Here is a 72089-nt window from a genome sequence, read left to right on the forward strand (position 1 = left end):
GATTCACAAAGATAAGATTTTTCCTCATTGTTTGCGGAACCTTCTTAATCTTTTGGACATATTTTCACAGCACTCTGGCCTTAAGCTTAATTATGATAAATGTAAAATGTTAAGGATCGGAAATCTAAAGGGAACGTCCTTTCGAATGGAATGCAAAGTGCCTGTTTTGTGGACAGATGGACCAGTTAACATACTTGGTGTTGTTGTCCCAGAAAATCTGGAAGATCTAGGCTCAGTAAATTATGATAATCGACTAAGAAAGCTGGACAAAATTATGCAATTATGGAAAGGGAAATCCCTAACCTTGTATGGTAAAATGTCTATTGCCAACTCGTTAATTATTTCTCAATTTATTTATTTGTTTTTGTCATTACCAGCTCCATCACAAAACTTTTTTAAGATTTATGAGCGGAGGGTCTTCGATTTTGTCTGGAACGGCAAACCAGAAAAGATTAAAAGAAAAGTTTTGTATAAAGAGTATGAATATGGGGGCCTGAAACTTCTCAACCTTGAAGCTATGTGTCTGTCTTTAAAAGCATCAATTGTTCCAAAGATGTATTTAAACATTGAGTGGTACACAAATGTCCTGTTGGACAAAAAACATGTACTGTATCAAAATAAATTGTATCCTTTTTTACAAGTGATCCCCTCCCAGAGAGTCTGCTGGGAAACATGACGGGGTTCATAAAGGAAACAATCCACTCATAGTGGTGTTTTCAATGTTATGTGCCAGAAAAAAGTAGACGATATTTTGCAGCAGTTAATATGGATGAACTCTAATATTGTAATAGATGGAAAGCCTTTCTTTTGGAAAAATATGTTTGAAAGAGGAATCATTTTTGTCAATGATATTATCAATGAGAATGGTAAAATTATGAAGTATGATGAATTTAGAGCTATGTATGGTGATGCTTGCTCAAGCTTTTCATTTTATCAACTAACTGGAGTAATTGGGAAAATATGGAAACAAATAATTAATTATGGAACTACTAAATTATTAGTTTGTAAACCTCTAATAAGAAATTGTAGTTGGCAAAAAGGAACTAAAATAAATAGAAAAATATATAATTTGTATTTAATAAAGAAATCTCTGAAGGCTGCCTCATACAACACAAATGGAAAATGGGAGGACTTTTTTGACTGTCCGTTGCCATGGGATGCCATATTCAAACTAATCTATAAAACCACTATCGATGTGCAAAATCGTTATTTTCAAATTAAAATTATTTATAACTTCTTACCCACAGGGAAAATGTTAAAATTATGGAATATGACAGAGTCAGATGATTGCCGATTTTGTTGTCAGGAGCCTGAATCCACCCTGCATTTGTTTTGGTATTGTCATATTGTGTCTTTGTTTTGGGTGGAAGTTGAAAAAATGTGTTTAAGGATTGGTTTGTTTATGAAGCTTAATGTGGTTTCTGTTATTTTAGGAGAGTTCATTGACAATCATGATTTAGTCAATTTAATTATAGTACTCGGTAAAATTTTTATTTTTAAGGCCAAAAACAGATATTCACTTAGTATTACTTTCTTTAAAACATTTATTCAGTATTTTCTAACTTTAGAAAGTTACATGGTTGAAAACGATAATGATGCCAAAAAACATTTAAAAAAAGATGAGAAGTCCTCAAAGGCTTATTTTGAAAGTATAATTATGTTTATAGATTATATGATATTTGTTGTTGTGTTCCCTAATTTGAGTGACCTGGACATAATCTGGACTGTACATAAATGCTTATTTTGAAAATGTAATTTTGTTTATAAATTATATGCAATCTGTTGTGTTCCCTAATTTTTTTCTGTGTACATGAATGAAGGTGTGTGTTGCTGAGTCCGACTTGGACATTATCTGGACTGGGCCTAGTTTAAAAAAAACCTTTAAACAAAGCTAATTTCATTGACAACCTGGTCTGTTGAAGATAAGGCCCTTTTTTAAAAAATAAAATAAAATAAGATAAATAAATAAAACACATTTTCTTGGATAAAAAAGAAAGTAAAACAATATAAAAATAATTACATAAAAAATAGTAATTAATGAAAATGTTAGTGGACCAGCAGCTTTTACAATTGTAGTGGATTGTCCGAAGCTTAAGCAGGCAACAAAAGTAGTTTAGTACAACAAATGTATTTACCCATTATCAGAAGTGCAGGTTGAATTGAGTTGGTCGTGCAGACAAACCACAAGTTACTCCGGAGCCAACAAGACACACACAAGCCAAAATCACCCCCGAGTTTCGGTCTTCTCCCATTTTTTATATGTCTGTTGTGCGTCATCGTTCCTTATCAAATGCGTCAATGTCTTGTTTTGCTTTTCCTATCTGTTCCATAACAACTCGAATTCTGTAGACAGTCAACACATTCTATAGACAGGTTGGCACGACTTAATATTCACTTTTGTCCCACAACTGGTCCATTCAATGGCACAAAAATACAAGAGTATTGAAAATGAGCGGACATTCTTAAAAGACAAGAAATATAGGTCAAAAGGTCAGAAATTCTACTACATACCCGCCTTCCAGGGTCTTAAGACCCTGGACCAAAACAATTTCTGATATAGACCACTAACTTAAATCTCTACCGCAGATAGAGGCAAAAACCTCAATGTTTTTATACGAGGCAAAAATTCCGTCTATGACCCTCCTTCAGAGCGATCGCTGTTACCAGCCTGCAGTAAAACCATCTCACAGAACACAATTAGTGGCCTACCCTTTGATTTAGTAAGGGGATAACAAATACTTTGATCATGGACATCATTGAACATAAATAGATGAATGTATATAGACTTATGACTGTAAGACATTTGCAAAAATATGTTTCCCGGCATTTGCAATGAATGTAGTTACCAGTATTGTTAATTATCAATTGATTTTGAACACACAACTGAATTTCGTATGAGTCCATGTTCGATTAGTGCTCGTATAGATGGCTCGGTGGTGCCTCAGGCTGGTGGCCTGCCGACACCTCGTTGGGCTTTTGGCTGCCTTGGTGAAGAAAGAGATCCACTCAAACAGTCTGTCTCTCTTTGGGGTGTGGTTCAGTCCATTGGGCAGACTGTTCAGTGGCATGTGCGTGCTGGCCGAAATTGGGGAAAACTCAGGTAGAGTTGGAGCTGTGGGGGCTTTGGGGAAGGCTGGGGCAGAGTATGGGGCGTGGGGCTTTGGTCCAGGCCCTCGGCTTGCTTCAGGCCTCCTCGCTGCTTCGGCACTCCCGACACTTCTTTCCACAGCTGCTGGAGTCCCGGTGGACACATTGGCTGGCAACCTTAGTTGTTTTCGTCATCGCTGGCAAGGTGTTGTCTCTCCTCTCGGTTCCTTCCAGTCAGGTATCGGGTGTTGGTCCTGGATCGGCTTTGACCGTGCCCCTCTTAGCGAGTGCAAGGGAATCTGGAGTGGCTGCTTTCATCCTCAAATCTGCACAGAGGAACTGGCACACAAATTCTACATTTTGCAAACTTACCATTTTGGTCTCATGGTCTTTCCACCTTCCTAGGAAGCTGCTGGTCCTGAGAAGTGCTGATCTTGTGACTGAAGAAGATTAACCTGTTTTCTTAAAATAGGTGCCGTTGTTTGACCTAATCTTTTTGGGGAAACCATGTCGGGATATTAGATCATTCACAAAATATTTAATTACTGAATTGGCACCCTCCTTTGAGGTTGGGGTTGCTTTCGCCAACCACTGCAATTGTCAATCTAAATCACTACGTTCCTTTATCCTTGCACCGGATTGATCATATCGATTAAATAAAACCTCAACACGCTCAAACTTGACCCAATCCAAACTCACCTCCCCCCTCTGTCCCTCTCACAGGGACAGTGTTAGTCGTAGTAATAGTAATAGTAGTAGTAGTATTAGTAGTTTCAGAAACATCCAAGAAAAAGAAAAGACAGCTGATAGTCAAGTGCAGCAAGAACAGAGGCGGAGGACAGGTCATGTTTGAGGTCACTGTTCGCTTTTGCAATAGTAACTTGATATTTTACAACACCTAGTGAATTATTGTGGCCTCAATAATTCACTAAATAGTTGTATTTAATTTAGTCTATCTATGATGGGACAATGCACAGAAACATTAAGTTCAGAAACAGATATGTTCTGTACTAGATTATATCTAAATAGCTACTTTCCATCTGTAGTCCCTGGCTACTTAAATTAAAGGGGATCCACAAATCAAGCAATAAAATTATGACACTAATTAATCATAATAAATATATACATTCATAATAATCAATAATTAATCAAAAATAATCATACTGTAGCATGTAATCAGATTAAGAGAAATCCTAAAATGCCCCTTCATGGACACATACTTAATATAAAATACAACCACACCTTATTGACATCATCACACAAAGACAATACATGCTCTTGTTCACATCTGTCATCATTCATAACAACAACCAAGATTTTAACAGCCATACCTCAAAATTTACAACAAAAATGCTCTCATGGATAAATATAATACTCATTAAATTGATGTGTCAACATAATGCCCATCTTAGTGACCGTCTGAGCAGCCTTGATTGCTCCAAAGCCACTTTTTTTTAATTTTATTTCAAATTTTCTATTCCTTTTGTTATAACGTGGAGAAGGCTAATTGGTCTGTACATGTTCTGGTCTTCTTTATTTCCTGCTTTATGGATTTAATCATAGTAGCAGTTTCTCGACGTGGTAGGGAAAGTGTTTTCCGTTATTGATTTATTTATCAATCGTTGTTATACGAGCAATAATACAATCCTTATATGTTTTTAGTAAGATAGTGTCCAACCCGTATATATATATCTCTAGATCGTGAGTCTGATAATGCAGTGAAGATTTTGTTTAACTTTGTTTCATTTGTTACTTCTAAAATGAGTCCATCCTGAATAAATGACAATTATTTGCACTGATTTTGAGGGATTTTTATTCAGGGTTTGTACAGACTGATGAAATGTTCATTAAAATTATTACTTATGTCCAGACTGTCTGCGATAGTAGCGCCATTGATATTTAATGTTATAGTGTTGTTTCTTGTTTGCTCTCTTCCCGTAAGTTTGTATCTGGTTTTCCATAACTCTCTATTGTTCCCTTTTGCAGCTTTGATTAATTCTAAATTTAACGTCAGCCTTAGACTTCCGCATAAACATTGTTACCTTGTTCTTCCAAACTTTTAAAACATACGATCTGTATTTAGACCTGTTATAATTGCTCTTTTGAGAGCTGAGTCCCGATGTCTTTATTAGAATCCAAATTGTTTTATTAATCCAATGGTATTTTTATTTTAGCACTCTTCTTTCTGATTTTGTATTCGTGTATTTACAGATGTTCTCTTTAATTTTTGTCATCCAATTGTAATTCTAGTAGGGCTGCTTATCATTTGTATCATATAGAAGCCGTTTATAATATCCTTAAGTTTCTTTCTACGTGTTTTATTTAACCAGTCCAGATTAACGTCCCCCATGACGTTACTTCTTTCATACTATGCTGTTTGAGGATGTCTGAAAATGAATCAAGAAAAATGTCTTTAGCTGTGGTCGGTCGGTATACTACAATTACCTTGAAATACATTTCTGAGGAAAATGTGATTTTAATTTCAACATTCTCAAATTGATCTACTTTTAATGTTTTCCCTTTCATAAATCATAATTCCTCCCCCCTTTGTCACTCGATCTGTCTTTTCTGTAATCTTGTCCCCCGGGACATTAATTAGAACGAAAGGTGTTGTGGGTTTTAACCATGTCTCTGATAGACAAGGTAATCCGGATTAGAGTCTGACAGTAACTGCTGTATTTGTTCAGTATGTTTCCTGTGGTAGAAAGTTTAATAATGCGGACACGTTTGTTACTGAATACTTTCTACAGACTTCTGTCTCTCTGCGACTTTGTGTATGTAATAAGCAACTATAATTTTTTGATATGCTTAAATTTTATTTTATCTCAGCTGTTGTGTAGCTGCTAGCTCTTTGTAGCCTACAGCAGAAATGTCCAAATTGCAACCAATAGCTATGTTTTTAACAGACAACCGAAATAATTGAAAATGTGGTATTTGCGTATCGGTTCAATACGCAAATACAGAGAGCAAAGGAACAATGTGGGTCATTAGTTGTCCATCTTATACCATTCTAATTGTTGTAAGGATAGTTCACATGAGCGGCCATACCTTGAGTCCCACCATATATAAGAGTCAAAAGGCTCCTATTATGAGTCGTCCAATTGGTGATCATACACTTTGGCGGTTTGGGTGGCAGGACACACGGACGCACCTCAGTCAGCAAGTGCTAGGACAGTTGGAGCAGTCCCCGTCTTCCATTCGTTCCTGGGAGGCGTCCCTATTAGTTGTCCGCTGATGTCGTGCTGTCAGGCAACATCAGGAAGTTCCTTCTGTGCAGTATTGAATTGTCAGGGCACAGTTCGTAAGCAGGTCATTACAAGGTGTGTGCAGGTTGACCACAAAGGAATGCTTCAAAGATTGTGTTTGAACATTGTCCGTTGACATTTATGTCCAGCAGGGGTCTGTTTGTATTCTGCTGTTCGTCCTGCTGTCCCACCTGTATTTTTTGTGAGCATGTTCTGGCTACAACTTTGGAGCTTGTCTTGTTCAGATTGGCAGTCCCCCGGCTGCACATCCTTTCCACCCTCGCTTGACGTAGCACAACCGTGGCTACCACCCAAGTCCGTCTGAATGGTTTTACGTTTTGTTGAGGTTTTTTCCTCCAGAATTTGGAACTCAAAACATGTACACCCATCGTTTTCATATCCTCTCGGTTAGTTCAATTTGCATATCACGTTTTAAAATTACAGTCTTAACTATCCCATTAATTGCTAATCAATAACCTTAATTCAAAGATTATACGTACTACTTCATGTGTATTTAAGTACCCTTTTAATTCACTTAAAGATTATGTATAAGTTAATTTAAACTATCATTTGTCTATCAGTAGGCGCGAGCAAGCTGTCATGCTTGCACTCTGACCTCCCACTGTGCGTGATACTCTCCAAAACAAAGGAATGTTTTTATTCACGTTTCTCCTTATCTTTCAGCTAAATCTTTTAATCTTTTAATCTTTTAACTTTTAACGTCCGCACTGTGTTTATTTTTATTGTCTGCATTTTAATTTTGCTTTTATTTTCTTTCATTTCACTTTGTTGCATGAAAAACGCCGCACAAACATATCCTTGCCTTGCCCGTCTCCGACTGGTTATTCAACTTGGTCATAACAAACACACAAGGCCATGCTCTAAGCGCCATGCCTAATCACACTTCTCCTCTTTTTTATTTTTTATTTTTTATTTTTAACTTTACATATCGGCTCTTATTCTAATTATTAATGTAGGCTGTTTTTTGTAATTATTATTCAACACTATTCACAGCAAAACAGTTGTAAAGTTGTAGTTATTCGCATTATACTCTCAAAATCTGTAGCTAACTGAAAGCTGTTGAGATTTGGTTTGCCTCCTTTATCTCAGTGGCCTAGTGGTTAGAGTGTCCGCCCTGAGATCGGCAGGTCGCAAGCTCAAAACCCCGGTCGAGTCATACCAAAGACCACAAAAAACTTGGGAGCCAAATCACCAAACATGATTCCCGGGCGCATGGTATGGTGTACTGCAATGTCTAAATAAAACTATAAATTACTCCAAACTAAAATGTCAGACTGCACTTTAAAGTTACTTTTATTAAATTAATTTCCAAACTAACCACCACCACAGCAGACATCTTCCTCAATCCTATCCCAATACTCCCATAAATTAGAAAGGTGTTTCACAACAGTGGTTAAGTAGTTATTTTAAGTAATAGATCTCAATATGTAGAAATTAATAAGACTAAATTTGCCCTAGTGTGTGAATGTAGTCTGTCTATCTATCTGTGTTGGCCCTGGATGAGGTGGCGACCTGTCCAGGGTGCAAAGTCAAATTGTGAAACAAAAATTAAAGTTGAATCAAGTGGAAATTGACAGAGTATATGAACTACATTCTTGAGAATAATAATTGATCATTAATATGTTGGAAGCCACATATTGAACATATTAAAGAAAAATATCCAAATCCATTGCTATTCGGTATAAAGTAAAACACATGCTGAATAAGCAATGTCTGCACATGTTATTTTATTCATTTATTTTTCCATATGTAATATTGTTTTGAAGTTTGGGGAAATGTTTATAGAATAAATATAGACCCAATACTTAAACTTAAAAGGCTCATTTCAATATTACACAAAGCATTATTGTTATGATCATATCAATCCATTTTTTAAGTCATAATGTGTTAAATGTTCAGATAATTTAATTTTAAAACAATTGCAATTATGTTTCCGAGTAAAGAACAACAGCCTTCCAGTTTGTATTCTTAGCTTGTTTACATTATGAGGAGACACTATCATTTACGGGGGGTATCGATTTTTGAAATAGGTCAAGTAAAATAAAATAAAAACACAAATGTATTTCAGTTTTAGGAGTTAAATGATGTACCATCCTCACTGATGAGCTGAACACATGTAGTTTTTTGTTATGGTTTAAGAGACCCTTGAAAAGTAAAGTTTTTTAACATTATAAAATATAGTAACAATTACTTTCATCTTTTAACGTTGATGTTCCAGGTAATTTAATGTTCAGTAATTGTATATCATAGGCCAATATAAGCTTTGGCTTCCGCCTATTCTTTTTTCGGTCATTCTTTTTTCTTTTCTTTTCTGTGTGTAAATGTGTATGATTGTTAATATGTCTAATTTACTGTTAAACTGCTCACACAAATTGGTTGATGGTTGATTACATGACCAAAATAAACTTATTTCATCTATTCATTCATTATCTATCGCACTCATAGTTTTATTCCATTTTGCATGTAATTATTCCTATTGATTTCTTCCCATTTCACTCAAGCAACTAAACAAACAAATAAACAAACTTGCAGCTAACCACAATCAACAGCATACTATTTACGAATCCAAAATAATCAGTCTTATAAAATAATTTTAGCTTTAGATATGATTTAGGGCAGTGGTTTTCAACCTTTTTTTTCCAGTAAATTAAAGAAATAAAATACAGCATAATGTCATTATTTTCTGATTTATTAAATTGTATAACAGTGCACCATATTGCTCATTTGTTGTGGTCTTACTTGACTTATTTGGACAAACAAAAAAATAAGAATAACTAAAACGTTTTAAAAATTAAAATAGTGATTAAATTATAATAAAGATTTCTATACATATAATCAATCATCAACCTTCTTTGGATATTGCAATAGAGATCCATCTGGGCTCGTGAACTTAATTCTAAATATTTATTTTGTTGAAGAATTATTCTTCTATAATTATATTTATAAAGGATTTTGAATTGTCGCTATTTTAAAATATTTAAAATCTCAGGTACCCCTTGGCATACCTTCAAGTACCTCCCTTTTTTGTCCGAGCGGAAACACCATATCCTCCTTTGAGAACAACTGGTTTAGCCTATAAAAAATCCTTTGTCTCATACATCATTACACTGTACAATTCCTCTTTGGGGGGCTAGGATGACAGGGAATGCAAAACAATAACAGTGCAATACTTTTTTATATCATGGTCGTTAATGCCTAGTTTCTGTTTTAATAGAATCTATTTTGTTTCCATTTATACCCTTATTAGTTACTGTTTACTTTTTAGTTCTTCTTCCTGAGGGAACTCTCCTGAAGGAATCAATAACGTTTTATCTGTCTATCTATCTATCTATTACTAACCCGAGCACAATTCATGACGTCATGCTCATCTTGCAGACAGTTATTTCCATTTAGTTTTATTCTCTATTTGTAATTCTACATGCACCAATGTCACATAACAATTTGCTTTCTTTGTTATTTATTTACATTATTATTTCTGGTTTACTTGCTGTCTGTTTACTTAAGTTCTCATATTTTGGTCTGTCTTCCTTCTGATTAGAATTTGTTTAACGCTTCTCTACGTTTTGTTTTGACAATGGCGCTGAGTGGCTCTTATCTGTACTTCTTTAGACTCTATGTTTCACAGATGCCCTTAGGTGTATTAGAATATAAATTTTACTTTTATTTTATTGTGTGTTTATTCTTAAAAAAAAATTAAAATGTCAATGTATAATCAATTTATCTTTCTCAAATTTAAATTCAATATTATTAATTTATTTGTTGTATAACTATTAATTCAAAGTTACAATGTGTCCTAATCTATGATGTTTGTGCGTGTGTGTTTGTCTCAACTTCCACACAGAAACTGGATGGATCAGATAAGCAACAAGGCTGTACCAAAAAAAAAGTATACTAGACATATAAATGAATGATGAATTAAACAATGTTTCAATGTCCCACAATCCGTATTTATTGATTGATATTTAAACGTGTAATTTTCCATATATCTATTATTTTACTGGACTTAGCAAGCACCTACTACTAGCACACTCTACAGACCGAGAATAACTGTTCAACCACACTTAGTAATGCCAAGCTAGATGCTAACTTAGCCTTACTATGCCTCAGTAAGCAAACTTTTGCTAACACAATGCTAACCTAGCTCAATGCTATCCTAGCTCAATGCTAACCTAGCTCAATGCTATCAGTGTCACTCCTCTTCGAACCAATGCCTCACGCAGCTGTCACTCACACAGCCTCGTCACACGCACACACTCTTATCTCAAAATGTCTCCCAGCTGAGACTATATGCGTCACACAGTCACTCACACACAGAGAATTTACCAGCACAGTTAAAAGTAAATGCAATAGACAACTACTTTTCTCATCCAGAAGCACAGCTGTATCATATCAGAACCTTAATAATAAGAACAACATTTATCATTCACTCTTAGATGGACAAATAGTCAAGTTTAAGGAGGGTATTCTGGGCTTCCCTGCTTAGGCTGCTGCCCCCGCGATCCAACCTCCGAGAGCGGAATAAGATAATTAAATGGATAGATCATACACTCATATGTTTTCTGTACATAAACTTTGTCTACTTTCTCACACGCACACACATTTTAGACAATTTCCAAACTTTTACAGATAGCGGGGCTGTGAGAAAAAGCGTGAAGGGGGGAGGTTGCGAGAGGGGGGGAGGAAAAGGAAGGGGGGGAATTAAACCAGATAAGAAACCAGGTGCTACACAGAAGTTATTAAAATACGCAGATATATATATATAAATTTAAAAAACACACACATTTTTATCCCACAAACCACGCCCCCCTGGTCCGGACCAATATAAACAACTAATGCACGCGTGCTTTTGTGGAATCGGCCGTCTCATTAACAAACACAGGTCCCATCATTACTCATACAACGGCGATTAACCCGTTCCAGCGGAGCAGCTCCTGGTTTTACTCCCTGACCAATACACGGCAACAGCATAAAAGCACCATAGAGTCACTGATAATCACCCAATGCTCTACAGTCATCATGTTTTGGTCAGTTCCATACAGTTTCACCAAAGCTTCACCAAAGCTCCACCAAAGCTCTACCATATGCAGCCCGATCAATATCCATCTATACTGCAGCCAATTAAACAGAACGTCGTGACAAATACAGCTCAGTTGATCTCCTTTACCGGAGTCACCAAACGGTCACCCAAAATGAGGCTTTTCCAATGCTGCAGTTTCCACATAGAGAGATATGTCGCACATTCATAGACTTCATAAATTTGTATGGGCCAAATGTGCCACCAGTTAGCAAAACCCTGCCTTAAATTTAGCTGTATCCAACTCTGGCTAAATCTGATGCACTTGCAGAAAGAAGCATCCTCTGCCAGCAACGACAGAGGATGAAGAGGTTAAGAGAAATTTTTCGTCTCACATAGTCTATGCTTCTACACTCCAAACCACCAAAATTCTATCAACAATCCCCTGATGTTAAAAACAAGAAATCACAAGTTTTCAACAAACACACAGACAAATGATCACATATAAAACAACTCAATCCAACCATAATTTACCCCAGTCCAGGTTGTTTTTGGAGAACCTGACTAAACCTATCTTTTATCAAAAATAGATTCAGCAATTAGTCTTATCGATCTGGCTCTCTCCAGGCAGAAAATGTTTACACTTTAAGCAAAACGCTTACCTTGTATTAGATGCGCGCGTGCAGCACACTGTCTGCCTGACAGAGAGAGCGAGAGCGGCTGTCGACCTGTAGCTTCTAAACCATCCTGTTCGTGACGCCAATTTGTGTAGTGGATTGTCCGAAGCTTAAGCAGGCAACAAAAGTAGTTTAGTACAACAAATTTATTTACCCATTATCAGAAGTGCAGGTTGAATTGAGTTGGTCGTGCAGACAAACCACAAGTTACTCCGGAGCCAACAAGACACACACAAGCCAAAATCACCCCCGAGTTTCGGTCTTCTCCCATTTTTTATATGTCTGTTGTGCGTCATCGTTCCTTATCAAATGCGTCAATGTCTTGTTTTGCTTTTCCTATCTGTTCCATAACAACTCGAATTCTGTAGACAGTCAACACATTCTATAGACAGGTTGGCACGACTTAATATTCACTTTTGTCCCACAACTGGTCCATTCAATGGCACAAAAATACAAGAGTATTGAAAATGAGCGGACATTCTTAAAAGACAAGAAATATAGGTCAAAAGGTCAGAAATTCTACTACACAATCATGTGTACTTCAGGGACTGTGTCCCTTGCAGATGTGTTGTCTATGATGTGGGAACCAGAATATTGGTAGCAGAAAGAAATAACCCCTTTTGTGTGAGTGGGTGTGGATGAGTGTGCATGGGGGAGGTTGTTTGGGTTGATGGACTGATTGAAAGTGTATCTTGTGTTTTTTTCTAATTAGATTTAATTTAAAAAAAAAAAAAAAAAAAAAAAATTTTTAAAAAAATTTTTTTTTTTTTAATTTATTTTTAGAACAGGCCCGCGGGCGACTCATCTGGTCCTTACGGGCGACCTGGTGCCCACGGGCGACCTGGTGCCCACGGGCGACCTGGTGCCCACGGGCACCGCGTTGGTGACCCCTGCTCTACAGTCATCATGTCTGGTCAGTCCATACAGTTTCACCAAGTTTCACCAAAGCTCTACCATATGGACGCCACCTGTCTATTCTGCAGCCATTAAACAGATTCGTGACAACTTGGCTCAGTTGATCTCCTTTACCGGAGTCACTGAATGGTCACCTAATATGAGGCTTTTTTACACGCTGAGTCACAAGGACTAGGGACCGCTGCAGTTTCCACATAGACAGGTGTCTCGCACTTTCACAGATGTATCAATTTTATATGGGCCAAATGTTACACCAGTTAGCAAACCTTGCCTTAAATTTATCTTTGTCCAACTCTGGCTAATTCTGATGTACTTGCAGAAAGAAGCATCCTCTGCCAGCAACGACAGAGGATGAAGAGGTTAAAAGAAATGTTTCGTCTCACATCGTCTGTGCTTCTACACTCCAAACCACCAAAATTCTAATAACAATCCCCTTATGTTTAAAACAAGAAATCACAAGTTTTCAACAAACACACCGACAAATGATCACATATAAAACAACTCAATCCAACCATAATTTACCCCATTCCAGGTTGTTTTTGGAGAACCTGACTAAACCTATCTTTTATCAAAAATAGATTCAGCAATTAGTCTTATCGATCCGGCTCTCTCCAGGCAGAAAATGTTTACACTTTAAGCAAAACGCTTACCTTGTTATGCGCGCGTGCAGCACACTGTCTGCCTGACTGAGAGAGCGGGAGCGGCTGTCGACCTGTAGCTTCTAAACCATCCTGTTCGTGACGCCAATTTGTGTAGTGGATTGTCCGAAGCTTAAACAGGCAACAAAAGTAGTTTAGTACAACAAATGTATTTACCCATTATCAGAAGTGCAGGTTGAATTAAGTTGGCCGTGCAGACAGACCACATGTTACTCCGGAGTAAACAAGACACACACAAGCCAAAATCACTGTCGAGTTCCGGTCTTCTGCCATTTTTTATATGTCTGTTGTGCGTCATTGTTTGTTATCTAATGCGCCACGATTGTTTTGTTTTGGTTTTGTCTGTTCCAAAACAACCTTGTATCTCCTAGTCATATTTGGAAAATCTAAACATTCTGTAGACAGGTTGGCATAACTCCATATTCACCTTTGTCCCACTGGCACAGAATAGAAGAGAAATTAAATGAGCGTACATTCTTATTAGACATGCAATATAGGTCAAAGGTCAGAAATTCTACTACATCTCTCATAATGATTGTATACAATAAAATATCACCAAGATTACTGCGCGCTACAACCCCACTTTATTTGACACTGTCTGTATTTAGAGAGGAAAAAATTGGAGACATATCATGTCTTTACATCTGGAGGGGTCCACAAATTAAACATTAATCCGTGAAAGACTAAGTTTGACTTTTTTGTGCATCGCTAAGTACTGTATCTGATTGACATAACGAGTGCTGCTGTGATCATGACGCTAATGAGAAAAAGGATAAGTGTGTTTGCAGTTGATTTCCTGCTACAAATATTAGTCTCATCTACAATTCATGTTTGCAGTTGTTTTTATGTTGTGAAGTTCATATTTTTGTCTCAGTATTTAGCTATGAATGTCCCTGGCTACTGCCAGACACAGGCTACAGATGAAAACACCATTTTGTCCACCACCGACGCTGAGATCATTATCCATGCGTTTTTTACGTCTCGTCGATTACTGTAATGTATTATTTTTGGGTCTCCCTATGTCTACTATTAAAAGATTACACTTGGAACAAAATGCGGCTGCAAGAATTTTGACAAGAACAAGAAAGTTTGATCATGTTACGCCTACACTGGCTCACCTGCACTGGCTTCCTGTGCACTTAAGATATGACTTTAAGGTTTTACTACTTTCGTATGAAATTATAAACGGTCTAGCTCTATCCTATCTTGCTGATTGTATTGTACCGTATGTCCCGGCCAGAAATCTGCGTTCAAAGATCTACGGTTTATTAGTGATACCCAGACCCCCAAAAAGTATGCAGGCTTCAGAGCATTCTCTATTCGGGCTTCAGTACTCTTGAATGCGTTACTGCTATCAGTTAGAGATGCTACCTCAGTAGAAGCATTTAAGTCCCATCTTAAAACTCATTTGTATACTCTAGCCCAGGGGTGCCCACACTTTTTCAGCAGGCGAGCTACTTTTTAAATGACCAAGTCGAGGTGATCTACCTCATATATTCATATACACACACACACACACACACACACACACACACACACACACACACACACACACACACACACACACACACACACACACACACACACATACACATGTATATGTATATATGCATGTGATGGGACACAAGTAGGGGATTTTATTTTTTATGTTTTATTGCCATGCATGTCTTAGTATTTTATTGCTGTGGATTTTAATTGCATGTTTTTACATTTTAGAATTTGATCGTATTTTTAATTGCATGTTTTTATACTTTAGAATTTGATTGTATTTTTAATTGCATGTTTTTATACTTCGGAATTTGATTGTATTTTTAATTGCATGTTTTTACACCTTGTGGACTTGGCTGGCATTTTAAGACTCGCCCCTTTTAGCTTGTTGCCCCTAGTAACCAAGTGCCCAATCACACGGCACCTGAAATTAGACGCACCTGTGGAGCATTAAGACTGCACATTTAAAAGGAGAGAACAGGCAAGGATCGAAGGGAAGCGACGGAGGAGGGAAGCGACAGCAGGAGGAAGCGACCGGAGAGGATCGACAGGCTTTGCCCAGAGCGTCCGGGTGGACGCCCGCAGGCTGGGAAGGAACCCCCGGACTACACAGCAGACCCCGCAGGCTACCGGAGTGAACCCCAAGAAGCCCACAACACGCAGGGGCAGAGGAAACTCTGCCTCCGAAGTAAGTAACGTGTGTTGTGGATCTGTGGGGGCAACCAACTGCCTTGGGCTATGGGCTTGCGGGCTCGTGCGTTGTACGCTGGCTGTGTGGTTCTGTGGACAGGGGGCGATTAGGACCCAGAGACCTGCGGCGACCCCCGGGAGCGATCAAGAGGTGGAGCGAGACGGGACGGGTACGGCCACGTAGGTCCCGCGAGTGACCGGCGACTGGCGAGGAGAGTGGGCGTACCCAATACTTCAACGCGGAACTACAGCAGAGGCAGGGGAAACCCTGCCTTGCGTGTAAGTGTGGCGTCTGCCCGGAGAGCGTCTCTGTGGTTTTAGAAGATTTTATCCCTGTGGCCTGCCTCCGTTATAATTCTGTGTGCAGGAGGACGCCGTGGAAGTGTGCGGAGCCAGGACGCTGACCCCCTGCGTGTCACGGCTGTACCCTCACTATAATTTTGGTATTTTTAGCGTTGTCAACTGGACTGGTTTTTAATTTGTATTGTAATAAAGTACGAACAAGCATAATCATCTTCCCTTATTTTGGACAGCTGCTCTCACTACATTGGGTTCTTAATATTATTTGTTTTAAGCAACATTTTTATTAGATTTTAAATTTCCACCACTCGGGTCCATCACATTTCTGGCGTTACCAGCAGGATCCGTATTGTGAGAGCACTGTTCCCAATAAGGACAAGATGATGATGCCGGTGTATCCGGGCGCACCTTGGCTGCCCAGATTTAAAGGGCATGGTGACAATCTCAAGTATTCTGAGTGGAAGGAGCAGATTAAAGGGCTCCTGGATAGCCAGGATATACCAGAGGCACGAAAAGTAGCCATTTTGTTGGAAGCGCTTACAGGTGAAGCGAAGCTTCAAATTTCGGTTTTAGATGCGAACGAGAAGGATAATACTCGGAAAATGTTTACTTATTTAAATTCTTTATATGGGGATCAAACTCCAACACCGGTCTTGAGGGCACAGTTTTTTAGCTGCGCACAAAAACCTGACGAAAATGTACAGTTAATTTTGAGGGTTCATGCCTTGCCTTTGTCCCCTGGTGAGCGAGTGTGGGTCAGAAACAGGCGACTGCAGGGAAAAGGCAAACGGGACACTTGGCTGGACCTTGAACCCCACGTTATCTCGGACATTGTGGGAGAGATGGGGGTGGTTTATCGGGTGCGCCCTGAGAAGGGTGGTAGGGAACAGACTATCCACCGCAACACTTTGAAAGTATGTACTGGGCCCCCTGTTATAAAACATCACTACCTCTGGGGGAACCACCCCCACAGACTCAAAACCGTGAACTACCTGTGTTTTATGGGCTTCTGCCCCCCAGAGGCTCGACTGGAGGCACTGGGTTCTGTGGAACAACCCAGGCGCTCCACTCGGACAAACTGGGGACAGTTGCCTGCCCACTATGCAGACTAGAGTTCCCCCGTTGCAGGGACTGACAACGATAAGGTATGGGGGGATGTGATGGGACAGAAGTAGGGGATTTTATTTTTTATGTTTTATTGCCATGCATGTCTTAGTATTTTATTGCTGTGGATTTTAATTGAATGTTTTTACATTTTAGAATTTGATTGTGTTTTTAATTGCATGTTTTTATACTTTAGAATTTGATTGTATTTTTAATTGCATGTTTTTATACTTCGGAATTTGATTGTATTTTTAATTGCATGTTTTTACACCTTGTGGACTTGGCTGGCATTTTAAGACTGGCCCCTTTTAGCTTGTTGCCCCTAGTAACCAAGTGCCCAATAACAAGGTACCTGAAATTAGACGCACCTGTGGAGCATTAAGACTGCACATTTAAAAGAAGAGAACAGGTAAGGATCGAAGGGAAGCGACGGAGGAGGGAAGCGACAGCAGGAGGAAGCGACCGGAGAGGATCGACAGGCTTTGCCCAGAGCGTCCGGGTGGACGCCCGCAGGCTGGGAAGGAACCCCCGGACTACACAGCAGACCCCGCAGGCTACTGGAGTGAACCCCAAGAAGCCCACAACACGCAGGGGCAGAGAAACTCTGCCTCCGAAGTAAGTAACGTGTGTTGTGGATCTGTGGGGGCAACCAACTGCCTTGGGGTGTGGGATTGCGGGCTCGTGCTTTGTACGCTGGCTGTGTGGTTCTGTGGACAGGGGGCGATTGGGACCCGGAGACCTGCGGCGACCCCCGGGAGCGATCAAGAGGCGCAGCGAGACGGGACGGGTACGGCCACGTAGGTCCTGCGAGTGACCGGCGACTGGCGAGGAGAGTGGGCTTACCCAATACTTCAACGCGGAACTACAGCAGGTGGCAGGGGAAACCCTGCCTTGCGTGTAAGTGTGGCGTCAGCCCAGAGAGCGTCTCTGTGGTTTTAGAAGATTTTATCCCTGTGGCCTGCTTCCGTTATAATTCTGTGTGCAGGAGGACGCCGTGGAAGTGTGCAGAACCAGCACGCTGACCCCCTGCATGTCGTGGCTGTACCCTCACTATAATATTGGTATTTTTAGCGTTGTCAACTGGACTGTTTTTTAATTTGTATTGTAATAAAGTACGAACAAGCATAATCATCTTCCCTTATTTTGGACAGCTGCTCTCACTACATTGGGTTCTTAATATTATTTGTTTTAAGCAACATTTTTATTAGATTTTAATATACCACCACTCGGGTCCATCACATGTGTGTATATATATATATATATATATATATATATATATATATATATATATATATATATATATATATATATATATTTATTTATTTATTTATTTTGCCGTTTTTGTTCACATGTTAAAGGTGTTTTAATGAATATACATGCATGTTTAACATATAGATTCCTTTCTTTCATGAAGACAAGAATATAAGTTGGTGTATTACCTGATTCTGATGACTTGCATTGATTGGAATCAGACAGCAGTGCTGATAACGTCCACATTTTCAAATGTAGGACAAAAAAAGTTCCTCCTACTGTCTAATACCACATGAAAGTAGTTAGTTTTTGGCATCTTATTTGTCCAGCTCCCATATTCGTTTTTATACACTTTACAAGAAATACATTGGCGGCAAACTCCGTAGCTTGCTAGCTTGTTTGCGCTGGCTTTCGGAGACTCTTATTTTGTTAGCGCAGGCGCGATGGAGCGTCACTTTTATTGTGAAGACAGGAACTGTGCGGTCAGTCTTTAGGCTTTTGAGGTACGGTTGAAATAAAAAGTGTTTCTCGCCTTCCTGGCGGTCTTTTATCCTTCACACTGAGCTGGCAGCAGCCAGCATCATTTCACAAGATCCTCAGGTGCCTTGAATTTCAATCAAGTGACGAAAGTGACGTCATAGTGAAGATTAATGATCGCTCATTTTTAGGTTTTTCTGTTGCGCCATATTTCTAACAGAAACGTAGTTGAAACCAACCGTTCCGGACAAGGCAGTTAGCATCGAGGGGCTAACTATGTTTCGGTCGGACAGGAGCAAATCACTCACCGGTAAATCCCGAGGCGGTGGTGTTTGCATATACGTCAACAATAACTGGTGCAATAATGGGAAGATAGTATCACGTCACTGCTCTCCTGATGTTGAACTATTAACTATAAAATGCAGGCCATTTTATTTACCCAGGGAATTCAGTGCTGTGATTTTCACAGCAGTGTACATTCCCCCCAGTGCTAACACCATAGAAGCTTTGAATACTTTGTACTGCTCCATCAATGAACTGCAAACTACACATCCAGAGGGAGTTTTCATCGTGGCAGGGGATTTTAATCAAGCTAACATGAAAACAGTTTTCCCTCATTTCCATCAATATGTGAATTTTGCAACAAGGGGTGGAAGCAGATTGGACTTGGTGTATAGTAATATTAAACAGGCGTATAAAGCTGCACCCCGCCCCCACCTCGGCTCCTCAGACCATCTATCTGTGATGCTAATTCCTGCATACAAGCCCCTGCTGATCAGGAAGCAAGCTACAGTGAAGCAGGTGAGGACCTGGCCAGAGGGAGCAATGTCAGCCTTACAAGACTCTTTCGAAACCACAGACTGGGACATGTTCCAAGCAGCAACCACCAAAAATCACCACACATGTGTGGAGGAGTATGCAGAGTCTGTGTCCGCATACATTCAGAAGTGCATGGAGGATGTCAGTGTGATCAAGAACATCCCCACACGGGCCAACGAGAAACCCTGGATGAACAGTGAGGTACGTGCAATGCTGAAGGCTCGGAACAAGGCTTTCAAGTCTGGCGACATGGTGGCACTAAAATCAGCCAGAGCTAACCTGAACCGTGCCATTAAGGTTGCAAAGCGTGCTCACAGTCAGAAAGTGCAGGACTTTTTCGAGAACCCTACAAACACTAGACGAATGTGGCAGGGCATACAGGTCATCACGGACTATAAAGCTGCCCCCTGTCCCTGTGACAACAGCATCAGCTTCCTAGATGACCTTAACAACTACTTTGCAAGGTTTGAGGCACTTAACACCACTCCGGCGTGAAAATCCATCCCTCGCCCTGATGAGCAGCCGCTCAACCTGGATATAGCGGATGTCCGGAAAACCCTTAGGAGAGTGAACCCCCGGAAAGCACCGGGACCTGATGACATTCCGGGCAAGGTGCTTAAGGGATGTGCAGACCAGCTGGCTGGGGTTCTCACAGACATCTTCAACATCTCGCTGACCCAGGCTGATGTACCATCATGTTTTAAGACGGCCACAATCATTCCAGTGCCAAAAAATTAAAAATAAACACAATCTACTCCCTCAATAATTACCGCCCCGTTGCACTCACCCCCATCCTAATGAAGTGCTTCGAGAAGCTGGTAAAGGAATATATTGTCTCCAGACTTCCCCCCACATTCGACCCATACCAGTTTGCTTATCGCCCTAACCGCTCCACAGAGGACGCCATCTCCTCTGCACTCCACCTGAGCTTAGAACATCTGGTAGGAAAGGACACACCCGTGTGGATGTTGTTCCTGGACTTCAGCTCAGCATTCAACACCATCATCCCGCAGCACTTGGTGAGCAAACTGGCCTCCCTTGGATTCAGTACCCCCCTTTGCAACTGGCTGCTTGACTTCCTCACAGACAGACCCCAATCTGTGAGAGTGGGCAACAACACCTCCAGTGCCATCTCCCTGAGCACCGGCTCCCCCCAGGGCTGCGTCCTGAGTCCGCTGCTGTTCACGTTGATGACTCATGACTGCTGAACCAGGTCCACTACCAACCACATTGTGAAGTATGCGGACGACACAACAGTAGTGGGCCTCATCCGTGACAACAACGACATGGACTACAGGGAGGAGGTGAAACATCTGGTTGACTGGTGCAGAACCAACAACCTGGTCCTGAATGTCAACAAGACCAGGGAGATCATCGTTGACTTCAGGCAGCACCAGTCCAGCCACGCTCCACTCTACATCAACGGCACAGCGGTGGATATAGTAAGCAGCACCAAGTTCCTGGGGGTGCAGATAACTGACAATATAACCTGGTCCCTACACACCGGAGCTCTTGTAAAAAGAGCTCAGCAGCGCATGCACTTTTTGCGTCGGATGAAAAGAGCACAGCTCCCTCCCCCCATTTTCACCACATTCTACAGAGGCACTATAGAGAGCCTGCTGACCAACAGCATCTCTGTCTGGACTGGAGCCTGCAATGCCTCAGACTGGAAGTCTCTCCAGAGAGTGGTGAGGATGGCGGAAAAGATCATCAGGACTCCTCTTCCTCCTATCCAGGAGATCGCAAAAAGCCGCTGTCCGACCAGGGCTCAGACAATCTGCAAAGACTCCTCCCACCCCCACCAAGGACTGTTTTCACTGCTGGACTCTAGAAAGAGGTTCCGCAGCCTCCGAAGCAAAACCTCCAGGTTCTGTAACAGCTTCTTCCCTCAAGCTGTAAGACTCTTGAACGCATCATAATTAAATGATCCCCTCAACTCCCCCCAAAATGGATTAACTCGCTGGAATAAAAAAGACAATATAACATTCATCCATAAACGTGGACGCATGTGGAAAAGTGCAATACATTTATCTGTACAGTAATCTATTTATTTATTTATATATATTTATTTAGTTTATATACACTACCGTTCAAAAGTTTGGGGTCACCCAAACTATTTTGTGGAATAGCCTTTATTTCTAAGAACAAGAATAGACTGGCGAGTTTCAGATGAAAGTTCTCTTTTCTAGCCATTTTGAGCGTTTAATTGACCCCACAAATGTGATGCTCCAGAAACTCAATCTGCTCAAAGGAAGGTCAGTTTTGTAGCTTCTGTAACGAGCTAAACTGTTTCCAGATGTGTGAACATGATTGCACAAGGGTTTTCTAATCATCAATTAGCCTTCTGAGCCAATGAGCAAACACATTGTACCATTAGAACACTGGAGTGATAGTTGTTGGAAATGGGCCTCTATACACCTATGTAGATATTGCACCAAAAACCAGACATTTGCAGCTAGAATAGTCATTTACCACATTAGCAATGTATAGAGTGTATTTCTTTAAAGTTAAGACTAGTTTAAAGTTATCTTCATTGAAAAGTACAGTGCTTTTCCTTCAAAAATAAGGACATTTCAATGTGACCCCAAACATTCTCTTTCTTAACTCATTCTCTTTCTATGCCACATCAATGTAGAATGCGCTCCCAACAGGTATAAAAGAAAGGGCATCTCTATCCTCCTTCAAAACAGCAATAAAAGTTCACCTCCAGGCAGCTACAACCCTAAACTAACACCCTCCCCGGATTGCTAATAATCAAATGTAAACAATCAAATGCAGGTACTTTTTCTTATGCCTTCTGATCTCTCTCTCTCTCTCTCTCTCTCTCTCTCTCTATGTCCAGTACTTGCTGTCCATATCCTACCCCCCCCCACACCCCTGATTGTAAATAATGTAAATAATTCAATGTGATTATCTTGTGTGATGACTGTATTATGATAGTATATATCTGATAGTATATATCTGTATCATGAATCAATTTAAGTGGACCCCGACTTAAACAAGTTGAAAAACTTAAACACGTTGAAAAACTTATTCGGGTGTTACCATTTAGTGGTCAATTGTACGGAATATGTACTTCACTGTGCAACCTACTAATAAAAGTCTCAATCAATCAATCAAACTTTTGAACGGTAGTGTATATATTTATATATTATTTATATATATTTATTTATTTATATATGCACCTTATTGCTTTTTTTTATCCTGCACTACCATGAGTTTATGTAACGAAATTTCGTTCTTATCTGTGCTGTAAAGTTCAAATTTGAATGACAATAAAAAGGAAGTCTAAGTCTAAGTCTAAGTCTATTTTTTTTAATGCCTGACTGGCGGTCGACTGACACATCCTCCGCGATCGACGTAATGGGCACCGCTGCTCTAGCCTTTAAAGAGACCCTTATTTAGGCTGACCATACGTCCTCTTTTCCCCGGACATGTCCTCTTTTGTGGGGGTTTCCGGGGTGTCCGGGCGGGGTTTCTGCCTCAAATGTCCAGCATTTTGAGTTAGGGTTGCGTGTATTTTCAATGTACGTCCAGAGTTAAGAAGGGGTTAAACAAAACAAAGTGTGGAGGCGTGCGTGTAACACGAGTGGGAAATAAGACATATTTCCTCTCATGGCATCCCCTCATATTACCTGCGCCCTTTCCACGTTTAATCTCGCGATTTTAACACACACGCTCACGTGACCCGCTGCCGCCTATCACGTGATCCGCTGCAGCCTATCGCGCTCTATATGATCCACCGTCCCAAGATGGCTGCCAGGTGCGGTGGCTAAACCTGGGGACATCTGAAGCCGGTAAGTTTTAAAGTTGTTGTTTGCCTGCATATCGTAAAAACAACCGTCCAACATTTTACAACTAATTGTAAACTTATAGGTGCCGACCATCAGGGCCGAGTTTCGACGAGAGAGTGTGTCGATGTTAAGATATTAAGCCGAGTTGGTAAGTGAATTTGTTTACTAATAGTAGCTACTAGCCATACCCATGTATTTTCTATGGGAGGTTAGCATTGGCTTTTAATCCCGTTTCCTCCAATGTTTCTGATCCCATTGAATTTATATTTATGTCGAGTCTTTATTTTGGGTACTTACATATGGTGACTGAGTGTTGTGGCGTTTTAAGGCCATCTGCACTTTTTATGCTACGGTAAAGACAATGAAGGAACACTGTTACACCCGTCATAGTGACATCACTGTTATTTTCTATTGTTTAATATTGTTCATGTTACACCCGTCATAGTGACGTCACTGTTATTTTCTATTGTTTAATATTGTTCATGTTACACCGTCATAGTGACAACTACTGTTGTGTTTGTTATTTTGTACATACATGTGATTGTTTAATGTTAGCAGTATTATTGCTAATAATGATAATAATAAGTGTAACTTATTTATTGAAGGTCGAACGATAGATGACTTAATGTTGATGTTTATGTGCGCACATTGATTGAACTCCGGGTCCTGTGTTTACGTAGGCCAGGTCCCTAAGTCTTGGATGGCGAGCTGTAGATAGGCCTTGAGCCCGAGCCCAAGGATCTCCACCTCTCAACCCCTGAACTCCACTTGCTCTGGTCGGGCCGGTAGGCGGCCTTATAGCCGAACCCCTTGCCTCGCACCTCATTACTCTGCGGCCCTTTGCACTACCTCATACACACCCTGCCCATAAACTGAACTCTCACTACAAACTGCCGTATCCACAACCCCAACCCGTGTGGCTGTATGAACTGTGAATGCGCATATGGACTGTGATCAGTCTCATATGACTCCTATGAACTTTAAGAACTTTTGATACTACCTTGTATGAATTACCTGAACTCTTAATCAATGAACTAAACCAACATTGTTTGAGATTTTTTTGTTTTTTTCTTTTGTTTTGAATGGCCATTCCTATCAATGTCTGTCCACTATTTGTTGCACTGTACATATTTAAATAACACCAGTATCATTTAAAGCATTTAATTGTGTCTGTCCTAATCTCTCCGAGTCGTAATCTAGACTTCTGATTAGCCAAATATTGAGAACTTCTACTATACTAGCTAAAGTACCTGTTACATGCGCACGCAGAAACATTCGTGAGGGAGGGGCAGAGACATAGAGCGAGAGAGCTAGTGAGTGGAGAGACAGACATGAAAACAAGAAATGCTGAAACGTAAATGCAACTTCACGGATGATTTGCGGAAAAAGTATTCGTGTTTTGGTCCTGGCCGTGACACATGGGAAGCAGAATGCATTGTGTGCAAAGCAGGAACGTATGTATCTGTGGCAAATAAAGATCTACAAGCCCATATCGACACTACAAAGTACAAAACAGCTGTGCAGGGCGAGAGCTCGTCTGCTAACTTGACAGAGTACTTTGTGCGACCTGGAAAAGGAGAAGACATTGTAAACGCAGCAGAGGGTGTTTAGCATTCCACACAGTTACAGAATATAAGTGCGACTTATTTTGTTGTACTGTCAAGCAGTGTTGGCGTTACCGCACTTTTTGTGTCTTTTTAAGCATTGAAATCAGAAAGGACTTTTTTTCTTTTTTTACTCCATGTGTGTGATTTAGTCACCTTTTATTTGTTCTGTTTATAGCACCAGGAATAACGGGCATTTAATCGCCAGGAACTCAACACAGTAGAAAACAGGAGGAAGATAACCACACAAAACACAGACTAAACTTTTGGTGAAACACAAGCTATAACAACACATAAAAGGTAAATAAAACACTAGGGGCGTAACGGTACGTGTATTTGTATTGAACCGTTTCGGTACGGGGGTTTCGGTTCGGTTCGAAGGTGTACCGAACGAGTTTCCACATGGACATATCAAGTAGCGTACCGCACGTTGTGTAAATAATGCACAACATGCGACCGGGCTACGATAGACTGACCATACGTCCTCTTTTCACCGGACATGTCCTCTTTTGCCGGGCGGAGTTTCTTAAATGCCTCAAATGTACGGCAATTTGAGTTAGGGTTGCGTGTATTTTCAATGTACGTTAAGGGTTAAGAAGGGGTTAAAAACAAAACTAATTGTGAAGGTGTGCGCGGATCAGCATTCGTGAGGGAGGGGCAGAGACAGAGAGAGCGAGAGAGTTATGATAAACGCGCATGTGTCGCCAGGCTCTGCTTTTTATAGATAGATTTATCAGATTTAATTTTTTGTTATCTATAGCAGGGGTGTCAAAGGTGTGCCCCGGAGGCCATTTGCGGCCCACAGTTAATGTTTTAAAGGCCCACGGCACATTCTAAAAATACTATTAAAATAAACAAAACATAACAAAAGTGAAATAAAAAAGCTTAAAGGTTAAATGTAATTTAGAAAAAGTTGCAATGTTGACTAATAAAACAGAGCTGTTTTTTTTTTCTTTCAAACTGTCATTGCTCAAAACATAATTTTGAATCAAAATCAATGTTATTATGAATTATTGACCTATCCAAGGTTCCGATTACTTCACATCAAATATTCCACTAAGAAAAATATTTTTGGTGGAAGATTTTGCAAATTTGGTAAATAAATAACCAAAAAATGTATATTTTGTTTTCTTACTGTAACGAAAATTAACCGAACCGTGACCTCTAAACTGAGGTACGTACCTGTGACGGACTCGCGCCGTCTTGCGGGTTCTCAGGACCATCAAATAGAGACATCTTTGAGCAGAGTTGTGACTTTGTTTATTTTCTCAAACAAAACCCCAGTCCAGGTCGCTTTTCAGCTCCTCGTCGTCTCAGGCTCTCCTCCTCTCTCGCTCCGCGTCAGCTTCACGTTGGCTTCTTCCAGTCTCCCTGCCTCTCTCTGCTGCTCCCCTTTTCTTCAGCGAGAGGAGATTGGATGCGTGCCCAAGTGCGCGGATCACGCACCTGGGCACGATTGCGGCGTCGCTCCCGGTGCACACCGCTCGCTCGCCGTCCACGCCTCCTCGCCGCCATCTTGGGCGGGGCTCTGGCGTGCCTTGCCTCGCTGCTTGCTCGCCGGCCACGCCACCTCGCCGCCATCTTGGGCCGGGCTCCGGCGTGCCCTGCCTCTGCTCGCTCGCCAGCCCCGCCTCTCCACAGTACCGAACCAAAATTTTTGTGTACCGTTACACCCCTATAAAACACACAAATGTACTTATTACTGTATGAGGAAAAACAATGACAGCATTAATGTTAAAGGGGACCAGTGATGATTTGTGTCTTTTCTGATGCTATTGCTTGTTTGTAGGATTCCAAAGGGGTGGAAATTTTTCCGGTAAATTTCCGGAAACTTTCCGGAAAATTACCACAGAAAGTTAAGCTCGGGAAGTTTGGAAATATTGACCATTTTTTGATTATTCAAAGTAGGACACTGTCCATGGGAATTAATGGGAATATATTGGAATTAATGGGGAATTACAACAATTATACATTATTGGGCTGTCTATATGCTGCTGAATCTTTATGGCATTTTTGACGTAGCTCTTTGCACAGTATTTGCAAATGTACACAGCCTTTCCACCTACATTGGAAATGTCTCCACACATCAGATGGTGTACGTGGCCTTATTCTGTTTGTATTTATTTATTCGTGTAATCCCACACACATATATAAATAGTCAGCTAAACAATTGGAGTAGTCTTTAAAAATACTTTACTGATGGACAAATTAATAGAAATAGACTAGATGAATAAATGAACACTCAATCAGCATGCTAAATCAAGGTATACGCTGCATTCTTGTATGACAACAGAATGTCTAGCAGAACAGAAGGCAGAGGAAACTACACGTTTTGATTTAGTATTGGCTAGTTGAACTTTACAGATCACAAAAAAGGTAAATTCGGATCGCTAACATTCTTAGCATAAATGAATGAGATTTAACTTAGATAAAATTAGCATCACGGCTCACAGAGAAATATTTGCGGTTCATTATGAGACTGTGGTGGTACATAAACCTAGCTAGCTAGAGATATTGGCCCCAAAATCATTTAACAAGTACAGGAACAGCTAGCTAGCTTGAGTGGAAGTCTGCTGGTGTAGTCTACAGTCATACAGTAACAAGCAATTACACCTCTATTAAACTTAAATACCATAGATCAAATATATATGCTGTTAATTATCTGTGCATGTGATAGAAGAATGCACTGTGCAGGGTTGAAATTCTAAAGAATTTGCATTAAATCAGGTTGTTTTAGCTAATAATCATGCTGCAAGATCTAGCATGTTGCATTCCATGTTTATTCCAATTAATTTCCCATTAATTCCCATGGAAAGTTTCCAACTTTGAATATTCCCGGAAATTTGCAACACTACTTGTTTGGTTCAGGAGTTATGTTTGAAACAAATTTTATTTACTTCAAATTTGTTTTCTCCGGATTCTAAGAACATTACTGTCATATTGAAGTAAAAAATATTTTTTACGTTTGCAAACCTTACAAAAGTACATGTTCCTAGGAGAACTCACAGAGATACATTACTACAGACATATTTATACATCTTGCATGTTTTGTTTAGGAGTTGTCCTTACAAAAAAATGTTATTGCTTCAAACAAATGTTACTGTTTTTGAGGTAAACACAAATGTTTGCGTTTACAAACCTTACAAAAGCAGATATTCCTAGTATAACTGTTACAGATACATTAATACAGACATATTTAGACTTCTTGCATGTTTTGTTTAGGAGTTATCCATGAAATAATTGTGTATTGCCAAATGAGTTTTCTCAGAATTCTAAGAACATTACTATCATATTGAGGTAAAAACTCATTTTGCATTTGCAAACCTTACAAAAGAACATGTTCCTAGTAGAACACACAGAGATACATTAAAACAAAGAGATTTAGACATATTGCATGTTTTAATTAGGAGTTATCCTTGAAATATATTTTTTTACTACAAACAAGTTTTCTCCGGATTCTAAGAATGTAATGTTCTTAGAATCCGGAGAATTTTGCGTTTGCAAACCTAACTAAAGCACATGTTCCTAGTAGAACTTTCAGATAATCGTTAATAAAGGCATATTTAGATATATTGCATGTTTAGATTAAGAGTTATCCTTGAAACAATTGTTGATTGCTTCAAATTAGTTTTCTCCGAATTCTAAGAACATTACCGTCATATTGAGGTAAAAACAAAATTTTGCGTTTGCAAACCTTACAAAAGCACTTGTTCCTAGTAGAACTCACAAAGATACATTAATACAGGCACATTTTGACAGCTTGCATATTTAGTTTAGGAGTTATCCTTGAAACAAATGTTTATTGCTTCAAACGAGTTTTCTCTAGATTCTAATGCCTGACATAATGTATCTTTGTGAGTTTTACTCGAAACATATGCTTTTTTTTGGGCTTGCAAACACAAAAATTTGTATAATAATATGACAGGTATAGTGTCATACTAAATATGAAAGTTATATAAACATAACTCCAAAACCAAACATGCAAGATGTCTAAAAATGCCTGTAATAATGTATCTATGTGAGATTTACTAGAATAAGGTGTTTTTGTAAAAATTTGCAAATACAAACATTTGGTTTAAATGACAGTATAACTGTCACACTCAGTATGACAGTTATTTAAACATTAAAACTATTAAAACCAAAAAATGAAAGATGGCTAATAATGCCTGGAATAATGTAGCGTTGTGATTTTTACTAGAAAAATTATCTTTTGTATGGTTTGCAAAGACACAAATTAGTTTTTTACTCAATATGACAGTAATGTTCTTAGAATCCTGAGATAATGCGAAAAAAGCAATAAACTGTATTCAAACATAACTCCTAAACCAAACAGGCAAAGTGTCTGATAATGCCTGGAATAATGTATCTTTGTGAGTTTTACTAAAAAATATATATTTTGTAAGGTTTGCAAAGACAAAAATTAGTTGTTTTACTCAATATGTAAATTAAAAAGTAAAGTATAACTGTCACACTAAATATGAAAGTTATATAAACATAACTTCAAAACCAAACATGCAATATGTCTAAAAATGCCTGTATTAATGTATCTGTGAGTTTTACTAGAATCAGGTGTTTTTGTAAGGTTTGTAAATACAAAAATTTGGTTTTACTCAATATGACAGTATAACTGTCACACTCAATATGACAGTTATTTAAACATAACTAGTAAAACCAAACATGCAAAAAAGCTAATAATGCCTAAAATAATGTATCTTTGTGAGCTTTACACGAAACATATTATTTTTTTAAGGCTTGCAAACACAAAAATTAGTTTTTTACACATTATAACAGTAATGTTCTTTGAATCCGGAGATAATGCGAAAAAAGCAATACAAATGTATTCAAACATAACTCCAAAACCAAAAAGGCAAAATGTCTAATAATGCCTGGATTAATGTATGTTTGAGAGTTTTACTAAAAAAATGATATTTTGTAAGGTTTGCAAAGACACAAATAAGATTGTTTTACTCAATATGACCTTTTTTTTTTACTCTGCTACTGCACATGGGCACACATGAACATCGCCCCATCCCTTCCACACACACACACACACACACACACACACACACACACACACACACACACACACACACACACACACACACACACACACACACACACACACACACACACACACACACACACACACACACACACACACACACACACACACACACACACACTCTGCTCAGCCAGATTTATTTTAAATGTCACACACCAACATGACTCCTACAGTACTAAGACCACAGGCCAGTTATTTTCAACAATTAACATTGTGTGCACTGTCTCGCACACACAAACTCTCAGTTCAACCAAGTCCACAAACAAAAATATTATATTTTTTCTGTTACTTTGCATGTTGCTTAGTGGGACTTCTGGCATTCCTTGTGACGCTGAAGATTTGAAGCTTTGAAATGCGCTAATGACGCCTGACATATAAGGCAGAATGGCTTGCCATTACGTTCAACAAAAAAATATAAACTCTGTTAAAAATGTCCTGTGTTCTTCTTCATGTTTTCGCTTTGCTGTGCTTGGTTTCCCTGCCTTTTGAGAGCGAACTTGTCACAAATTGTTTACTACTGTGATCTCCCGAACATGCACGTTTGACGTCACTCAAACCGGCTTCGGCGTCTTCTTCTTATGTTACACTGACCATACGTCCTGTCCTCTTTTCCCCGGACATGTTCTCTTTTGCAGGGCTGTCAAGGCGGGGTTTCTTAAATGCCTCGAATGTCCGGCATTTTGAGTCAGGGTTGCGTGTATTTTCAATGTACGTCCAGGGTTAAGAACGGGTTAAAAACAAAACAAATTGTGGAGGCGAGCACACGCAGCAGCATTTGTGAGGGAGGGGCAGAGCACTACAAAGCACAAAACAGCTGTGCAGGGCGAGAGCTCGTCTTCTGTGTTTTGTTGAAATATAATTAACTTGTTTTGAGGCATTATTTATGTTTACATTGTATACATGCGGTTATTTGGAATATTTCTACCTCTGCACTTATTCTAAAACTGTGAATGTTACAGAATATAAGTGTGACTAATTTTGTTATACTGTCAAGCAGTGTTGGTGTTACCGCACTTTGTGTGTCTTTTTATGCATTGAAATCAGAGAAAAAAATCTGCGTCCGGGTGACACGTGGGCTTCAGGAATTGCGTGTGCAATTCCTGAAGCCGCGGATTTTTTTTTTTTACCTACCGCCCGGTTTGCTTGTTTTTTTATTGTCTCGATTATCGCTTTCCGTCAGTGTTTTCTTTTGTTTATATTTGCCGGGTCAAATTTCCGTCCTCGTTTATTGCGTTTTTATTGGTCATAAATTTTGATTCGTCAAATGTTTTATCAATGACAAATACTGCCTGAGTTTGCACTGAGACAAGTTTACCGCGAGGGGCTGTCAAAATAAAGACTTCATGGTAAACACTAAGGCACTAATAGAATTGTTATACATTTCCTGCTTCCGGCTCCCAGACCGTAGTCGAGGAGCGCAGGGGAGACGTTCTTACTGGGCCGATGTACTTTGGGGGGAACACAGTGGGTCTTTACAGCTGAGAGTGAATGACGGTTTGTTGCATCTTTGTGATTTTATTGGTGTCTTGCACGCAGCCATCCTCCAAGCTACTAGCACCTGCAGCACTCACTGTTACCGCTCCCTCACCTCTCTCGCTCACCCACTCACTGACATCACTCATCTCACATGCTGTCATATCTTAAAGGGCCACACACACATATGCTACTCTCATAACAGAATTAAGAGCTACGTGAAACCAGCCAAAGAGGATTGAAACCAATGAGGCTCGCGAGCCGCGGGTTGGTCAGGTCTGTACTATACATACAAGTTATATAAACATCACTCCAAAACCAAACATGCAATATGTCTAAAAATGCCTGTAATAATGTATCTATGTGAGTTTTACTAGAATCAGGTGTTTTTGTGAGGTTTTCAAATTTTGGTGCGTATTTGCAAATTCTTGCAAATACGCACCAAAATTTGAACATTTGGTTTAACTCAATATGACAGTATAACTGTCACACTTAATATGACAGTTATTTACAAACATAAATATTAAAACCAAACATGCAAAATAGCTTTTAATGCCTGAATTAATGAATCTTTGTGAGTTTTACTCGAAACACATGCTTTTTTTAAGGCTTACAAACAAAAGACTTAGTTTTTTACTCAATATGACAGTAACGTTCTTACAATCCTGAGATAATGTGAAAAAAGCAATGAAAATGTATTCAAACATAACTTTAAAACCAAACTTGCAAAATGTCTAATAATGCCTGGAAAAATGTATATTTGTGAGTTTTACGGAAAAACAATTTTTTTGTAAGGTTTGCAAAGACACAAATTTGTTTTTTTTACTCAATATGACAGTGTAACTGTCATACTAAATATGAAAGTTATATTAACATAACTCAAAAACAAAACGTGCAAAATAGCTAGTAATGCCTGAAATAATGTATGTTTGAGTTTTACATGATACAACTGTTTTTTACTCAATATGACAATAATGTTCTTAGAATCCTGAGATAATGCACCCAAATAAATAACAATTTATTGAAACGGAACTCTGAAATCAAACATGCAAATTGTCTAATAATGCCCGGAATAATGTATCTTTGAGAGTTTTACTAGTAAAATTATCTTTTGTAAGGTTTGCAAAGACACAAATTTGTTTTGTTTTTTTACTTAAAGGCCTACTGAAATGATGTTTTTAAATTTAAACGGGGATAGCAGATCCAGTCTATGTGTCATACTTGATCATTTCGCAATATTGCCATGTTTTTGCTGAAAGGATTTAGTAGAGAACATAGACGATAAAGTTCGCAACTTTTGGTCGCTAATAAAAAAAGCCTTGCCTGTACCCGTGACGTCGCAGGTTGAAAGGCTCCTCACATTTCCCCATTGTTTACACCAGCAGCGAGAGCGATTCGGACCGAGAAAGCGACGATTACCCCATTAATTTGAGCGAGGATGAAAGATTCCTCGATGAGGAACGTGAAAGTGAAGGACTAGCGTGCAGTGCAGGACGTATCTTTTTTCGCTCTGACCATAACTTAGGTACAAGGGTTCATTGGATTCCACACTCTCTCCTTTTTCTATTGTGGATCACGGATTTGTATTTTAAACCACCTCGGATACTATATCCTCTTGAAAATGAGAGTCGAGAACGCAAAATGGACATTCACAGTGACTTATCTCCACGACAATACATCGGTGAAGCTCTTTAGCTACAGAGCTAACGTATTAGCATTGTGCTTAAATGCAGATAGAAACAAAATAAATAAACCGTAACTGGAAGGATAGACAGAAAATCAACAATACTATTAAACCATGGACATGTAAATACACGGTTAATGCTTTCCAGGCTGGCAAAGCTTAACAATGCTGTTGCTAACGACGCCATTGAAGCTAACTTAGCAACGGGACCTCACAGAGCTATGCTAAAAACATTAGCGCTTCACCTACGCCAGCCAGCCCTCATCTGCTCATCAACACCCATGCTCACCTGCGTTCCAGCGATCGACGGAGCGACGAAAGACTTCACCCGATCATAGATGCGGTCGGCGGCCCGGAGACGGAGGAAGTTAAGGTGAGGTCGGCGGCTAGCGCGTCTGCTATCCATCTCAAAGTCCTCCTGGTTGTGTTGCTGTAGTCCGCCGCTAATACACCGATCCCCCCTACAACTTTCTTCTTTGCAGTCTTCATTGTTCATTAAACAAATTGCAAAAGATTCACCAACACAGATGTCCAGAATACTGTGGAATTTTGAAATGAAAACAGAGCTTTTTGTATTGGATTCAATGGGGCCGAATACTTCCGTTTCAACGATTGACGTCACGCGCATACGTCATCATACATAAACGTTTTCAACCGGAAGTTTAGCGGGAAATTTAAAATTGCACTTTATAAGTTAACCCGGCCGAATTGGCATGTGTTGCAATGTTAAGATTTCATCATTGATGTATAAACTATCAGACTGCGTGGTCGGTAGTAGTGGGTTTCAGTAGGCCTTTAAGTTTAAATATATTTTTATATAATTTTTTGTGCGTAAATAGTGTGTCCGCGTGCTCTTACACCCGCGAAGAGCTACTGAACATCAGATCCATCACCCCTACGGACTTATTACCGGTCATCTTAGCGTCAGCTGCGGATTTGGTCCATTATTTGATCAAAAGAGGGAAACCGCACCGAAGAGGAAAGCGAGCGGGCGCCCTTGTCCGTCTACGCAGACGGGGATTACGCACGCCCTTACCTGGCATCTTTCTCTCCAACGCCCGCTCACTTGCCAGCAAGATGGACGAGCTAGCGTTGCTGATGAGAAGAAACAAGGACTTTTCCTCGTCTTGTGTTTTGTGCTTCACTGTAACGTGGCTGAGCGCAAGTGTCCCGGACGGCGCGGTTCAACTGGAGGTCTTTCATCTTCTCCGCGCGGAACGAGATGCGGGGCTCTCCGGCAAAAAAAGAGGCGGTGGAGTCTGCTTCTTCATCAACAGCAACTTGTGTACAGACGTGACGGTGATATTTCAACACTACTCTCCTGCTCTGGAATATCTTTTCATTCACTGTAAGCCCTTTTACTCACCGCGTGAGATTGTTTCATTTATACTGGGGGCGGTCTACATACCGCCAAGCGCGGACGTGCGTGACGCTCAGCGCAGACCAGATCTTACATGTGGAACGGTCTTTTCTGGACTCTCTTGTTATCGTGCTTGGTGAGTTTGACAAGGGAAATCTGAGCCAGGAATTACCCAAGTATAGGCAGTTTATTAAATGCCCGACCAGAGAGGAGAACACTTTGGATCACTGTTACACCGCAATAAGCAAGGCATATCATGCAGTCCCGCGCACTGCTCTCGGGCTATCAGATCACGTGATGGTGCACTTAATCCCTTCATACAGACAGAGACTGAAACTGGCTAAACCTGTTATGAGGACCATTAAGTGTTTCACCGCAGAGGCTGTGGAGTAGCTGCGCGTATGTTTGGAGACGACAGACTGGGAGGCAATTGGAGCGGCCACGGACAATCTGGACGAGGATACGGACACTGTGACCTCATACATACAGTTCAATGAGGCGCGCATCATTCCAATGCGCACCAGGGCTTGTTATAACAACGACAATCCCTGGTTCACACCCAAGCTCCGACAGCTGCGCAAGAAAAACGACACTGCGTGGAGGAGCGGGAACCAGAGTACCTACAGAGAAGCGAAGTACCACTTCAACAGGGAAGTGGAGAAAGCTAAATCTGTGTACTCTAACCGTCTACTGGAACAGTTCCACTCCAATGACTCTGCAGCTGTGTGGAGAGGATTAAGGGCCCTTACGAACTATAAGCCCAAAGCCCCCCAGGCCCTGAATTACCGGACTCTCGTTCAGGACCTCAAAACACATTACTGTCGCCACGAACGGCCTTCAGCTCATCAAAGCTCTGGTCCCCCACACCCACCCCCACCAACTCCAGCACTACTTTAAAGGACTTAAAGGACTCCAAGAACATCATAGGACTTCATCAAAGGTCCTCTCCATCTGAGAGGAGGATGTACGCCGGCAGTTCTTGAAGCTGAACATGCGGAAGGCCCCCGGGCCGGATGGTGTCTCCCCCTCCACCTTGAGACACTGTGCGGATCAGCTGGCTCCTGTCTTCACTGACATTTTTAACACCTCTCTGGAGGTTGTCCTGTTTCAAGACCTCCACCATCGTTCCTGTCCCCAAGAAAGCACGGATCACAGGACTTAATGACTATAGGCCGGTGGCGCTGACGTCTGTGGTCATGAAGTCCTTTGAGCGCTTGGTCCTGCCCCACCTCAAGGACATCACCGCCCCCCTCCTGGACCCACTGCAGTTCGCCTACAGAGCCAACAGGTCTGTGGATGATGCAGTGAACCTGGCCCTCCACTTCATCCTGGAGCATCAAGACTCCCCATGAACCTACGCCAGGATCCTATTTGTGGACTTCAGCTCTGCCTTCAACACCATCCTCCCTGGACTGCTACGAGACAAGCTCTACCAGCTCAGCGTGCCCGACTCCCTCTGCAGTTGGATCAATGACTTCCTGACAGACCGAAGACAGCACGTGCGGCTGGGGAAAATTGTCTAGGACAGTCGAACCACGAACACTGGTACTCCTCAGGGCTGTGTATTTTCCCCCTGGCTCTTCTCTCTGTACACAAACTGCTGCACCTCCAGTCACCAGTCGGTAAAGCTGCTCAAGTTTGCGGATGACACTACTCTCATCGGGCTCATCTCGGATGGCGACGAGTCCGCCTACAGGAGAGAGGTGGACCGTCTGGCGTCCTGGTGCAGCCTCAACAACCTGGAGCTGAACGCCCAGAAAACAGTGGAGATGATCTTGGACTTCAGGAAAGTCAAAGCCCCACCATCCCCCCTCACCCTGATTGACTCTCCCACCCCCGTCTCCATTGTGGACTCCATCTGTTTCTTGGGCACCACCATCACCCAGGACCTCAAGTGGGAGCCGACCATCAGCTCCCTCATCAAGAAGGCCCAGCAGAGGATGTACTTCCTGCGGCAGCTGAAAAAACTGAAGGTGCCGACCAAGATGCTGGTACAGTTCTACTCAGCAATCATCGAGTCCATCCTCACCTCCTCCATCACCGTGTGGTTCCCCGGCGCCACAGTCCGGGACAAGCATTGACTGCAGCGCATGGTACGTGCTGCTGCTCCCACCCCTCCAGGACCTGTTCTCCTCCAGGACCAGGAGGCGTGTGGGTCGGATCACAGCTGACTCTTTTCACCCTGGACACAAACTATTCTCCCCTCTCCCCTCAGGCAGGAGACTACGGTCCATCCAGACCCACACCTCCCACCACCTGAACAGTTTTTTCCCCTCGGCCATCAGACACATGAACAATAACAAGATCTGATAGCTCAGTTACAGCTCATGTTATTCTATGTTATATGTGTTTTATGTTGCACGATTGCGCCAAGTAAAATTCCTAGTTTGTGAACCCGTTCTCAAACAATGGCAATAAAAACTCTTCTGATTCTGATAATGCTTTTTTCGCATTATCTCAGGATTCTAAGAACATTACTGTCATATTGAGTAAAACACAAATTGTTGTATTAACAAACCTTACAAATTCTCATGATTTTTAGTAAAACTCACAAAGATACATTATTCCAGGCATTTATAGACATTTTGCATGTTTGGTTTAAGAGTAATGTTTGAATATTTTTGTATTGCTTCTTTCGCACTATGTTAGGATTCTAAGGACATTACTGTCATATTGAGTAAAACACAAATGTTTGTATTTGCAAACCTTACGAAAACAACTGATTTTAGTAAAAGTATGTAAAAAAAATCAGGCATTTAAAAAAAAAAAATGTATATTTGGTTTTGGAGTAATGTTTATATAACTTTCATATTCATTATGACAGTTATATCTTACAAAATATACATTTTCAAGTAAAATTCACAAAGATACATTATTCCAGGCATTTGTAGACATTTTGCATGTTTGGTTTAAGAGTTATGTTCGATTCATTTTTTGCTTCTTTCGCATTATCTCAGGATTCTAAGAACATTACTGTCATATTGAGTAAAACAAATAATTTGTGTCTTTGCAAATCTTACACAAGATAATTTTTGTAGTAAAACTCACAAAGATACATTATTCCAGGCACAATTAGCCATTTTGCACATTTGGTTTTAATAGTAATGATTCTAAAATGTCATACTGAGTGTGACAGTTATACTGTCATATTGAGTAAAAAATAATAATTTGTGTCTTTTTCAAACCTTACAAAATCTATTTTTTCTAGTAAAACTCACAAAGATACATTATTCCAGGCATTATTAGCCATTTTGCATTTTTGGTTTTAATAGTAATGTTTAAATATCTGTCATTTTGAGTGTGACAGTATGCTGTCATAGTGAGTAATACTTAATTTTTGTATTTGTAAGCCTTACAAAAACAACCGATTCTAGTAAAACTCACATAGATTCAATAGTACAGGCATTTTAAGACAGTTTGCATGTTTGGTTTAGGAGTTATGTTGGAATACTTATTTATTTTTATTTTTTGCATTATCTCAGGATTCTAAGAACATTACTGTCATATTGAGTGAAAAACTACTTTTTGTGTTTGCAAGACTTAAAAAGCATATGTTTCGAGTAAAACTCACAAGAATGCATTATTTCAGGCATTATCAGCCATTTTAGTTTAGGAGTTATGTTTAAATAACTGAGTGTGGCAGTTATACTGTCATGAGTAAAACCTATTTTTTGTATTTGTAAACCTTACCAAAATACTTTATTCTGGTTTAACTCACATAGATTCAATATTACAGGCATTTTTAGACGGATTACATGTTTGGTTTTGGAATTATTTTCATATAACTTTTATATTTAGTATGACAGTTATACCGTCATATTGAATAAAAAACCTAACTTGTGTCTTTGCAAACCTTACAAAATATAATTTTTCTAGTAAAACTAACAAAGATACATGTCTCTAGGCATTATTAGCCATTTTGCATGTGTTCTTTAAAAGTAATGTTTGAATCAATTTGTATTGCTTTTTTCGCATTTTCTCAGAATTCTAAGAACATTACTGTCATATTGAGTAAAAAACTACTTTTTGTGTTTGCAAGATTTTAAAAAGCATATGTTTCGAGTAAAACTCCCAATTTCAGGCATTAGCCATTTTGCATGTGTTGTTTAGGAGTTATGTTTAAATAACTGTCATATTGAGTGTGACAGTATACTGTCATAGTGAGTAAAACCTAATTTTTGTATTTGCAAACCTTACAAAAACAACTGATTCTAGTAAAACTCACACGGATTCAATATTACAGGCATGTTTAGACATTTTGCATGTTTGTTTTAGGAATTATGAAACAAAATTATCCGACTCTGACACACCATCTGCCCCACTCGACCCCCTAGCAGCGCCTTTTGAGTCTGCGGCATCTGAAGAAGAACGGGAGCAGGCAGAAGACTCACTTTTAGCCACTGAAGGGGGTGATGTGCTGGTAACCTCTCCCCCCAGGTCATAAAAGAGCGAGGCTGTACCTTCATTCCTAACAACACCGCCCCCAATGGCTCGGTCCAGAGGGCCTTAGAAGGCCTCCAAGCCCTGTCTAAGGAACTTACTGAAGTTTCCGGTGTGTCTGACCCCTTTAAAGATTGGCTCCAAAGCACCTTTGGCAGGTGGACTGACCTAATTAAGTCTGCCCTGGTCTCCGTTGGAGTTTTCTTGGCCATCATAGCCTCATGCGGTTGCTTTATCGCCCCTTGTGCTAGGTCTCTATGCACCCACATTATTGTTAGAGCTGTCGAAGGTCAACTCCACCCTGTTTCTGGGTTTGCTATGTCTCTGAAGGGGGTCAAGAAAAGTGGAGACTTTTGAGAATTGTTAGTTTCATTCCCTGACCATGACGACATTGACATGGACTCCCTCCATCTATCTCCCATGTAACTATGCTTTTATTTTATTGCTAGCTTGGTCAAACGACAAAAACAGCACCTACTTTAATGTGGAGCGTGCTTTAGAAGTGTTGTAATTGTGATAGAGATCTTTTGTAGAAGATCTGAAGGGGGATTAACGGATATATATATATCTACATATATACATATTTTAGAGTTATTTCATTCTATAGTCATATTTGAAATAGCTATTGGTTTCCATTTGTACTCTTTCTATTTTTTCTCCATCTCGTGTCCGATGGTACACTGTGAGTTACCTTGAGCTTGGAATGTGAGGAGGAGAGGTATTCGTTTTTCTTATCTCATCCTGTCTCTTCTCAGAGTGGAACAATGGACTTGTGTATTACTTCTGGAGGGTGGGGGCTATTGGCATATTGAAGAAGGGAGCGCTTCCGTAATGATTTTAGATCAACTTGGAGACGCGATTGAATGTGTTTTTTTAGGTTGGTCTCTCCAAAGCTTTGGAAATTAATTACAAAATACCTATTCTGTTCTGGTAAACACTTAAACTCAGCATATATGTCATTACAAAGAATTTGGGATTGACCAGTAACTTAAATTCCCTTGGAGGAACATCTGGTCCAATACAACATGAGTAAAACCTAATTTTTGTATTTGCAAACCTTACAAAAACAACCGATTCTAGTAAAACTCACATAGATACAATATTACAGGCATGTTTAGACATTTTGCATGTTTGGTTTTGGAGTTATGTTTATATAACCTCCTTTCTCAGCTGCCACCTTATCATGATAGAGGAGTTTGCGTGTCCCATTGATCTTAGGAGCTATGTTGTCCGGGGGGTTCTATGCCCCCTGGTAGGGTCTCCCAAGACAAACAGGTTCTAGGTGAGGGATCAGACAAAGATCAACTAAAAGACCTTTATGAAAAGTACAAATCAAGGACCTAGATTTTTCCTCGCCCGGACTCGGGTCCCGTGGCTCCCCTGTGGAGCTAGGCCCAGAGGTGGGGCACGATGGCGAGCGCCTGGTGGCCGGGCCTGTCCCCATGGATGGGCTCAGCTCAAAGAGGCAACGTGGGTCCCCCCTCCAATGGGCTCACCACTCATGGGCTGGGTCATAGAGGTCAGGTGCAGTGTGAGCCGGACGGCAGCCGAAGGACAGGCACTTGGCGGTCCGATCATCGGCTACATAAGGTAGCTCTTGGGACGTGGAACGTCACCTCGCTGGGAGGGAAGGAGGTGAGATGGTCTCCACCATCGTCCCTGTCCCCAAGAAAGCACGGATCACAGGACTTAATGAATACAGGCCGGCGGCGCTGACGTCTGTGGTCATGAAGTCCTTTGAGAGCTTGGTCCTGCCCCACCTCAAGGACATCACTGCCCCCCTCCTGGACCCACTGCAGTTCAACTACAGAGCCAACAGGTCTGTGGATGATGCAGTGAACGTCAAGTGGGAGCCGACCATCAGCTCCCTCATCAAGAAGGCCCAGCAGAGGATGTACTTCCTGCGGCAGCTGAAAAAACAGAAGGTGCCGACCGAGATGCTGGTACAGTTCTACTCAGAAATCATCGAGTCCATCCTCACCTCCTCCATCACCGTGTGGTTCCCCGCCACAGCCCGGGACAAGCATCGACTGCAGCGCATGGTACGTGCTGCTGAGAAGGTGATTGGCTGCAAACTCCCACCCCTCCAGGACCTGTTCTCCTCCAGGACCAGGGGTGGCGTGTGGGTCGGATCACAGCTGACTCTTCTCACCCTGGACACAAACTATTTTCCCCTCTCCCCTCAGGCAGGAGACTACGGTCCATCCAGACCCACACCTCCCGCCACCTGAACAGTTTTTTCCCCTCGGCCAACAATAACAAGATCCGATAGCTCAGTTACAGCCCATGTTATTCTATTCTGTGTTATATGTGTTTTATGTTGCACGATTGAGTAAAATTCTTAGTTTGTGAACCCGTTCTCAAACAATGGCAAAAAAAACTCTTCTGATAATGCTTTTTTCACATTATCTCAGGATTCTAAGAACATTTCTGTCATATTGAGTAAAACACATTGTTGTATTAACAAACCTTACAAAATCTCATGATTTAAAAAAAAAAAAACTCACAAAGATACATTATTCCAGACATTAATAGACATTTTGCATGTTGGGTTTAAGAGTAATGTTTGAATATTTTGTATTGCTTCTTTCCCACTATATTAGGATTCTAAGGACATTACTGTCATATCGAGTAAAACACAAATGTTTGTATTTGCAAACCTTACGAAAACAACTGATTTTAGTAAAGGTATGAAAAAAAATCAGGCATTTAAAAAAAAAAAATTGCATATTTGGTTTTGGAGTAATGTTTATATAACTTTCATATTTATTATGACAGTTATACCTTACAAAATATAACAAATATATTATATATAATATATCACAAAGATACATTATTCCAGGCATTTGTAGACATTTTGCATGTTTGGTTTAAGAGTTGTGTTCGATTCATATTTTGCTTCTTTCGCATTATCTCAGGATTCTAAGGACATTACTGTCATATTGAGTAAAACAACTAATTTGTGTCTTTGCAAACCTTACAAAAGATCATTTTTGTAGTAAAACTCACAAAGATACATTATTCCAGGCAAATTACCCATTTTGCACGTTTGGTTTTAATAGTTATGTTTCAAAATGTCATACTGAGTGTGACAGTTATACTGTCATATTGAGTAAAAAAAATAATTTGTGTCTTTAGCAAACCTTACAAAATATAATTGTTCTAGTAAAACTCACAATGATACATTATTACAGGCATTAGTAGCCATTTTGCATTTTTGGTGTTAATAGTAATGTTTAAAAATCTGTCATTTTGAGTGTGACAGTATACTGTCATAGTGAGTAAAACCTAATTTTTGTATTTGTAAACCTTACAAAAACAATTTTGCATTATCTCAGGATTTTTAAGAACATCATTGTCATATTGAGTAAAAAACTACTTTTTGTGTTTGCAAGATTTAAAAATGCATATGTTTCCAGTAAATCTCCCAAGGATTCATTATTTCAGGCATTATTAGCCATTTTTCAAGTGTGGTTATGTTTAATAACTGTCATAGTGAGTGTGACAGTCTACTGTCATATTGAGTAAAACCTAATTTTTGTCATTGTAAACCTTACCAAAATACCTGATTCTGGTAAAACTTACAGATTCAATATTACAGGCATTTTTAGACGGATTACATGTTTGGTTTTGGAGTTATGTTCATATAACGTTCATATTTAGTATGACAGTTATACTGTTATATTGAATAAAAAAAACTAACTTGTGTCTTTGCAAACCTTACAAAAGATAATTTTTCTAGTAAAACTAACAAAGATAAATGTCTCTAGGCATTATTAGCCATTTTGCATGTGTTCTTTAGAAGTAATGTTTGAATACATTTTTATTGATTTTTTCGCATTTTCTCATGATTCTAAGAACATTACGGTCATATTGAGTAAAAAACTACTTTTTGTGTTTGCAAGATTTTAAAAATGCTTATGTTTTGAGTAAAACTCCCAATTTTAGGCATTAGCCATTTTGCATGTGTTGTTTAGGAGTTATGTTTAAATAACTGTCATATAGAGTGTGACAGTATACTGTCATAGTGAGTAAAACGTAATTTTTGTATTTGCAAACCTTACAAAAACAACTGATTCTAGTAAAACTCACACGGATTCAATATTACAGGCATGTTTAGCCATTTTTCATGTGTGGTTTAGGAGTTATGTTTAAATAACTGTGATATTGAGGTGACAGTATACTGTCACAGTGAGAAAAACCTAATTTTTGTATTTGCAAACCTTACAAAAACAACTGATTCTAGTAAAACTCACATGAATTCAATATTACAGGCATGTTTAGACATTTCACATGATTGGTTTAGGAATTATGATGGAATACATTTGTATTGCTTTTTTTCGCATCATCTCAGGATTTTAAGAACATTACTGTCATATTGAGTAAAAAACTACTTTTTGTGTTTGCAAGCCTTAAAAAAGCAAATGTTTCGAGTAAAACTCACAAGAATGCATTATTTCAGGCATTATTAGCCATTGTTCATGTGTAGTTTAACATTATGTTTAACTGTCATATTGAGTAAAACCCAATTTTTTATTTGCAAACCTTACAAAAACAACCGATTCTAGTAAAACTCACACATATACAATATTACAGGCATTTTTAGACATAATGCATGTATGGTTTTGGAGTTATGTTAATGTAACTTTCACATATAGTAGACAGTAAACTGCCATATTGAGTAAAAAAGAAACTTGTGTCTTTGCACACCTTACAATTTTTTTTTTTTCCCAGTAAAACTCACAAAGATACATGTCTTCGGCATATTAGCCATTTTGCATGTGTGGTTCAGGAGTTATTTTTAAATAACTGTCATATGAGTAGCAGTTATACTGTCATTATGTGTAAAACCTAATTTTTGTATTTGCAAACCTTATGACAGTTATTTAAACATAACTCCTAAACCACACATGGAAAAAATATTTTTTAAGGTTTGTAAAGACACAATTAGTTTTTTATACTCAATATAACAGTATAGCTGTCATACTATATATGAAAGTTACATAAACATAACTCCAAAACCAAACATGCATTATGTCTAAAAATGCCTGTAATATTGTATCTGTGTGAGTTTTACTAGAATCAGTTGTTTTTGTAAGGTTTGCAAATACAAACATTTTTTACTCGTGAACAAGACTCCTAGGTACTTGAACTCCTCCTTTTGGGGAAAGATCTCCTCCCAAACCTGGAGAAGGCCTCCACCCTTTCCTGGGCGAGAACCATGGACTCGGACTTGGAGGTGCTGATTCTCATCCCAGTCACTTCACACTCGGCTGCGAACCGATCCAATGAGAGCTGAAGATCCTGGCCAGTTGAAGCCATCAGGACCACATCATCTGCAAAAAGCAGAGACCTAATCCTGCAGCCACCAAACCGGATCCCCTCAACGCCATGACTGCGCCTAGAAATTCTGTCCATAAAAGTTATAAACAGAATCGGTGAAAAAGGGTCCAACCCTCACTGGAAAGGGGTCCGACTTACTGCCGGCAATGCGGACCAAGCTCTGACACTGATCATACAGGGAGCGACCCGCCACAATCAGACAGTCCGATACTCCATACTCTCTTAGCACTCCCCACAGGACTTCCCGGGGGACACAGTCGAATGCCTTCTCCAAGTCCACAAAGCACATGTAGACTGGTCGGGCAAACTCCCATGCACACTCAAGGACCCTGCCGAGAGATAGAGCTGGTCTACCATTCCACGACCAGGACGAAAACCACACTGTTCGTCCTGGATCGAGGTTCGACTATACGGCGTAGCCTCTTCTCCAGTACACATGAATAGACCTTACCGGGAAGGCTGAGTAGTGTGATCCACGATAGTTGGAACACACCCTCCGGTTCCCCTTCTTAAAGAGAGGAACCACCACCCCGGTCTGCCAATCCAGAGGTACCGCCCCCGATGTCCACACAATGTTGCAGAGTCTTGTCAACCAAGACAGCCCCACAGCATCCAGAGCCTTAAGGAACTCCGGACGGATCTCATCCACCGCCGGGGCCTTGCCACCGAGGAGCTTTTTAACTACCTTGGCTACCTCAGCCCCAGAAATTGGAGAGCCCACCATATATTCCCCAGGCACTGCTTCCGTGTTGGTGGGATTGAGGAGGTCTTCGAAGTATTCCCTCCACCGATCCACAACAGCCGCAGTAGAGGTCAGCAGCACACCATCCACACTATACACGGTGTTGACAGTGCACTGCCCCCCCGAAGCCGTCCGGAAGTCGTTTTCCATGGCTCATTGCTGGTGTCCACCAGCGGGTTCTAGGATTACCGCCACAACAGGCACCAAACACCTTGCGGCCACAGCTCCAATCAGCCGGCTTGACAAGTGAGGCACGGAACATGGTCCACTCACACTCAATGTCCAGCACCTCCCTCGTGACATGTTCAAAGTTCTTCCGGAGGTGGGAATTGAAACTCTCTCTGACAGGAGGCTCTGCTAGCCGTTCCTCAGCAGACCATCACAATGCGTTTGGGCCTGCCAGGTCAGTCCGGCATCCTCACCCACCATCGGAGCCAGCTCACCACCAGGTGGTGATCGGTAGAAAGCTCTGCCCCTCTCTTCACCTGAGTGTCCAAAACATGAGGCCGCAAATCTGATGACACAACTACAAAGTCAATCATGGAACTGCGGCCGAGGGTGTCCTGGTGCCAAGTGCACATATGGACACCCTTATGTTTGAACATTGTGTTTGTTATGGACAATCCGTGATGAGCACTAAAGTCCAATAACAAAGCACCACTTGGGTTCAGATCCGGGTGGCCATTTTTCCCAATCACGCCTTTCCAGGTTTCACTGTCGTTGCCAACATGAGCGTTGAAGTCCCCCAGCAGAACAAGGGAATCACCCGAGGGAGCATTCTCCAGTACTCCCTCAAGGGAATCCAAAAAGAGTGGGTACTCTGAGCTGCAGTTTGGTGCGTAAACACAAACAACAGTCAGGACCCGTCCCCCAACCCGAAGGCGGAAGGAAGCTTCCATCTCGTCTACTGGGTTAAAGTCCAACGTGCAGGTTTTGAGCCAGGGTGCAACAAGAATTGCCACCCCAGCTTCTCATTGCTTGCAACGCCAGAGTGGAGAGAATCCAGCCCCTCTGGAGAGAACAGGTTCCAGAGCCCTTGCTGTGTGTCGAAGTGAGTCCAACTATATCTAGCCGGAACTTCTCCACCTCGCGCACCAGCTCAGGCTCCTTGCCTCCCAGTGAGGTGACGTTCCACGTCCCAAGAGCTAGCTTATGTAGCCGATGATCGAACAGCCTTTGGCTGCCGCCCAGCTCACACTGCACCCGACCTCTATGACCCAGCCCATGAGTGGTGAGCCCAGTGGAGGGGGGACCCACGTTGCCTCTTCGAGGCAAGAAGCAGTGCCTGGGGAATCTGTGTTGGGCTCTCCTATTTCTGGGGCTGAGGTAGCCAAGGTAGCTCCTCGGGAATGAGATCCGTCCGGAGTTCCTTAAGGCTCTGGATGCTGTGGCGCTGTCTTGGTTGACAAGACACTGCAACATCCCGTGGACATCGGGGGAAGTACCTCTGGATTCCTCTCTTTAAGAAGGGGAACCGGAGGGTGTGTTCCAACTATCGTGGATTACACTCCTCAGCCTTCCCGGTAAGGTCTATTTATGTCTACTGGAGAGGAGGCTACGCCGGATAGTCGAACCTCGGATCCAGGACGAACAGTGTGGTTTTCGTCCTGGTCGTGGAACGGTAGACCAGCTTTATACTCTCGGCAGGGTCCTTGAGTGTGCATGGCAGTTTGCCCAGCCAGTCTACTGTGCTTTGTGGACTTGGAGAAGGCATTTGACGTAAAACTAACAAAGATACTTGTCTCCGGGCATTATTAGCCATTTTGCATGTGTTGTTTAGGAGTTATGTTTAAATATTTTTTTATTGCTTTTTTCGCATTATCTCAGGATTCTTAGAACATTTCTGTCATATTGAGTAAAAAAATACTTTTTGTTTTTGCAATCCTTAAAAAAGCATATGTTTTGAGTAAAATTCACAAGAATGCATTATTTCAGGAATTATTAGCCATTTTTCATGTGTACTTAAAAGTTATCTTTAAATAACTGTCACATTGAGTAAAAAAAACTAACTTGTGTCTTTGCAAGCCTTACAAAAGAAAATGTTTCTAGTAAAACACACAAAGATACATTTCTCATGCATTAGACATTTTTCATGTGTGGTTAGGAGTTAAGTTTAAATAACTGTCATTTTGAGCGTGGCAGTTATACTGTCATTTTGTTGAAAACCTAAATTTTGTAATTGCAAGTCTTACAAAAACATCTGATTCTAGTAAAACTCACAGATTCAATATTACAGACATTTTTAGACATTTTACATGTTTGGTTTAGGAGTTGTGTTTAAATAACTGTCATATTGAGTGTGACAGTTTACTGTCATAGAAGGTAAAACCCCATTTTTGTATTTGCAAACCTTACAAAAACAACTGATTTAGTAAAACTCACATTACTGTTATAATATAACAGCATTTTTAGACATAATGCATGTTTGGTTTTGGAGTTATGTTCATATAACTTTCATATTTAGAATGACAGTTATACTGTCATATTGAGTAAACAAAACTAACTTGTGTCTTTGCAAAAATTACAAAATATTTTTTTCCAGTAAAACTCACAAAGATAAATTACTCCAGGCATTATTAGCCGTTTTGCATGTGTGGTTTAGGAGTTATGGTTAAATAACTGCCATATGGAGTGTGGCAGTTATACTGTCATTATGAGTAAAACCTAATGTTTGTATTTGTAATCCTTACCAAAATACCTGATTCTGGTAAAACTCACATAGATTCAATATTACAGGCATTTTTAAACGGATTGCGTGTTTGGTTTTGGAGTTATGTTTGTATAACTTTCATATTTAGTATGACAGTCATACTGTTATATTGAAGAAAAAAAAACGTGTGTCTTTGCAAACCTTACAAAAGGCCATTTTTCTAGTAAAACTAACAAAGATACATGTCACCAGGCATTATTAGCCATTTTTCATTTGTTGTTTATAAGTTATGTTTGAATACACATGTATTGCTTTTTTCGCATTATCTCAGGATTCTAAGAACATTACTGTCATATTGAGTAAAAAACTACTTTTTGTGTTTGCAAGATTCAAAAAAGCATATGTTTCGAGTAAAACTCCCAAGGATGCATTATTTTAGGCATTATTAGCCATTTTTCATGTGTGGTTTAGGAGTTATGTTTAAATAACTCATATTGAGTGTGAAAGTGTTCTGTCATAGTGAGAAAGCAAATTTTTGTATTTGTACCTGTTTCTATTAAATTGAGTAAAACACAACTAAGTTTTTGTCTTTGCAAACTTTACAAAATATATTTCTAGTAAAATTTACAAATATACATTATTCGAGGCATTATTAGATATTTTGCATGTTTGGTTTAAGAGTTATGTATTGTTAATTTTCATTGCTTTTTTAGCATTATTCCAGGCATTTTTAGACATTTTGCATGTTTGTTTAGGAGTTATGTTTGAATACGTTTGTATTGCTTTTTTCACATTATCTCAGAATTCTAAGAACATTACTGTCATATTGAGTAAAATAACGTATGTCTGCGTTTGCAAACCTTACAAAACAATGTGTTTGTAGTAAAACTTCGGGCCTTATTAACAATTTTGCATGTTTTGTTTAGGAGTTATGTTTAAACATTTGTCATTTTAAGTGGACAGTTATACTGTGTTATTGAGTAAAAAAATATTTTTTTGTATTTGTAAAACCTTATAAAAGCACCTTATTCTAGTAAAACTCACATAAAAACAATAATACAGGCATTATTAGACATCTTGCATGTTTGATTTTGGAGTTATGTTTACATAACTTTCATATTTAGTATGACAGTAGTCATATTGGGTAAAAAACAACACACTTGTGTTTGCAAACCTTAAAAAAACTCATGTTTCTAGTATAACTCACAAATATACATTATTTCAGGCATTATTTGCCTTTTTGCATGTTTGCATGTTTAGGAGATATTTTTAAATAACTGTCATATTGAGTGTGAAAGTTATACTGTCATAAGTAAAAAACAAATGTTTGTGTTTGCACACCTTACAAAAGCACCTGCATTTTTTAATGCACGTTTGTTTTTTGAGTTATGTTTATATAACTTTCATATTTAGTATGACAGTTATACTGTCATATTGAGTAAAAACTAAAAGACACATTTTTTGTTTGCAAACCATACAAAATCGGATGTTTCTTGTAAAACTCACAAAGATACATTATTCCAGGCATTATCAGACATTTTGCATTTTGGTTTAGGAGTTATGTTTAAATATTTGTTATTGCTTTTTTCGCATTATCTCAGGATTCTAATAACATTACCGTCATATTGACTAACACTATTTTTTGTGTTTGCAAACCTTACAAAACCATGTGTTTGTAGTAAATCTCACAAAGATACATTATTTCAGGCATTATTAGCCATTTTGCAGGTTTGGTTTAGGAGTTATGTTTAAATAAAAGTGTGAAAGTTATACTGTCATATTGTGTAAAAAACGTATATGTTTGCACCCTTCCAAAAGCACCTGTTTCTATTAAATTGAGTAAAAAACAACACGTTTGCAAACTTTACAAAATATATTTTTCTCGTAAAATTTACAAATATACATTATTCTAGGCATTATTAGATGTTGTGCATGTTTGGTTTAAGAGTTATGTTTCAATAATTTTTGTATTGCTTTTTTCGCATTATCCCAGGATTCTAAGAATATTACAGTCATATTGAGTAAAAAACACATTTTTGTATTTGCAAACCTTACAAAAACACATGATTATAGTAAAATTCACAATGATTCATTATTACAGTCGTTTTTAGATATATTGTGTCACGGCGGGGTCGCATCTTTATGCGAGGTCGTTCTCCCAGGAATGCAGACGGAAAACTCCGGACGAAAACGTGAAGGTAGGAATGATTTATTGTCCATAAATCATGCAAAACACAAGACAAGCAAAAAGGATGCATGCCGATCGCACGCGGAAGCTAAGGCAAAAACTTAGAGCAGGAAACATAGAAGCAACACTTAGCATGGACTTGAGACAAGTAATACTCACAAAACTTTGGCATGAAACCAACAACGTCCGTAGCAGGTTGCATGAAGCAAATAATGACGCCAGGTCGACTGACTGGCAAAGGCAGGCTTAAATAACGCCTCTGATTAGTGCCCGTGTAGCAGGTGAGCAGCCGAACACTAATCAGAGACAGGTGAACATAATTAGCAACCAAAACAAACTCAGGGAGGTGCACACACAAGAACTAAAAGGAGTCCAAAACTAACAGAACATAACTACACAAAACATAATCTAGACCACAGATCATGACATATTGCATGTTTGGTTTTGGAGTTATGTTTATATAACTTTTATATTTAGTATGACAGTTATACTGTCATATTGAGTAAAAAAAAAATTATTTGCAAACTTACAAAAGATACTTTTTCTAGTAAAACTCACAAATACATTATTGCAGGCATTTTTAGGCATTTTGCATGTTTGGTTTAGGAGTTATGTTTGTATATTTTTTTATTGCTTTTTTTTTGCATTATCTCAGGATCCTAGTACATTACTGTCATATTGAGTAAAACACTATTTTTTGTGTTTGCAAACCTTACACAACAATGTGTTTGTAGTAAAACTCACAAAGATACATTATTTCAGGCATTATTAGACATTTTACATGTTTGGTTTAGGAGTTATGTTTAAATAACTGTAATATTAAGTTTGAAAGTTATACTGTCATATTGAGTAAAAATCTAATATTTGTGTTTGTACACCTTCCAAAAGCACCGGTTTCTATTAAATTGAGTAAAAAAACAAATAATTTTTGTCTTTGCAAACTTAACAAAATATATTTTTTCTAGTAAATTTCACAGATATACATTATTGTAGGCATTATTAGACATTTTGCATGTTTGGTTTAAGAGTTATGTTTCAATAATTTTGTATTGCTTTTTTTCCGCATTATCTTAGGATTCTAAGAACATTACTGTCATATTGAGTAAAAAACAATTTTTTGTAATTGAAAACCTTACAAAAACACCTGATTATAGTAAAACTCACAGATACATTATGTCAGGCAATATTGACCGTTTTGCATGTTTGGTTTAGGAGTTATGTTTAAACAACTGTCATATTGAGTGTGACAGTTATACTATATTGAGTATAAATTGAGTAAAAAACAATTTTTTGTATTTGTAAACCTTACAAAAACACCTGATTCTAGTAAAATTCACATAAATACAGGCATTATTAGACATATTGCATGTTTGATTTTGGAGTTATGTTTATACAACTTTCATATTTAGGATGCATATTGAGTAAAAAACGAATTTTTGTGTTTGCAAACCTTACAAAAGCTCATGTGTGACAGTCTCATGCCGTCTTGTGGGTGCTCAGGACCATCAAAGGAAGACATGTTGCGGCAGGTGTAGACTTTCGTTTATTTTTACAAATAAAACCTCTCAGTCTCAGGTCGCTTTGCAGCTCCTCTTCCCTGTTCGCTCTCCGGTCCGCTTTTCAGCCGGCCGCGTCTTCGTCTTCGTCTTCGTCGTGTTCGCTCTCGCTCCTCATAAACTTCTGCGTGTCTCGCTGGCTCTCCACCTCCTTTTACCCTGTCGCTCTCGGCCGCTGTCTCTTTAAACACTGCGAGGGGATTAGCTGATTGTGACCAGGTGCGCGATCCCCGCACCTGGTCACAATTGCAGCATCGCTCTTGGTCGCGCCCTGTCTCGCTGCTTGCTCGCCGTCCCCGCCTCCTCGCCGCCATCTTGGGGCGGTCCTCCGGCTCCACCTCGCCACATCATGTTTCTAGTAAAACTCACAAATATTCATTATTTCAAGCATTATTATCCATTGTGCATGGTTTGTTTAGGAGTTATGTTTAAATAACTGTCATATTGAGTGTGAAAGTTATGCTGTCATATTGAGTAAAAAACAAATGTTTATCTGCACACCTTCCAAAAGCACCTGTTTTTATTAAATTGAGTAAAAAACGACAACTGTTTGTCTTTGCAAACTTTCAAAAGATGATGAAATTCACAAAGTTTTATTATTCTAGGCATTATTAGACATTTTGCATGTTTGGTTTAGGAGTTATGTTTCAATAAATGTGTATTGCTTATTCGCATTATCTCAGGATTCTAATTACATTACTGTCATAGTGAGTAAAAAAATAATTTTTGTATTTGCAAACCTTACAAAACACCTGATTATAGTAAAACTCACAAATATTCATTATTACAGTCATGTTTGGTTTTGGAGTTATGTTTTTATAACTTTCATATTTAGTATGACAGTTATACTGTCATATTAAGTAAAAAAAAAAGGATTCGCAAACCTTACAAAATATAATTTTTCTAGTAAAATTCACAAATATACATTATTCCAGGCATTTTTAGGCATTTTGCATTTTTGGTTTAGGAGTTAGGTTTGAATCCATTTGTATTGCTTTTTTCGCATTATCTCAGGATTCTAAGAACATTACTGTCATATTGAGTAAAAAAGTAGTTTTTGTGTTTGTAAACCTTACAAAAGAACATGACTATAAAAATATATAAAAATAATATAATATATAAAAATGGCGGCGCCCTAAAAGGCAGCGGCTTGCAGACGCTCTTGGGAGTGTAGAGCGATTTGGCAAAAATACCCGTCAATTCTGTCAATTTCATGGCTGGCTCAAAGCGTGGACACTGTGATCACATACGACCGACAGACAATTTTGGATGTGGATAGATCGGGTCGTTATAGACTGAAAGATGCTTGTACGGTGGACCTCCTCGCTAGCATGGGAATACTTCGCGGGCTACATCGAGCAGCCTTTGAATCAGCGGAGTCAAGTACTAGCGGGGACCGTCAATGGAGGAGACGTAAGCGGTGTGAGCGGAAGCAGAAGCGGGGATGCTGAGCGGGGTTAACAACAAAGCGAAAGGCTAATCCTCAAAGAAGCGTGGAGTGTCCGGGTAAGAAGTCATTTAAACTAGAACTAGCTGGCGCCAGGCTGGATAATCCCTGCACACATAGCAATTCTCTTAGAATAAAACACAACTCACATAATGTTTTTTCTTTTGTGACTGTGTCAGAGGCAGACATGCAATCTACTGAGGTGGCTAACTATAATGCGTTCAGTTTATCGCAGCACCAAGCAAGCAATCTGAAAATTCCCGTCGTATCAATTCCTAGATATGGTCGAAACTATTTAAAGTGCACTACGCATAATAAACGCAACATTATTAATATTGCTGCTTCGGATCATTTCAAGAAACAATCCTCAAAACAGCCTGCCTATAATACCTATAATATGGGCTTTTTTAACATAAGATCATTATCTTCCAAAACGTTATTAGTTAATGAGGTCATTAGAGACAACAAACTTGACGTCGTTGGTCTCGCCGAGACCTGGCTCAAACCAGACAATTTTTTTGCGCTAAATGAGGCATATCCTCCTAACTATACGATTGCGCATGTTGCCCGTCCTCTTAAAAGGGGAGGGGGTGTCGCACTAATATACAATGAAAATGTTAATCTTACACCTATCGTAAATAATAAATATAACTAATTTGAGGTGCTCACTATGAGGTTTGTCACACCGCTGCCTCTCCACCTGGCTGTTATCTACCGCCCCCCTGGGCCCTATTCGGACTTTATCAGTGAATTCTCAGAGTTTGTTGCTGATCTAGTGACGCACGCCGACAATATAATCATAATGGGGGACTTTAATATCCATATGAATACCCCATCGGACCCTCCGTGCGTGGCGCTCCAGACTATAATTGATAGCTGTGGTCTTGCACAAATAATAAATGAACCCACGCATCGCAACGGTAATACGATAGGTCTAGTGCTTGTCAGGAGTGTCACCACCTCTAAAGTTTCAATACTCCCGTACACTAAAGTAATGTCCGATCATTACCTTATAAAATTCAAAGTTCTGACTCATTGTCAACAAACTAATAATAATAATAATAATAACTACTATAGCAGCCGCAACATTAATGCTGCCACAACGACGACTCTTGCTGACCTACTGCCTTCGGTAATGGCACCATTCCCAAATTATGCGGGCTCTATTGATAACCTCACTAACAACTTTAACGACGCCCTGCGCGACACCATTGATAGTGTAGCACCGCTAAAGCTAAAAAGGGCCCCTAAAAGGCGTACCCCATGGTTTACAGAAGAAACTAAAGCCCATACATTATCATGTAGAAAGCTGGAACGCAAATGGCGTGCGACTAAACTTGAGGTTTTCCATCAAGCATGGAGTGATAGTTTAATAACTTATAAACGCATGCTTACCTCAGCTAAAGCTAAATATTACTCAAATCTCATCCACCTCAACAAAAATGATCCTACATTTTTGTTTAGTACAGTAGCATCGCTAACCCAACAAGGGACTCCACCCAGTAGCTCCACCCACTCAGCAGATGACTTTATGAATTTCTTTAATAAGAAAATTTAACTCATTAGAAAAAAGATTAAAGACAATGCATCCCAGCTACAACTGGGTTCTATTAACACAGATACGACTGTATATAAGACGGACACTACCCTCCAAAATAGTTTCTCTCTCTTTGATGAAATAACATTGGAGGAATTGTTAAAATGTGTAAATGGGACAAAACAAACAACATGTTTACTTGACCCAATTCCTGGGAAACTTATTAAGGAGCTTTTTGTATTATTAGGTCCATCAGTGTTAAATATTATAAACTTATCACTTTCCTCTGGCACTGTTCCCCTAGCATACAAAAAAGCGGTTATTCATCCTCTACTCAAAAGACCTAACCTCGATCCTCATCTCTTGGTAAACTACCGGCCGGTGTCCCACCTTCCGTTTATCTCGAAAATCCTCGAAAAAATTGTTGCACAGCAGCTAAATGAACACTTAGCGTCTAACAATCTCTGTGAACCTTTTCAATCCGGTTTCAGGGCAAATCACTCTACGGAGACAGCCCTCGCAAAAATGACTAATGATCTGTTGCTAACGATGGATTCTGATGCATCATCTATGTTGCTGCTTCTTGATCTTAGCGCCGCTTTCGATACTGTTGATCATAATATTTTATTAGAGCGTATCAAAACGCGTATTGGTATGTCAGACTTAGCCTTGTCTTGGTTTAACTCTTATCGTACTGACAGGATGCAGTGTGTCTCCCATAACAATATGACCTCGGACTATGTTAAGGTAACGTGCGGAGTTCCCCAGGGTTCGGTTCTTGGCCCTGCACTCTTTAGTATTTACATGCTGCCGCTAGGTGACATCATACGCAAATACGGTGTTAGCTTTCACTGTTATGCTGATGACACCCAACTCTACATGCCCCTAAAGCTGACCAACACGCCGGATTGTAGTCAGCTGGAGGCGTGTCTTAATGAAATTAAACAATGGATGTCCACTAACTTTTTGCAACTCAACACTAAGAAAACGGAAATGCTGATTATCGGTCCTGCTCAACACCGACATCTATTTAATAATACCACCTTAACATTTGACAACCAAACAATTACACAAAGCGACTCGGTAAAGAATCTGGGTATTATCTTCGACCCAACTCTCTCGTTTGAGTCACACATTAAGAGTGTTACTAAAACGGCCGTCTTTCATCTCCTTAATATTGCTAAAATTCGTTCCATTTCGTCCACAAGCGACGCTGAGATCATTATCCATGCGTTCGTTACGTCTCGTCTCGATTACTGTAACGTATTATTTTCGGGCCTCCCTATGTCTAGCATTAAAAGATTACAGTTGGTACAAAATGCGGCTGCTAGACTTTTGACAAAAACAAGAAAGTTTGATCATATTACGCCTATACTGGCTCACTTGCACTGGCTTCCTGTGCACTTAAGATGCGACTTTAAGGTTTTACTACTTACGTATAAAATACTACACGGTCAAGCTCCTGCCTATCTTGCCGATTGTATTGTACCATATGTCCCAACAAGAAATCTGCGTTCAAAGAACTCCGGCTTATTAGTGATTCCCAGAGCCCAAAAAAAGTCTGCGGGCTATAGAGCGTTTTCTATTCGGGCTCCAATACTATGGAATGCCCTCCCGGTAAAAGTTAGAGATGCTACCTCAGTAGAAGCATTTAAGTCCCATCTTAAAATTCATTTGTATACTCTAGCCTTTAAATAGACTCCCTTTTTAGACCAGTTGATCTGCCGTTTCTTTTCTTTTCTTTTCTCCTCCCCTCTCCCTTATGGAGGGGGAGTTGCACAGGTCCGGTGGCCACGGATGAAGTGCTGGTTGTCCAGAGTCGGGACCCGGGATGGACCGCTAGCCTGTGCATCGGTTGGGGACATCTCTACGCTGCTGACCCGTCTCCGCTCGGGATGGTTCCTGCTGGCCCCACTATGGACTGGACTTTCGCTGATGTGTTGGATCCGCTGTGGACTGGACTTTCACAATATTATGTCAGACCCACTCGACATCCATTGCTTTCGGTCTCCCCTAGAGGGAAAGGGGGTTACCCACATATGCGGTCCTCTCCAAGGTTTCTCATAGTCATTCACATTGACGTCCCACTGGGGTGAGTTTTCTTTGCCCGTATGTGGGCTCTGTACCGAGGATGTCGTTGTGGCTTGTACAGCCCTTTAAAACACTTGTGATTTAGGGCTATATAAATAAACATTGATTGATTGATTGATTGACTATATTATAACTCACAAAGATACTGTAATGGCAATCTTCACCTTCAAATGTTCCAATTTATTGTCATTACTCAACAGGTTTGAGGGAGTGATCCTACGCAGTAGCAAACATTGTATATGAAGTGAGGTCCAGTCGGAAATCCAGTTTATGCTTATTTATTAATGAACTTGCAGGGTGAATGAAACATACCAGGGATTATTGCAGTGATATTGTGTTATATGTTTTCCTGCCTGTTGCTGTCTGCTGCTGTCTGCTGTTGGTAAGAATGGTTTGTGCTCCCACACCTGAGTCCTTCCTCGTTTGGCTCACCTGTGCTCCTACATATGCCTTCCCCCGTGCACTGCTCAACCCAAAAAGCCCGCCACCTAGTGACAAAAGAAAGTAATGCCAACACAAAAATAAGGATGCCTTAAATGGCTCCTACACACCGGCCCCTAATTGTTTACACTAACAATTACTTGAAAGGGAGCCATTCAAATTCACTTTTACACGATTCTTCTTTTCAGTTTTTTTTTTTTTTTTTCAGTTTTTTTTTTCATAATTTCAAAATAAAAATATGTTGGCATTTATAGTTCATTAATCTTGAATCTTCATTAATCTTCAATTTCAGTCTTTTGGAGGAGACATATCTTCGTTATTGGTCTTTCCAGTATGCTGTTTTTGGTCTTTAGTCGAACTGTGCGTACAAGACCTTTTGCATCAGGAATAGTTTCCAGTATTCTCCCCAGTAACCAGGATCCTCGTGGGGCAGTGGAATCGACCACCACCACAATGTCACCAGGGGCAAAACTTCTCTTGGCTCTGGTCCATCGCTGACGTTCTTGGATTAAAGGTAAATATTCTTTTGTCCATCGTTTCCAAAAGAGATCTGCCATGTATTGTACTTGTTTTCATCTACGTTTGATGTACAGATCCTCCTTTACAAAGAGTCCAGGTGGCAATATTGGATTGGTTTTTAGCAAAAGAAGATGGTTTGGGGTCAGCGCTTCCAGGTCCATGGGGTCATCAGAAGATTTGGTTATGGGTCGGTCATTTAAGATTGCTTCAATCTCACACATTAAAGTTTGCAATCCTTCATCATCAAGTACTTGTTGATGAAGAACAGAGCGCAATACACTCCGTATCATGCGGATTAGTCGTTCCCATACACCACCGTGATGGGACGCTGCAGGGGGATTAAAGTTCCACTTTATACCTTGCTGTAGCATAGCGTTCTGGATTTTATCCTGATTCAAGCTGTTCAATGCATTCTTTAATTCTTTTCCCGCTCCTACAAAGTTTGTACAATTGTCCGATCTCAGAGATGAAACTTGACCTCTTCGACAGATGAATCTCCTTAATGCATTGATACAGGAGTCTGTGTCAAGTGTATGTGCAACTTCCAGGTGTACTGCCCTGCTTGCCATGCAGGTGAAAATTACACCATACCTTTTAACAAGACTTCGTCCTCTTTTGATTTCTATAGGACTGAAGTAGTCCACTCCTACATTCGTGAATGGAGGTTTGTCTGGTTGGATTCTTTCCAAAGGTAAGTCTGACATTTTTTGCTCTCCGACTTTACTCCTCTGTCGTTTGCACACAATACAGTCATTTATGACTTTTCTTGCAGCAGAATTGGCTTTGATGATCCAATATTTTTTGCGGAGACGAGACAGCATGTAATTTCTTCCTGCATGTCCAAGTTGCTTATGCTAGGTTCACACCAACGGCGCTTTGACGGCGCTTTAAAGCGGCATGCAAAGCGGCGTTAAAGCGTAACAAAGCGTGATTAAAGCGTGAGGGTCGTAATGGATCGTGGGAAAGCTTGTAGTGAAGCGGGACATGCGGCAAGATCGCCAAAAATTTTTAAACGGTTTAAAAAAATTTGGCGCTCTGTCAAGAATGGAATAAAGCGTATCAAAGCATGACAAAGCGTGACAAAGCTCAGCAAAGCTTGACTCAAAGTGTAGGAAAGCTTAACAGATCTTGCTTCAAAGCGCGGACCCCAGTCTACAACTACAAATAGGAAGTGACTGTGATATTGACTAGTGACATTGAAACTTTATGTAAAACCAACACAGGATAACAAATCCATTCTCTTTTGCATCATTGCCTTTTGTATACGATGATCATTGTTTCTGTACTTCTGTTAGAGTTTGCTGTTTGATGTTACAGTTTGACATTACTGTCTATAATTTTTCTGTATGAAAATGTAAACAAAAATGGTTCTTAACTTTCTTCTTTGTGGACAATGTTGATCCACTCTCCTGTATCATCTCATACAACATAATGTACCCTTTGTCATATGAACCCCACATTATGTAACCTGATTGGTGAACAGTGATACTATTTGTGCTTTTTTGTTTGGTCAATTTTGTTGCTTCCTCTACGTGTTAACATCTTCCTTAATAATAAAGAGAATATGTTACGTTTAAAAGAAATGCCTTTTATTATTGTCAACTAGCATAAGAAATGAAATATAGATATTTATAAAGATGACAAAGAAATAAAAGAAATGAAGATATAAAACATAATATAACGGGAAAAAAAGAGAAATTGAAAAAATAAATGAATATAAAAAATGTGTGGAAAACAGTATACTGAGTTTTTCACATTTTTTTAACTTATTTGTTTATCATATTTCTGTTTTTTAATACATTGTGTTTTATCTTGTATATAATAAAACAAAAAGAGAAATCAAATAAATAGATAAATCTAAAAAATGTGGGAAAAACTTAGTATACCGAGTTTTTCACATTTTTTTCTTATTTTTTTCTTATTTTCTTATTTCCTTTTTTTTCTCATTTTTTTCTTATTTTTTTTGTCATATTTCTCTTTTTTATTATATTATGTGTACGCACACAATTTATTCATCAAATTCACAAAATAATAATCGCATCAAAGCGTAATAAAGTTCAATAAAGCGAAATAAAATGTATCAAAGCGTGATTTAAAGCGTATCAAAGAGGGATCAAAGCGGCATCAAATCGTGAGGAACGGTAACAAAGCGGGAAAGAATTCGTATCAGAGCGTATCAAAGCATAACATTACTTCGGAGATCGGGATATTCGTGGAAAAATTGACAAAAATGACGGCTCGCCGCTTTAAAGCGCGGCAAGCGCCGTTGGTGTGAACCAGGCATTATGGATGCTGCATATCACCGTCAGGCCACCATAAGAATCTCAGGTAGTCGACATGCTTATCAGACACCTTAACCTGATGGAACATGGCTTTAATGTCTGCCATCAAGGCTACCGGTTCTTGTCTGAATCTGATGAGGACTCCGATAAGTGAGTTGGTAAGATCAGGACCCTGAAGTAGTTCACAGTTCAGTTATGTTCCTTTAAAGACTGCACCACAGTCAAAAACAACTCTTAAAGTTCCTTTTTTTGAGTGGTGCACACCATGATGTGGAATATACCAGAGTCTTCCATCTTTTCTATTCAGCTGGTCTGCTGGTACCAATTCAGCATAGCCACTGTCAATCATATCTGTGAGGAAAGATGTATATTCTTTATGGAACTTTTCATTTTTGTTGAACTTGCGTTTCAGGCTCTGGATGCATTGCTCTGCAATACAACGGTTGTTCGGCATGATGGGATCTTCTTCTTTAAAAGGTAAGTTTAAACAGTAATGTTCATCTTTAATCTTTGCAGAGTGACTCACAATATCAAGAAACTTTTCCTCTTCTCTTGACATTTCCTCTGTTTCCTTACTGGATCTTTCACTGAAATCTTGGTTGTACTGTTTCACTAGTAACTCCTCCAGGTTTAGAATATATAGTCTATTGACATCAGCAACAGGGCAGCCATTATGCCTGCTGGTGTCATCTCCTTTTAAAGGACCATAAATGACCCATCCCAATAGGGTCCTCACTGCGTATGGCCCGTCCTCCTGGCTATTGACCACCTCCCAGGGTTCCAGTACCTTAGAGGCATTTGTGCCAATGAGGAGGTCAATGTCAGAGTAAATTTCAGGTAATGTGATATGATTTAGATATGGCCAGTGTTTCAAATCCTGCTGTTTTGGAATATTGTGTGGTGAAACTGGCATGGTTTTGTGTGTAAGTACATCAGGCAATTGAATAAAGTCATTCGTATTTATCCTGGCTATTTCCAGTCCAGTGATGTGGTAGCTGGTTTCGGGTTTCACTTGATTCATGGTTTTGAGAAGGATGGTTGTTCTTTGTCCTGTAATGTTCAGTCTTTGCATCAGTTTTTCTGTGCAGAATGTGGAGGTGCTTCCATGATCCAAAAATGCATATGTTTGTAACGCTGTGTCTCCCTTATTGCTTTTAACTTGTACAGGTACAATGGAGTAGATGGAGGGGTCATCCCCGGCCCCAATATGACCACAAGTATGCTTGGGAGGTGGGACAACAGTATTGGTTCCAATTGATTTGGTTTGTGTTTGTTCTGTCTGTTCAATGTGGAGTATTTGTGGATGTTGTTGTTTACAGATTTCACATAATAGACGATTTCTGCAGTCTCGACTTAAATGTCCTATTTTCAGACAGCCAAACAGACTCCTTTTTCCTTTAAGAAGTCTATTTTTTCTTTGTGCTTCTTCCTCTTGAATTGTGGACAGCACTCCAGTGTGTGACCACTCTTCTTACAGAACAGACAACTGTGAGATTTGACAATCACATTCCTTTTTCCTTCATTTGACTCCACAGTTTCTATGGGTATTAATGTTGTTGCAAAGCTGCTTCTTGGACTTGACTTTACTCTTGGCTTAGGGACGGATGAGCGTTTGATAGTTGATTGCTTAGTGTCCTGAAGGTTACCAAACAGTGGATCAGAGAGTATTTTGACTTGTTTTTCAATAAAGTTCACTAGGTCTGGGAAAATGGCACGATGGCCTTGCTTCTCCTGTAGGTCACAGGCCTTGCTCCTCCACTGCTCTCTGAGCTTGTATGGAAGCTTTAGGATGATGGTCCTCATATTAGAAACAACATTCATTTCTTCCATATAGGCCAGATTTCCCATTGCATTGGAACAACTTCTGAGGAATGTAGAGAATGCGCTCAATCATTTTATATCCTCCAATTTAATTGTTCCCCAGGAAAAAGCCTTTTCCATATATGCTGTTGCAATATGATATTCATTACCAAAATGTTCCTTGAGTAGCTGTCTTGCCTTCTGGTAGCCCTGGGACGGAGGCATATGTTGGCAACTTTGAACCAGCTCTTTTGGATGCCCTCTAGTATATTGTTCCAAATAATGCAAACAGTCATATAGGTGTCACACTTTTTCTCCACTCCATATTCAAATGCCCTTATAAAGGTTTCATACTGAAACGGATCTCCATCAAACACAGGTACGTCTCTTGGTGGTAAAGAGGAATGGACATTCTGCTTAACCAATAAGGCATTGAAATCATGTTGTGCTTTTAGTAAATCAAGAATGTGATCTTGTTTGATGGCATTTGTGACAGGTGATGTAGTGTGAACTGTATGACCTTTAACATCATCTTTTTTCATTGGCATAGTTGATTTTGACAGATTGTCAGTTTGCATTAAAGAGAGAGCAGCCTGTCTTGGAGTCATGTAATGAGCTTCGGTATATTTTTCATATATGAATTGTTTTGGCTTCCCGACCTGTGTGTCAGAGAGGGGCATTGTTTTCTTTGGAGCAGCAGCTCCCTTGTGTGATTCAGAGCTCATTCTTGACACTCTTGATCCTTCCCTAGATCCCATGGTTGCAAAAACTTGCTCCCTTGCATTTGCTGCTGTCAGTTTGGTTTCCATTTCCAACTTTTCCTTTTCCATTCTGAGTTGTTCCTTTTGTTTTGCGAATTGTTCCTGTTGTTTTGCGAATTGTTCCTGTTGAATTCTTTGTTGTGATTCAATTTGATGTTTTTTCTCCAAAGCAGCAGCTTCTGCCATGAGAGCAGCCTTTTCGGCCTGGGCTCGAATGCGAGCAGATGAGGTAGAAGAGGTTGTTGATGTTATGGAAACTGCGTGTGATTGAGACATTCGATGCACTGTCCTGGGCTCCAATATCAGAAAGTGTAACACATAAAATGTTCATCATGGGCAAGTGGGACATGCATTTCATCTTGGACTTGCATTTCAACTGAGCTATGTGTTTCAGAGACATGCAATTGTGACTCCTCTTCCACAGGGGCAGTGTCATGTGTGGTTAGCTTTTTCACTTCTGATAACTAGAGATGTCCGATAATATCGGTCTGCCGATATTATCGGCCGATAAATGCGTTAAAATGTAATATCGGAAATTATCGGTATCGGTTTGTTATTATCAGTATCGTTTTTTTTTTTTTTTTTTTTTTTTTTTATTAAATCCACATAACAAACACAAGATACACTTACAATTAGTGCACCAACCCACCCCATTTACACTCATTCACACTCATTCACACAAAAGGGTTGTTTCTTTCTGTTATTAATATTCTGGTTCCTACATTATATATCAATATATATCAATACAGTCTGCAAGGGATACAGTCCGTAAGCACACATGATTGTGCGTGCTGCTGGTCCACTAATAATACTAACCTTTAACAGTTAATTTTACAAATGGTCATTAATTACTAGTTTCTATGTAACTGTTTTTATATTGTTTTACTTTCTTTTTTTTCAAGAAAATGTTTTTAATTTACTGATCTTATTTTATTTGATTCATTTTTTTAAAAAGTACCTTATCTTCACCATACCTGGTTGTCCAAATTAGGCATAATAATGTGTTAATTCCACGACTGTATATATCGGTTGATATCGGTATCGGTTGATATCGGTATCGGTAATTAAAGAGTTGGACAATATCGGCATATCGGATATCGGCAAAAAGCCATTATCGGACATCCCTACTGATAACCATTCATGCACAAGTTTTATGAAACCTTCTAGTATCTTAATCTTTTCTTGAAACCAGTCATTTTTTCTATCAAGTTCCTCTTCAGGCAATGGTAAGGCAATCAATGAGGAATAATTTTCCCTTGCCTCTCCACACAAATGAATCAATTCATCCAAGTGACCTCTTACAGCATTTGCATTTTCATCATTTTCATTTGAATGCATGAGTTGCTTCATTTTAGCAGCTTTTTTAACACATGCTCCTATTACTTTATGATAATTGTCAACTTTCATTTCCAAGCCTTTGGCAGTATACGTTATGGCTCTTTTCCCCTTTCCAAAATATTGTACATTTTCCTTTTCAGGATCCACATTTTTGCCACCTTGTGGCTGTACATCATCTTTGCCACCAGACATAATTGGCCAAGTCTCTCCCTTGTGCTGCTTTCAGCTCCACACAACTCACCCTATAGAGCTGGCAGGTGCTTCCAATCACCCTGGCTGATGAGCAGCAGCGTGGCCGTGGCACAGTTTGTCCTCTTGCGGCTTTTTGATGTCCTTCGGTGTTCTTCTTGTTGTCCTTTTCACTCGAAGAGCACCGTTCTTACTTGATTGTAATGGCAATCTTCACCTTCAAATGTTCCAATTTATTGTCATTACTCAACAGGTTTGAGGGAGTGATCCTACGCAGTAGCAAACATTGTATATGAAGTGAGGTCCAGTCGGAAATCCAGTTTATGCATATTTATTAACGAAATTGCAGGGTGAATGAAACATACCAGGGATTATTGCAGTGATATTGTGTTATATGTTCTCCTGCCTGTTGCTGTCTGCTGTTGGTAAGAACGGTTTGTGCTCCCACACCTGAGTCCTTCCTCGTTTGGCTCACCTGTGCTACTACATATGCCTTCCCCCCTGCACTGCTCAACCCAAAAAGCCCGCCACCTAGTGACAAAAGAAAGTAATGCCAAAAAAAAAATATTCCAAAATAATTCCTAAACCAAACATGCAAAATGTCTAAAAATGCCTGTAAAATTGAATCCATGTGAGTTTTACTAGAATAAGTTGTTTTTGTAAGGTTTGCAAATACAAACATTTGGTTTTACTCACTATGACAGTATACTGTCACACTCAATATGACAGTTATTTAAACATAACTCCTAAACCACACATGAAAAATGGCTAATAATGCCTGAAATAATGCATCCTTGGGAGTTTTACTCGAAAAATATGCTTTTTTAAATCTTGCAAACACAAAAAAGTAGTTTTTTACTCAAAATGACAGTAATGTTCTTAGAATCCTGAGATAATGCCAAAAAAGCAATACAAATGTATTCAAACATAACTTCAAAACAACACATGCAAAATGGCTAATAATGCCTGGAGACATGTATCTTTGTTAGTTTGACTAGAAAAAAATATATTTTGTAAGGTTTGCAAAGACACAAGTTAGTTTGTTTTTATTCAATATGACAGTATAACTGTCATACTAAATATGAAAGTTATATAAACATAACTCCAAAACCAAACATGCAATCCGTCTAAAAGTGCCTGTAATATTGAATCTATGAGAGTTTTACCAGAATCAAGTATTTTGGTAAGGTATACAAATACAAAAATTAGGTTTTACTCATAATGACAGTATAACTGCCAAACTCAATATGACATTTATTTAAACATAACTCCTAAACCACACATGCAAAATGGCTAATAATGCCTGGAGTAATGTATCTTTTTTAGTTTTACTAGAAAAAAATATTTTGTAAGGTTTGCAAAGACACAAGTTAGTTTTTTTTATTCAATATGACATTATAACTGTCATATTAAATAAAAAGGTTATATATAATCTTAACTCCAAAACCAAACATGCATTATGTCTAAAAATGCCTGTAATATTGTATCTGTGTGAGTTTTACTAGAATCAGTTGTTTTTGTAAGGTTTGCAAATACAAAAATTTGGTTTTACTCACTATGACAGTATACTGTCACACTCAATATGACAGTTATTTAAACATAACTCCTAAACCACACAAGGAAAATGGCTAATAATGCCCTAAATAATGCATCCTTGGGAGTTTTACTCGAAACATATGCTTTTTTAAATCTTGCAAACACAAACAGTAGTTTTTTACTCAATATGACTGTAATATTCTTAGAATCCTGAGATAATACGAAAACAGCAAAAAAAAATAAATTTAAACCTAACTCCTTAACAACACATGTAAAATGGCTAATAATGCCTGGAGACATGCATCTTTGTTAGTTTTACTAGAAGATTGATCTTTTGTAAGGTTTGCAAAGACACAAGTTGTTTTTTTTTATTCAATATGACAGTGTAACTGTCATACTAAATATGAAAGTTATATAAACATAACTCCTAAACCACACATGCAAAATGGCTAATAATGCCTCAGGGGTCACCAACCTTTTCGAAACCAAGAGCTACTTCTTGGGTACTGATTAATGCGGAGGGCTACCAGTTTGATACACACTTAAATAAATTGCCAGAAATAGCCAATTTGCTCAATTTATCTTTAACTCTATGTTATTATTAATAATTAATGATATTTATCTTTGTGGAAACACTGATCATCTTAATGATTTCTCACAATAAATATATATAGAAACAGATACATATCAATATGCAACACTTTATTTTTATATTTTCTCTAAGTGCACATTTTTCAAATTGAACATTTTCAAATGATCACTTTTAAGACAGTCTTGTGAAATCACAATATCCCATTTTAACTAGCTAGCCACTAACATTTTTGAACAAATCATGAATTACTTTGCACCAAGTTTGTACAAATAATAACTCGTGTAAAATACAAAAGTCAACTCTCAAATTTTTAAATAAATCATGTCACACTTTGAACTGGACACCAAATCTGTTATCGGTTTCTTTGTCAGTTAGTGAAGACCAAGTCTTTAAAATATTTTCTTGGATTTTTAAAATTTTTTTGAGTTTTGTCTCTCTTAGAATTAAAAATGTTGAGCAAAGCGAGACCAGCTTGCTAGTAAATAAATAACATTTAAAAAATAGAGGCAGCTCACTGGTAAGTGCTTGTCAAGTGTTTTGATTTTTTCACTGTGCTTGTCCACACTTAAAGGGATGTACCAATGCTGAATGTGGCTTCTGGATTTCACTCAAAAGACCAGATCGTAGTTACTTTTTTCCTTTTATTTTCCTTTAGTTTGCAACAGTTTTTCCAACGAAGAAACAGCTTCTTTTTTCTTCTTTAGTCTTTTTAGCAGTATTTTGCAGTGTTAGTAGACTTTAGTAGACTTTAGTTTTTTTAGCTGTCATTAGCTGTCTTTAGTAGCCTTTAGCTTCTTTAGTAGGTGAAAAACCTTTAAGGACAAAACACCACAAGATTAACATGCTGTAAAAAATCAATCAATTATCAATCCCATAATTTACAATTATTTATTAGGCTATTAAACACTTAATTAAACAAGTGCAAGAAAATGGATTAATATTTTCCCTTTAAGTTAATTCAGATTTTAAATAAATTGTCTCAACAAAAATGCACCAAGATACATATAAAATACATTTAACACCAGAAACAATAGATGAATGCAGCAGAAAACCCAATATGAAAATACATAAATACCTAACCAATTAACCACCTATTTTAGATACATATTTAAACTCCATATCCAATATAAATATATTCTTAATTTAGCAGTGAAACACTCAATCTTAAACGCTGTCTACTGGTAGAAAAATACCCCCTTTCTATGCCCTCACTAGCAGCCAATGATCCAACACAGTTAAATCCAACACTTTAAGTTGAGCGACTTCACCCTCCTGATGAAGCAAACTGCTCCAACATTTATCAAACTAAGCAAAGAATCACAACACTTCCTTACTAAACAACAGTTACACAAAACACCGTGTGTATTTAGCCTCCAGACTAAGCACGCTACATGCACACAACTCCCCCCAACCCCCATCTCACCAGCGCAACAGGTGCGCCACACCCACAAAGAGAAATAAAGTGCAATCTTACCGGCTGTCCGTTCAGCTTTTGGTTTTGGTACACTTTTGGCACAACTCTGTGTTATCTGTAATGAACCAAACCTTTCGCCACTCTGCGCTGGCGTCTTTTGTACTCCTTGATTTGACACAGCTGTCTAATTACCGGGCTCGCGCACCAGCAGACCTGCGCGTGAACGTAAACTGATAATAATGCCGAATTATATACATTTCCTGGGGTTGCCTAGGTGAATAGGGATGTGGATGTGCTCTAAAATAAATTATAATTTTATTAAGTGGGGTTTGGCTGGTTGCCAAGCAGGCACGGTTACGCGCTCGCGCATCAGCTGACGAGACAGCTGTTCGCCGCTACAGTGCTGCTATTTGAGCTATTTTTAGAACAGGCCAGCGGGCGACTCATCTGGTCCTTACGGGCGACCTGGTGCCCGCGGGCACCGCGTTGGTGACCCCTGCATTAGATCATCTTCTACATCAACAATATGATTTGTCTGAGTGGCTGGACAGGACGGGTTTTAAAAAAATATATATATGTATTGAAAACACATTCCGTTGTACTTTTAAGTGCAGTCACAATTAAAAATCATTACAAATAAGAATAGGGATTCATTCGAGAATCGCTTTTTTTGTTTTGACACTCCTGAAATGAATATCTCTTTACCACGCCCCATCTCACTGACTGCATTCCTTTCGTCCCCGCCCGCAGCTGTGTTTGGTACAGTAGTTGTTTTTTGTTTTGCATTGACCTGGGATGTCCAAACTGCGGCTAGTGGGCTAAGTGCGGCCCGCCAAAGTCTTCAATGCGGCACATGAGACGTCACAAGTTTAACAAGAAGACTGGCCCGCAAACTGTACACCTGCAAATTACTTTGTTGGATTTTGCCACCCTAATGTGAGGACAATGGAATCACTAGTTGACGACCACAACGTTATTTACAAATGGACAGAGCACAGCATCAATATATATGACTCAATCTAAACAACTTTCCCCACTGATGGAATAAATTAACTATAACCAACAAATAAAGTCAACACACTGTTGCACTAGGGGTGTAACGGTACACCCTTTTCGGTACGGGGGTTCCGGTTCGGTTTGGAGGCGTACCGAACGAGTTTCCACACGAACATATTAAGTAGCCGCCTAAGCTAAAGTCTTAACAAGCTGCTCTGCTTTCTGCCTCTGTCTCCTACACAGCACACAGCATTGTCCCACCCACACAACCATCTGATTGGTTACAACCTTAGAGGTAACAGCCAATCAGCAGTGTGTATTCAGAGCGGTAACAGCCAATCAGCAGTGCGTATTCAGAGCGCATGTAGTCAGTGCTTCTGCGGTGGGGTTAGCAGATAGGTGTTTAGCAGGTGAGCATCAGGCAGTGGACTCTCCCCAAATTAAAATAAACACCTCCCAGTCAACTACTAGTAACATCACTATGAGCCCGTTGACGTTCTAGAAACAAACTGCAGCTCAGCTCGCTCGCAGTCCTGGCTTGAGGTGAAGGCTAATTAGCTTTTAGCGTAACGTTAGCTCATTTTGCGGTGTGTGTGTGTGTGTTAGCTCATTGTGCGGTGTGTGTGTGTGTGTGTGTGTAATCATTAGTAATGTAGCAGCCTAGTTTTGAATGGCAGGGTCCCTGCTATCACATGTTGATAAAAAATATAACATTTGCATAATAAAAATCAACTACAGGCTTCCCAAATGCTGTAATAAATTAAGCATGATGAGTTGACTTGAAACTGTTTAATGTTGCACTTTTTATATGTAGAAGAAAAGTTTTGTCATTTACTTAATCAGAACAACAACTTGAGGCAGTTTACTGTTGATTAACGAGGGCATAATTATTATAGTGTTCCCAATGTTAAAATGATAAAGCCATTGTTTACAAATTTGGTAAATAAATAACCAAAAATGTATATTTTGTTGTTTTCTTACTGTACCAAAAATGAACCGAACCGTGACCACTAAACCGAGGTACGTACCGAACCGAAATTTTTGTGTACCGTTACACCCTATGTCGCACATAACACACATCCTGCTCATTGAACTTTGTGGACATTATAAAACACTTATATATACGTATATATATTTTGAAATTACACACATATAAATCCAATTATAGTACATGATGGGTAATATATGCAAAACAATCTCTCCACACTTCCCCATGTTTGCCGTATTTTAGCTGCTTGATCTTTCTAATTGATTACAAAACTTTAAGGAAGTCGTCAGAGAAGTAAACAAGGTCAGAGTTGCACTTTCACATACTCTTTATAATCAAAGTATTATTGTTTATATTGCATTGTCATCATGGTCTGACATGAAGGGGAGGTTGTTAAAATAGTTGAAGTTATGTGTTGTTGTTCAGTCCGTTATATTTATTACCACGGTGTGATTTTTATCATAATTACAATTTTAAAAAATACAAAAATGTTCACATTTATTGGTGCAATACGTCTCTGGACAATTTAACTAATATTTTCAGTGAATAATTTTTTGTAAATGTATTAATATGTGCTTCAAATACATTATGCTTAAATACTAGGGGTGTAAAAATGAATCGGTACAAACTGATAACCAATTTTAACATTAAAGATATGAATACATCGTTTGGCGAGCCTCTGGATCGATATATATATGTAGTATGGATCGGTCGGTGTCCAGTTGGAAAGTTATGAATCGGTTGGTTGTAGATCTGATACAAAATATGGTCGCTCTAAACCTGCAAGATTTCTTTGATGACGTAACACAAGAGTACTACGCAATGTAAACCAATTAGAAGCGACATATGGCGGGTCTTTGCGGTTTTATTTTTCACACGCACCTCACTGCAGTGTTGTCAACTTGCAGACTTTCCGCTACATCTAGTATCTTTTCAACTCGTCTTTGATATTTTCTTTCTCAAAAGCAACTAGTGACAAATCTAGCAACTTTTTTGGGATGGTTGGAAACATGAAAGCACCTAACACTTTAATGTCCTTAACGTACAAGCGGTCCCTGTCTTTTGAATGTCGGCTCTTAGACAGCTTGTATTGAAAACACATTTCGTTGTACTCTTAAGTGCAATCACAATTAAGTAAATTCCATTGTCATCAGAGCAGAGAGGAGAACCACACCCAGTCTGTGCAAAGCTGCAGCTGTTTCTGCCTTGGTTGAGATGTAAATGTTTTATCACTGTCACGCTTCAAATAAAGACAAACCTATCGTCATTTGGTTCGTTCGTGAATATCTCAGCGTTTCAGTCTTTTGATCAAATATGATACTCTAACATTTAACAATGTAGAACAAATAAGAATACAACTAAGGTAAGAATCAACAAAAGAACATGTATTTACAGTTGTAATGATAATTTGCATGTTTTACCTCACACATCTTATTTTCTTTTCTTTAAGTTTGTGGATTGCATTGCCTTGAAGTTGATAGTTCTATTTGCTAATAATTAATGCAGGATGGATAGCAATGGGGTATTGTATGTCAGAACGATCGCTGTGGATCGACTACTACTAATCCAAAATAGTCTGAATCCGCCACGTAAGCATTCCATTCAGTTGTAAACAAATGGCACAAATGGTATTTTGGTCACTTTCTATGACCAGAATGTTTCTAACTCCTGTTATTTGTTGGAGGCTAAATGGCAGAGTCTTTTAGGAATGGTAGAAAGGGCTTGGGCCGTACTTTGGGAGACAAATATAGTGTACATACAAATGCTAACATATACACAATTATACATACATATTTACACATACATTCAATAATACATTCATATGTACCCACATACAATGGTATCCACGCTCCCACATACTTACACAAATACAGTAGTCTACTACATACACACTCATGGTACATACATCCACACACACATTCACTGTACAAACATACATATACACATACTGTACTCATGCATGTAATCACGTTTCATCATACATATATCAATGTTGTTCCCCTAGGAACACCGGCACACTGACAAAGCTTAACCTATTGTTAGTACAACAATCTACAAGGTTAATACATTTAGCTTCTCTTTCTTCCCCTCCATTTGTCTGCTTTCTTTTGCAATTGAAGTTATCATTACATACAGTAAATGTATTGTTGCATTTGAAACAATTGTATTGTTGATAATAGAGGTAATTATTGTTATTATTCATCATCATATTTGTATTGGTATTTGTTTTGCTCCATTTGTAGTGTAAGAATGTTCATTGCCATTGTGTGTTACTAATATTTACTTCATTAACTGCTTCATTGCTATCACTTTTTGTATCATATTTTTACACATAGTGTTTGCTGATGCTGTTCTGTTGTTGTTGTTGTTGTGGTTGTGGTTGTTATTGTTGCGTTTGTTGTTGTTGTCTTCCTTTTTTTCTCTTTCTATCCCCTCCTGTTGCGGTCCGGCTACGCCAAATAATATACATCCATTTAATAAAGTCAGATACAAATAAGGCAACAAGAGAAGTATC

The 72089-nt window shown here is 39.3% G+C and overlaps 1 long non-coding RNA gene across 1 annotated transcript; it reads left to right on the plus strand.

Moving 5' to 3' along the window:
- Positions 1–23495: 23495 nt before the first annotated feature.
- On the plus strand, positions 23496–24918 carry LOC133664764 (uncharacterized). Its single transcript, XR_009828618.1, has 3 exons — positions 23496–23544; positions 23624–23689; positions 24222–24918. It is a non-coding gene; the product is annotated as an uncharacterized LOC133664764 (long non-coding RNA).
- The last annotated feature ends 47171 nt before the right edge of the window (positions 24919–72089 follow it).

The sequence above is a fragment of the Entelurus aequoreus genome, linkage group LG02, assembly GCF_033978785.1.
Source record: "Entelurus aequoreus isolate RoL-2023_Sb linkage group LG02, RoL_Eaeq_v1.1, whole genome shotgun sequence".
NCBI classification, from domain to species: domain Eukaryota; kingdom Metazoa; phylum Chordata; class Actinopteri; order Syngnathiformes; family Syngnathidae; genus Entelurus; species Entelurus aequoreus.